The sequence below is a fragment of the Cryptomeria japonica genome, chromosome 1 (assembly GCF_030272615.1).
Source record: "Cryptomeria japonica chromosome 1, Sugi_1.0, whole genome shotgun sequence".
Classification (NCBI taxonomy): Eukaryota; Viridiplantae; Streptophyta; class Pinopsida; order Cupressales; family Cupressaceae; genus Cryptomeria; species Cryptomeria japonica.
The window spans coordinates 14,223,317-14,295,405 of NC_081405.1; the positions used below are offsets into that span (position 1 = coordinate 14,223,317).

Here is a 72,089-nt window from a genome sequence, read left to right on the forward strand (position 1 = left end):
ACAATTCCACCACTACCTACAACTTCGACACCCAACTAACAACACCTCCAACTAAAGAGAAAACATAACCTATTGTAGAATTTCTCTTATCTTTGTCTCCACCAAAATCTACATCCACATACCCATTAACTTGAATACTACTCCCACTGTAACAGATAGCAGCATCTAAAGTGCCTCTCAAATATCTAAGAATCCACTTCACAGTTGTCCAATGATCAGTAATAGGATTCGCAATGTACCTACTGACAACTCCCACTGCTTGTGCAATGTCTGGTCTGGTGCACACCATGGCAAACATAAGACTTCCTACTATTGATGAGTACAATACATGAGACATCTATGTCTTCTCTGCTTCTGTGCTAGGGCACTGTTCATAAGACAATTTAATATGAACAGGAAATGGAGTACTAACTGGTTGTGCTTTATGCATATTGAAGCGTTGCAGAAACTTCTCCACATAAGTTCTCTGACAATCATAATTTCTTGTTGTGTCTTTCTCTATGTATCCTCATTTGAAGAATTTGATTTGCACTACCTAAGTCCTTCATCTCAAACTCCCTAGCAAGATGAGTTTTCAAATGGGTGATTTTATACATGTTGGGGCCTGCTACCAACATATCATTAACATACAGTAGTAGAATAATAAAACTACCATCATCATACCTTTGAAAATAGGCACAATGATCAGCCTCACATCTAGTAAAACCCAAACTCAACATGAAGGAATCAAGCCACTTTTACCAACACCTTGGCGCCTGTTTCAAACCATACAATGATTTTCTCAGCCTAAAACAAGATTCTCATTGGCTCTTTCCTCAAAACCTTTTGTTTGTTGCATATAAATCTACTCAAAGAGATCACCATGCAAGAAGGTTGTTTTTACATCTAACTATTCTAACTCCAAATCAAGACTAGCAACAAGAGCTAAAACAACTCTAACAATACTTAACCCTACAACAGGTGAAAACATTTCATCAAATTCAATACCAAATTTTTGTGCATACCCCTTGGCCACTAACCGAGTTTTATATCTCTCCAAATTATCATTTAAATCTCTCTTCAACTTGAAGACCCACTTGTTCCCAATATTTTTTCTCCCCTTAGGCAATGGCACAAGCTCCCATGTTTTGGTATTATGCAGAGCTTCCATCTCCTCTTCCATAGCAACTCTCCATTTTATTGCACATTCAACATCACAAGCCTTTTGATATGAACTAGGTTCACCAACATCAGTAAGTAATGAATAAGCAGAATTACAAGTAAGAGAATCCCTTACAGATGGTTTGATTACTCTACTGGATCTTCTTAAAACATGTGATGATTCACCCTGTGGCTCAACTAGTTGTTTTTCTTCTAGTTGATCTCCATCTAGTTGCTCTTCATCTGGTTGTTCTTCATCAAGCACATCCAGATGATCATCACATTTTTCAACCTCTGTTGCAATAACTTCTGTACCTTGTTGTTATTTAGCTCTTTGCATTGAATTTTATTTAAATACACATCTTGACTAACAATAATCTTGTGGGTAGCAGTATCCCACAATCTGTACCCCTTTGTACCTTCTACATAGCCAAGAAAAATACATTTTGTGGACTTCTTGTTCAGCTTATTATATTCTCTTTAGGAATATGTACATAAGCATTGCAACCAAAAATACAAAGGAATGAGTAATCAACCAGTTTACCTTTCCTTATTTCTTCTGGAATTCTATTACCAAGAGCAGTAGTGGGAGATCTATTGATCAGGAAACAAGTTGTATTTACAGCCTCACCCCAAAATTTATGCTCCAAACCAGCAGTACTCAACATGCATCTAGCTCACTGCATGATTGTACAGTTCATGCGTTCAACAACACCATTTTGTTGTGGTGTTATAGAAACTGTCAACTGCCTTGCAATTCCATGCTCACCGCAAAATTGATTAAATTATGATGAACAAAAATCACCTCTGTTATTAGTTCTAAGACATTTTATTGTCTTACCTTTCTGATTCTCTACCAGAGCTCTAAACCTCTTAAAACAAGAAAACACTTCAGATTTCTTCTTGAGAAGATAAATCCACACCTCATGGGAATTATCATCTATAAATGAAACAAAATATGATGAACCTCCAATAGATATTATAGGAGCTTCCCAAGTATCTGAATGAATTAAATTTAATACATTGTTGCTTCTGGTAGTACTTCTAGAAAAAATCAGTCTATTATGTTTTCCAAACAAACAATGTTCACAAAAACTTAAATCTTTAGATTTTGCACCTGGGAGAATATTTCTATCTAGCAGTACCTTGAGACCTCGTTCACTCATATGGCCTAGCCTTTGATGCCAGGTTGATAATGAGTCCATCTCTACATCAGATACCACAACAACCTCTCCAATGTTAGTTTGTCCATCTAACCTATAGAGATTGCCAACCTTCTCTCCCTTTAGCACAACCAAAACTCCCTTTGTTACCTTGAGACAACTATTTTCACCACTGAATCTATAACCTTGTTCATCAAACACTCCAAGTGAAAGTAATTTTTTCTTTAAACCGGGTACATGCCTAACATGTTGAATAGTTCTAACTACTCCATCAAACATGTTGATTCTTAACTCTCCTTCACCAACAGCTTCACATGGGTTTTCATTTCCCATGTAGACCATACCACCATCACAAGACCGATAAGAAGTAAACCAAGCATTGTGTGGTGTCATATGAAAGGAAGCACCAAAATCAAGAATCCAAACATGAAGTAAAAAACTTCTCAAATTAGTAGTTAATACCTCTCCATCTTCCAATGGTGTCTGAACTTTAGCAATGTTTGCCTTAGATGCAGGTGTACTAGGATTCTCCTTGGTTGCTTTTGGCATCCTGCAATCCTTCTTGACATGCCCATTCTTGCCATAGTTCCAGCATTTCACCCTTTTTCGCCCCTTTGATTTGGACCTGGTTTGTCCACGCTCAGTATTTGCTCTTTCTTGAGTTCTGCCTCTTGCAACAAGGGCTTCATTAGAAGAAGATCCTTGAGATATCTTCTGCCTTGAATCTCAGAGATTAGAGTAGCCACCACATCCTCAAAGACTATCTTCCCACTCAATGCAGAATTACAGAGAACCATAACCAACTGATCACAACTATCTGGCAAGGATCAAAGTAATATTGTTGCCTTATCTTCTTCATCGATTTTCACACCCACTGAAGCTAATTTGCTTGTGAGTGTGTTGAAATCATTCAGATGATCTATGACAGATGAATTGTCACACATCCTCAAATTATACAACTGTCTCCTTAGAAGAATTTTGTTTGCTAATAAATTCATCTCATACAACTTTGCAAGCTTATTCCACAAGTCATGAGCAGAATTCTCCTCTGCAACATTGAAGAGAATTGAATCTGCTAGAGATAACTGGATTGTTGCTCTATCCTTGCTATCCATGGTATTCCAATCTCTTGTGCTCATATTTGTAGGGTTTTATGATACTCCTTTAAGAGCTTTGTCACATCCATCCTTCACCAAAAAAGCTTGAATCTTAAGCTTCCATAGAGAAAAATTCAAACCATCAAACTTATGTACCTCAAATCTGGTAACACTATTTCCATCCATTGCTCACTTCTAAAAACAAACAACTTCTACATAAATAACCTATGCTCTAATACCAATTGTGAGAAAAAAAACAATTGCAAAAAATTTGCAAAGAAGAACAATAGCACATAACACACAGATTTACATGGAAAAACCTGGTAAAAATATACCAGTAAAAAACCATAGGCAAATTTTGTCTTTCGTATTGATTTTCAGGAATTACAGAGTGACAACAATCTCAAATTTGTCTATCAAAACATGACTTCGAGAAGCCTAAAACAACCGAGTTGCAGAGTCCTACTTGAATACAACTTACAAAATATAGTAAGCATGACTCGCACAACTGCATGTAAAACTAGTGGACAATCCATGATGACGCAACCACTGCTAGCTAAGATAGCCATGATGACTCAACCACTGCTAGCTAAGAGTCCAAATTGGACTTCACATTCCAACAATTACAAGATCTATGGATGACAACGATTATGGTTCCTTGATCAAGTAAACCGATAGTTAGGAAGAAGTTTGACATGGGGAGTTGTGTCTCATGATTATGAAGAGATGCAATCTATTCATATTGCAAATTATGAGAATCAGATATCCACAATCAATTATCAATTTGATTTTATATATTTGATTTCTTAATCCAGTTTGGATAGCTCGTGAAGGGCAAAGGAGGAAGGCCCATAATCTAGAGCATAGCTGAATTGTCACCAATTAGAAATAGCTCCCCCCCATTGCAAGCATTTAAATATCTAACAAGAACGATAATAGATCACTAATTAGTGATATCAAAATATTATCTGCTTATAACATTGACAAATCAGACATAGTAGCATACTAAGGAGCAGTAAGACATTATTTGCATGCAATCAAAGGCCAATTCAGAGACAACGTATAGATATTATTGAGTTGCAGACTTGTGACAACAACTTCTCGCTCAAGAACTCCTATATTAGCATGTGTATATTGATATCCATCAGACAATGCATTGTATCAGGAATTAATACTTATTTCATAATTCATTTGTTATCAGACCTATCACATTGCAGACAATAAAAGTAATAAATCAGAAATTGCATTTGATAATTTTCATTTGATTTTGTTACAATTTATGTACAAAGTAAGAAGATTGAATTAAGTAATTGTCTCCTAAGGGTTAGAATTTAAAAAGGGATATTACAGATAGAGAGGAAGATAGAGATAGATATGGAGATGGAGATAGATAAGAAGAGGGACATGGAGAGGAGAGTGAATTATAAAGAGAGAGGGATAGATAGAGATGGAAGAGATGAATAAATAGAGGAGAGAGAGGGAGAGAATGAGAGAGGGACATATAGAAAAATAAATATAGCAATAGGAAATGTTGTATAGAGAGAGGTAGAGAGAGGGAGAGATATAGGTGTAGAGAGAGATGGAGAGATAACAAGATAGAGATAGAGATAGAGAGGCACAAAGAGATAGATATAAAGTTATAGTAAGACGGAGAGGGAGAGAGGGAGAGAGGGAGAGAGATGGATGGATGGATGGAGAGAGATATGTCTATATTTAGAGGGCGATAGAGTAAGATAGGGGTAGAGGGAGAGGGAGAGATATAGATAGAGAGGTAGAGGGAGAGACAAAGATAGGGATAGATTGGGAGATAGGGAGGGAGACAAAGAGAGGAAGAGATAAAGAAATACAAAAGGAGAGGGAGAGATAACATGAGATGTATAGATGGTGAAATAGAGTGATAGAGATGTAGAGATATAAGGATATAGAGAGACAGGGAGAAGAGAGAGATTGGGAGATATATATAGACATAAAAACAAAGATAAGTGGAGTTAGAAAAATAAAGATAGAGATAGAGAGAGGGAGATATAAAGATATATGTACACACATATGTATATGTATATGTGTATATATGTATATATATGTATATGTGAAAGTGTGTGTGTATTTACATATGTATATATACATGTAAATATAATGTATGTATATATACATGTAAATATAATGTATGTATATATACATACAAACATATACACACGTATATATACACATATATTTGAAACCTTTTTTATATTAATCTATATTTTTATTACATATTTATTTAATAATTAATATAACATAATTATATCTATTTACTAATACTATATACGTTTTCCTTTACTTATGTTTATATTTTATTTTTTTCTGCTTCTTTTCTATTTTTTATACTCACCTTCTTCTTTTTTTCTTTCGTTTTTTTTTGGGGGGGGGGTCTATACTTACTTAACTATCTTTATATTATGCATTTCTATACATCCATTATTATTATTTTTTTAATAATAAAAACCTAGAAACAGGGTCCAAGAGCCCATAAAAATACACAGTCCGACCCAAAACTGAGAGTACAGGCAGAAAATATAGACCTGAATCAGAGAAGAAACGCTCCAAAGAGCACAGAGGCGAACACAACCAATGGGAACAGGTATAACAAGAAAGACATGACAAAGAATAGACATACCACAAGATCAATTGGTCACGAACCAAAAACAATTGAACTTGAATCTCCAGCACCACCACTACTCAATCAAGTGGGCGCACTTATAATATTTTCCTGCAATTTGCAATCCAAGCCAAAGAGCTCTGGCTTCAATGATGTTGGAGTCTATGCCTTAATCTCAGGCAAAAATGCACAAAGGTTGGCCCGGGTGGTCCCTGACAACCATTATTGTATCTTTATCATTTGCTCATTCTTTTTATTTTGCTTTTTCTTTTGTTTAGTTGTTGGTTTATATGTTTTTTTAATTTAAATTTTTTTGGATTGTTTAAATCTATTTTTGTTTTTTGTTTATTTATAGATTTATGGTTGTTTGTTATACCAAGTGTCATTGGTGTGCTTGTTCTTTTTTTATTTATTGTGTCTAATTATTTTTCTTTCTTTTATTATTAGTTCTGATTCCATCTTCTCCTTTCTTCTTTAAACACTATATTTTCTTTTCAATTTTACAAATTTCTCTTCCTATGATGGATCATTGAGTGTGTTCTAAAACGTTGATAAAAAATTCATATACAATTGTAAACTAGACGGTTGCACGCATATGAAATGGATTGTGGAAGACTCATACAAACTATAATGTGAATAAATGTCAAGAATGAAAAATCACAATGAAACAAATACACTAGAGTATGAGACACTAATATATTTTATAGAAATAATTTTCAAGAATAAATCAAGCTCCAAAGATCCAAGCTAATATGTTATTCAACAATTGAAAAGGTTGCACAATACACTTCCTGTTAGGAATATGAAGTCTAACGGTTGTAGGACTGTTCATCTTCCCAGACTCTTCACTTGATAGCTGAATATGATTGTATAAATAGATGAGTATAGGCCATGTAAACAATATTGGTTGTTGTTCTGGCTCAGCTGGATATTGACCGACATGGTGTTATTAATTGGAGGGAAAACACCCTTTTTCGATGGCATGAACATTGACCTATAATTGACTTTGCTACCGGTTACAAATTCATGGGTGTGTTTGTGTCTCAGAAAGTTGTAAGCAAAGATGTTCAGCTGTTAAATTTTGAGGAGTTTAATTTTCTTTGGAGAAGGCGTATCCGTGGTGTTCGTGAACAAGAGTTTGCGAAGTTAAAATATTCTCAATGTCTGGTTAGAATGTGAGTTTTGAAATGGAAATGCAAGGATGTTGTTGTGCATGGATGTACCAGTTAGCCTCAGGGGGAGACTGTTAGGAGTATGAAGTCTAACGGTCACAGGATTGTTTATCTTCCCAGACTCTTCACTTGATAGCTGAATATGATTGTATAAATAGATGAGTACAGGCCATGTAAACAATATTGGTTAATAGATGTTATTCCCTGCTTTCTGGTGAATGTAGCCATTTATTGGTGAACCACGTTAAACTTGTGTTAGTTGTGTTATGTGTTTATCTTCTTTTTGTTTTCGCTTTAGTTTACTTGTTTATATATATTTTCTCTGCTCGTTAATCTTTACACTTCCAAGCTCTAAGCCTTCCTAGAGATATGATTTCCACATTGGAAGAATGAAGCATAATATGATATAAGTAAGCTCCTATCTAAATATTTATATTTATGCAAAAAATAACACACACACACACACACACACACACACACACGCATATATGTATATATAATACATGCACATATACATATGTGTGTATATATGTATATATATACATATACATACATAAATGCACACACACACACACGCATATATGTATATATAATACATGCACATATACATATGTGTGTATATATGTATATATATACATATACATACATAAATGCATACACATATATATATTTGTACACACACACATACATACATGTATATATATTATGTATATGTATGTATGTGTGTACAAATTCTTAATCACTGTGCCATCAATATCTAATCTCAAAATTAAAATAATGAATAAATGATGTAAGCCTAAATATAAAATATACTTACAATATTAAATGCATTTTATAAAAGATTAAAAACTATTTTTGTTTACCCAATTCATCTAATTGACCATTGACTCTCTAAACTAAGAACTTCCAAAAGATATAATGTCCACATTCAAAAGAAAAATTAAGCATATCCACTTTGTCACCAAAACTTAATTTCTTTTAAAAAATAATGAATAAATGACATAAGCTATATATATATATATATATATATATATATATATATATATATATATATATATATATATATATATATATATATATATATATATATATATATAATCATTTTGTCAACAACACTTAATTTCTTAAGAAAAATAATGAATAAATGATATAAGCTAAATATAAAGAATTATATATGTAACCATTTTGTCAACAACACTTAATTTCTTAAGAAAAATAATGAATAAATGATATAAACTAAATATAAAAAATATATATATTCTTAACCACTTTGCCACCAACACTTAATCTCCAAAGAAAAATAATAAATAAATAATGTAAGCTAAATGTAAAATATACATTTTATAAGAAGTAAAAAGGTGTTTATGTTTATCCAATCAATCTACCTTACCATTGGCTCTCTAAATTATGACCACTCATAACAAATACTTTTACAATTGCATATAAACAAAACATGGCAAATGAAATGAGGCCTAGGGATTCGATCCCTTCCTACATTTATTTCAGATAAGCTCAACTCCTCCGATTCAGAAACACAAACCCCAATTGAGTGCTGTGGTAAATGGCGTATCGGAAGCAGCTTCTTCTTGTAATGGTGAGGGTCACAATATTTATGATTTCTCTGGTAAAATCAGGGGAGGCAGAGGTAGAGGCAGAGGCAGGGGAATGCAATCCTCCATTATTCGCCTTCGGAGCTTCCATGTTAGACGTTGGAGAGAATGAGGCGGCCATGCCAGGGCGGGAGGCCTCTGAATTCCCTCCTTACGGCCTCCATTATTTCGCCCGTCCCGCCGCTCGCTTCAGTAACGGCCGTCTGCTGATCGACTTCATTTGTAAGGATGTTCTCCGATTTTAGGTTTTTCATCACGGAATTCGTAGTTTCAAATCTTCTATTTTTAGGTTTTTCATCACGGAATTCGTAGTTTCAAAGCTTCTGTTGTTAATTTGCGATGAAATTGTGCAGCTCAGGGTTTGGGGTATGGTCTGGTGGATCCATATCTCAGATCGGTGGGGTCTAATTTTAAGCATGGTGCAAACTTTGCATCTTCGGGAGCTACTCTCGCCAATTCAACGGCCCCTGCCGACGGGAGTAACAGTGGCGGCTTGTTTTCGCTCTCTGTTCAGATCGATCAGTTTGGTTTCTTTAAAGCTGCCGTGTTAGCCTTCAATCATACCGGTCAGTTTTCATATTACCTTACATTTCCAAAGAATTAATTGTGGACATTAATGCACCTTTACGAATTCTTCTGCAAACCAGGCTATTAGTGACAGAATTTACTGTTTGCAATTTAGGATGTATTCAATTAAGATTTATATTCACGAGTGACTCGTTAGTTGACAGAACTGAAGAATCTTTACTGGTTATTTGAGGACCTTTACGAATTCTTTTACATATCAATGCCAAAATTTACTGTTTGCAATTGAGGTTGTATTCAATTAAGATTTATATCAGGCGTGACTCGTTAGTTGACAGAACTGAAGTAGCTTTCTTTGCTGGTTATTTGAGCACCTTTCCGAATTCTTTTGCATATCAATACCAGAATTTACTGTTTGCAATTTAGTATGTATTCAATTAAGATTTATATTCACGCTTAGTTGACAGAACTGAAGTAGCTGGTTATTTGAAGAAAGATCAAAGCAAACCAGGCTACGTTTACTGTTCACACTTTGGGATTTATTTAGTGAAGATTTATATATTCAGGCGTGATTGGATCAATTGATAAAATTGAAATAGCTTTCTCAAATCTTTATTAGTTTTTTTTTATAGCATATTTATGAATTCTTATAAGAATGATAAAACTTAAACCAGATTACATCTAGTGTTTACAATTAAGATTCATATTCAGGGCTGAGGGCTGAATGATATTAATTGATAGAGTTGATATTATTTTGAATTTTTCTTGGATTAATGCTATAAGATTTCCACAATCCATGCTGTATTTTTTTGAATTTTTCTAGATTCAAATTCAAAAGAATACAGCATGGATTGTGGAAATCTCATAGCATTAAGAGTTGAAATAGATCAAATTATTTCTGGATTAAATTGTATGCAATTTTTTTTGAATCAATATTTTCAATCACATTCTATAATCCATTAAAATTAAAATAAATTATAATAAAAACCATTGATTCAAAAAAAATTACACATAATTCAATTAAAACAATTTGATTTATGTTATAGATTGTGGAGAGATGAAATAGCTTTCACTGTCAACCGACGGGCTTCTTTTTGTCCATCTATGAAGTAGCGTGCTAAATTTTTAAAAAACATCAACATCATTGCACGTGTAGGACGGTGAAAGTTGTTTATCGCTATTAAAAATTTCTATTGCAAACGGACGGTTGGGTTAGCTGGCTACCACCACCAGCTTGACCCAGCTCAATTATTAGTTATTATAATATGATTTTTTTATTTTTTTTCGAAAGTTATATAGGGATCCATATGTATCTAATTAATTTTGGTGTTTTTAAACATATTAATTTATTCACAAATTTATGTATATTATTATAAATTTGCTAAAAACAATAAAATTTAAATAATAATAAAGAAGCATATCAATTATCATGGTGAATCATTAAAAAAAATAATAATAATAATAAAAATGTAAGGGTTGGAGATTCTTAATCTAGTAGGTTATATGACATATCATTATCCTCACCGATCATATTATAATTTCATCTTAATTTTATTCAAAAACACAAAAAATCTTTAGCTTAGGTTTCACTCAAACAGGAAGAAATTTCATATTCACTTATTTCCTTAAAGATGTCATTTTAAGACAAATTTGGCTAATCATTTGCCAACTTAACTCTAAACATTTAAATAAAAACATACACGAATAAAAATCATGTCTTAATACTTGGAGCATAATTAAACAACATATACTAAAGCTTATACAACAAATTAAACAATAAGGAGACAAGGATACCTAGGGTCACACAAGACTCGAGAAAAGGAAAAGCTTTATAGAAACAATGATTATCATTGCTAGAAAAAGAAAAAGAGGGAGCTTTCAAATTTGACCATTTTTACTCCTATTACCTAGCCCCATATCCTTCATACATGCACAAGTCTCCAAAGTTAGTAAGCCTAAACTATTTTCATGATCAATTTAAAGAGTTTGTCTAAGATGGATTTGACTTCATATGTGATCTTAGGATCAAAATAACCAACATTACCCTTTAGGAGGGAACCTTTAACATTATACTAGCCACATATGAAAAAAAGGTGATTAGGCACTCTAAACTACTACCCTAGTCAACTAAGTAATTCATATCATTAACCATTGCCCAAAACTAATTCTTCCTTGTGTAGAAGCCTATAAGTCCAAGAATGTAACTATTAAGAGGAAAGGAAATGGTAACAAATATAAGTGCCAAATTTAGTGGCAAGAAAATAAGAAAAATGCTAGAGATTCAATTCGGCCACAACCACAACAATCTAAAAGACATGAACTGAACTAGGACATTGATATTCTAGATAACATCGGATTCCTAAGTGAGATATTTTCCCATCCTCTCCTATAGTTGATTAAGTTCCTTGTTCCCCTAAACACATCCCAAGAATGAAACATAGACTTATGCAACATTCTAGTCTTCATCAAGGAGCCTACTAAGAGCACTTATTTCTAGTCTATAAGATGAAAAATACTTCTAAGAGTGAATCAAAGAAGGTAGATTTTATTGAAAATGGTAGAGTATGAAACTATATGCAGATCAAACCATTTTGCTACAAAGAAATATTAAACACATAAAAGATTAATGACTGAATTCTTCAAGATATAAATACATTGTAATAAATTTGGTTTTTTAAAGCCTTTCATTTTCTTGTGCTAACTACCCAAACTCCCTTATGGGAATAACTAAAAGGTATCAGTTATCTATTCTAACTATTAGCTAAACTATATCAATAAAGATTTGAATACTAGTTTATTTATTTTTTAATCTATAAAACTAAACTCAGATGTAACATTCCAATAAATTTCTCTAGGTACCTAAAAAGACTATCTCGATGAACAATTTTCAAAATTATCTAGTAGCAATGTCGTCAAGTTTATCTCCCCTCCACTTGATCCTTCATTAGTTTAAACTTCTACATGAGGCTAAATCTAAAGGTGGCACATAAAATTGAGAAATATAACCCAGCAATAGTCTAGGTACCCAGTCTACACAAAGCCTCTTCTTATTATGTCTTTATTTAGTAGCACATGGTCCCAGCCATCATCCACATAATAGGTAATCCCTTCCTAATGATCTCAAAGGAAAGAATGATGCAATGTGATGATAATTCTCTATGCAGGTCTTGATGCGCTCCAAAAAATTGGACTAAATAGAGGCTTGCCTCTTGAGTTCATGAGATAAGTCGATACAATTGATGTCATTATTTAGTAATGATAAAGATAAGCCTATTATTTAGTTTCAACCACTTGCAACACCATCATTGTAGTTAAGAGGCACACCATAGAGTATCTAGTGGCCAAGTTTCATGACTTGCAATAATAGTTAGCAAAAGTTAGATAGAATAATATGAACCCACAACACATTTCATCAAATGGCTTCAAAATTTTGGTAGTAGATCTTAGTGTGCAAATTCACATGTGACCCCAAACCTTAGATTGAGGTTCAATGAAGAGCCATAACAAAAATGCAATTAAAAATTTGATATATACTCAAGAAGTCTAAAGAAGAGATTATGACCTATAAGCAATAGACTATGAGCTACAATCTATCACTATTAGCATGAAAGATGCACAATTATATAAAAAGATTAAATTGTTATAAGAGAACTCCAAATTAGTGCCTCACAAGTAAACTATCTTCAAGAGAAATCTAAAGAATAATTATGTGGAGCTTTATCAAATAAAGTATAACCTAGAAGCCACATAACTCATGTTGGGAAATTCAACCTTAAGACGACTAATGAAGTAGAATTTATAAACAGTCAAAATGTGTGATCCAAATTATAGATATGTTTATATTGTAAAAAATTATTTACTTTTAAATAAGAATGAACATAAACTTATACACAAACCACATACACATCAAGAAGGATTTATTTGGGAAACCCTTACAAGAAAAATCCACTAAAGAAAGATATTTATAATTGTATTAGTAATATAAAGTCTCCTTTATGTCATTCTTAACCTAAAGAGTTTAGACTATAATATACAAACTCTACAATCATGCTTCACAACATATAACTCTATTAGGCATCAACACAACTTCATTTTATTACATTTGTGCCACAAACAAGAAATAATCCCAAGGCTTCACTAGAATCCTAATTGTCTTTATATATTAAACACTCATACAATGCCAATTGTCACACAACCATATCATGATCACACCATGATTTTAGCATAGCACATATCATCTTAGAATCCCAAATAAATAACTAGCTCAAATGATTAGATGTTGTCACATTTGGTCAAAGAATGATTGCAACACACCTAAATATGATCTTGTCTCCTTACATAACAATTAAAACTAAACCATGGATTGTGGTAGCAAAGATATTTTTTATAATTTCTTTCTATACTTTTGGTACATCTAAACATACTTTAGAACATATACATATATTTAGCTATCACTGCATGCACTCTAATACTGCTACACATGCACTTTCATTTTTGTACATACTCTAACAATGCAATTAGTTCGTGATGTGGTTGTGAATTATTTACCAAGTGTTTTATGATTCCAATCTTAGTAACACTAGGGTATAGCATACCTCCATTCCATACCACAATATCTCACTCGGTTATGTTCTTATTCCATAGTCTTTGGAAACCTTATACTAGTATGTGATTGATCAAACCTTTCAATAGGATCTTGGACAATTTATTTTCTCTCTCCTAAGAACTCTCTATAAATGAATAACACACCAAAATCCCAGCATTTCAAGGCTAGGTCATTACAAAATCAAGTAGCCACCTTGATTAAGATAATTTTCTAACATGAAGAAGAGAGGTAGATTAAGAAGACATGGAAAAGAACTTAGATGTTCAGATGGTCATTAAGAAAAATGAGTAGCAAATTTTCACCTTGCTAACTAAAAGAGAAGAGAAGAAATGAGAGGCCACTACCTTGAACTCAAAGGGAAGTGAGTTGATAGTGATATGTCACTAAAAGGGTTGCAAGGAAATTTTTAATGAAGAGAATTAGATAAGTGAAGACGTAGTGATAAGATAAAGTTGAGTATGAATTCAACATGGACAATTTGACTTTGAAATATAAGGCAACTGCATAGGATGATGAATTTACTAGGTACAAGAACAAGATTGATGTACATAAACTCAACTTGTTCAAGAGAAACATGTAGGAGAAATATTTTAATTAAAGACTAGATGCCAACAAAGAAGATATTAAGAAGCTAGCTATCTAGTTAAATGAATTGAAGAAATTAATAGTCACTTGAATAGATCAAAAAATTGTGCAAATCTTTCTAGGATACCACCATGAAGGTGACCATTGACATGGTGTTGACATTGTGATTCTTATGTGCAACTCATCTTTTGAGCTCTAAATGTCAAGAGGTGGAACGTGTGTTGGACACTCTACCTTAGATTAATGCAAATGAAAAATGTTTTTTGGAAAATTTGTGTGACATGTAGTACAAGCTAGTTCTAGTGGGCATCACAAACAAGAATATTACCTTCTATAAAACAATGAGATGTTAATCAAGGAAGAAGCTACCCATAGATGCAAGACTAAGCTAACACCATAATACCCCAATCTTTCACACAAGACATTAGTAGTTAACAAATGAATAGATCATTCTTTTGAATTACTATTTCAACATACAGATGTCACAACTCACACTTGCATTCATGATGTTGTAAAAAAATAGACACCATGATCAAGGCATGCAATTAACCTACTAAGTGCATGATGACATAAGGTCAATGGACATTAACAAAAAATAATAGTGGAATACTTGTGAAGAGGTTTAACAAAAAGGAGAGTTTCTACCTCATCCTAGTCTCATAAGGAATTTCCTATTTTCAAGATTATGACTTGACATCACAAAAGAAGAATAAGAATAAGTTATCAAACTTAATCATACCCAGTTGATAGATAGTTGGGGTAGAACCTAGGGACCAAGCCTCCAATGTATCCTTTTTATAAAAGGGTCCAAAAAAGATAATATTCAAATTGTCCCTTTGAAGTCCAAATCGCCTCTATTGCTAATTTCCAAATTGTCTACACTATTTCCAAATTGCGTACTTTCAAAACACACAATTTGAAGCAACATAAGAACTCTTTTGGATCAATGGGGTTTTCGTTGACTCCAAACTTTCCATCAAGATACTAAAGATATACTTTAAGGGTTCCTATCCAATAATAATATCCATCACTAGGGTTAAAAAATTCAACACACTTACCAAGGAAAATGGTCAGAACCCCACACATTGCTAAGTAACACAATACAAATGGTAGGACACCAAATGAGCTCTAACTTACACACCCAAAGAATTGAGTGAAAATGACTCACCCCAATGGGATATGATATCCTTATAAAACATATCATTTATCTTTAAATGCTAAAATTCATTATTTAAAAAATCAAGTATAAAATGCTCTTCTTTACATGGCTAACAAACTTATTCTAACATGCTATTAAGTAACAATATAGTGCCTATATTTTTGTTGGCACTCTTTAGAACAAAATAATACATTATTAAGCACAAGGATAGCTCATATCACCAAGGATGTCAAATTAGGATCAAAGACTTGGAATGAAATTGGATGCATGGTATCAATTGTTGATGAAAAAAAGGACCTAGAAGCTTGTTGATCTACCACTAGGTAAGAAAGAAATTGGATGTAAATGAATCTGTAAGATCAAATATAGGGCAGATAGCAATATAGATAAGTATAAGGCTAGACTTGTCACTAAAGGATATCTATAGAAAGAAGGGATTGAACATGAGGAAACATTTTCTCCCATAGAAAAGATCAAAACCATCAAAAGATTTTTTCTTTAGTTACACAATTTGGATGGAAGTTGTATCGAATATATGTAAAGAGCACATTTCTCAATGAATACCTTAAGGAGGAGGTCTATATTACCCAACCAAAAGGATACATCGCACATGGTAAAGAGGAATAGGTAGATGCAAACTTGTTAATTCTCTTTAGGGTCTCAAACAATCACCTAGCACTTGGTATAATAAAATTGATGAACATTTGCTACAACATGAATTGAATAGGAATTAATATGATCTAAATCTCTACCTCAAGGAACAAGGGGGGAGATTGTGATTATCATTGTACATGTTGATTTTTGGAGTAAATTATATTTACTCATAAGCTTAAGTTTACTTAGGCATCATTTCATATTCCTAGGTAGTTAGGTAAACTTTATTAATATTTTATTGTTTACCTACATTTAGTATATTGTAGTAGGGTAGTTGGTTATACCTGTTCTCTACCTAATCTCACACCTCATTGGTGCTTGCATCCTCGCTCTTGCCTATACAAGCAAAGCTCTTGGGTAAAAGTACAAAGCTTTGTCACACTTTTATAAAGGAAATGGTCAATACTGATTAAACTTTTTAAATTAAATCAATAGAAAGTGAAATATATGTTTTGAGTTCTGAAAATGATGTAAACTAATAAAATTTATACTTTTTTTGTCTATTTTATGTTTGTAATTTTAAGAAAAAATTTAAAAAATATTTGAATGTAGTTTTTTATAAAGTAAATACTATAATTTAGTTGTTGATAAAATACTGAAATTAAAGTTACCCAAGCCGCCACACTTTATTTAGTAAATTTTACCTTTTTCTCTTCAATTTTTTAATGTATATTGATAACTTGAAACTTTAGTGCATAGATATATTTTTTATTATTTTATATAAATATATATTTTTCAATAAATTTGAAAATTGTGCGTGCTGAAATATAACTCTTTCCAATTCCCACCACTTTTTTTCTTAACTATTTATCCAAATTAGAAAAGAATTATATCATTATTTTTTCAAAAAATTTAAATAAATTTTAGTATTTTTCCTTGACAAGATAATCAACCTTATATTTTTGTCTTGATGACCTACTTTCAATAAAAACTAATTAAAATATTAAAAGATATATATTTTAGAAAAATCACTTATAGATCTATAATAAGGTAGTTTTACATTTCAAGAAAAAATATTATTTATAAGAGTAGGAGTTGTTGAAACATTGAGTTTTTATTTTTTTGGTAATTAGACCCAAAGTGGTATAAAATATACATTTAGTAGACATTTTCCAATTAGAAAAGTTGTGACCCATGTATATAGCTTAGCTATAATGAATCTATATAGACCATATATTTGACTAAAATTATTTTTTAGTTAGAATTACTTAAATTCACTTGTGTTGATAAGTTGGCCTGAAGCGTGACACAATTATGTGCTTTAACCTTCTTGTACATTTCATTTCATCTCAATGTCATCAATATTTGTAATGCAATATTATTCTCTATTTTTTAAGATGAATTTGATGCTTGTGGTTCTAGAGTGGAGCCTTCCCTCCATCATGATGACCAATTTATCATAGGTAGTTCAAAAACAATGGTTGAGGCAACCAAGAAAGATCTCAAGAAGCCATTTTATATGATAGGTCTTAGAATAATACATTATTGCCTTAACTTAGAGGTATAGTAAACTAATCACCATATCTTTGTATCTCAAAGAAAATATGCCAAGAAATTGATTAAAAATTACAAACACATATATACACCCATGAAATTAGGATTGTAGACATTTGTTTTTAAAATGCAACTCTATATCGATAGATGATTGGAAGTTTGATTTACTTGACTTACACTAGACCAAACATTAGTTTTTCTATTAGTTATCTTTCACAATTCCTATAAGAACCAAATATTTTTTATTGGAAAGCAGAAAAATGGGTACTAAGGTAATATCCATGGTACAATGAACCATGGTTTAGAATATAAAAAGAATGATCAATTCTTCTTGACAAGATACACATTATGTAAGTTATATTGATGTAGGAAATATATACCTAGATTTATTTTCTTTTTTAGGTCCAATTTCTTGTGGAAGTAAGAAGCAAGTGACAATTGTTTGCTCTTCAAAATAAGTAGATTATCATGCAGAAAGTGCAACAATTTGTGAAGAAATTTGGATATGTCGCATACTAGAAGCTACTCTGCTCAAGAACAATCTATTGATATCTTCACCAAGCCTCTTAGACATGTGAAGTTTGATACGTTTCAGGATTCTCTTATTAATACTTTATAACAATGGTCCAATAAGGGAGAAATGTTGGATATTCCATCATTTTTATTCATTGCTTTTTGATTTATTTGTTAGTCCATTTTAGAGTGTTATTATTTATTAGTATATTTAATACATTTTTTTACTTTGTTAGTAATTTTTTAGACATGTTAATGCATGATTTGCATTCCATTTAATGTATAAAAGGAAACCTCATAAGACAAATCAATGTGGCCTTTGCAAGGTGTATTCTTTGGGATTATCATGTAATTGATATTTGATTGGGGCTAATATCTCAACTATTTTCAAGTGCAATAAAGCCTACTAATTAATTTTTTAATGCAAAAATATTTGGTCAAGTATTTAAAGGATTTTGTTAGGATATTTGGCCCATGCAAAAAATATTGTCACATTGACCTAACCATATTTAGTTGTAGACATCAATCAAGTGGGAATTCTCTTGAATCCCAAATCCCTAACCACTTCATTAAGTGCAATCTAAGAGAAGATGTACAACTACTCTTATAAAGCATGCTACAAACCAAATTTGAGTTCTAATTATTAGATCCAAATAGTGTTCTCCAACAAACAACAAGGCATTTATTTGTATTATTTTTCTTAGTCCCTCGTCTCTTTGATGTGTGTTTTTCAAGTGGATTCACCTTCATTGCCTTAGCTTTTGAATCTTGGATGCTCTCGGGGGGAATTTTGTTAGTGTTTAGGGGCTCTTCTATAAATGAAGAGACTTTTTCTCAAATGTGACCCAAATTTTACCCTATATACATGAGCTCAATGAGCCATGAATGTAATTTGATTTCTCAATTTCCTTATGGTTAAGAACTAAAGGAACCTTAAATTGTATGCATCCAAAGGCATCAAGGTTTTCATAAATGTAATTGTACAAACACATTTTGAGATATTTGGTATAAGAAATTGAGATTCTTGATTCTTGCATTCCCAATTCTTGAAGTTATTTATGGATACAATATCTATTTCATTTGTATGATCATTGATTTAATTTATATTTTGGTGATTATTATTTAGTGTGTTTAGTAACTCTGTGAGAGATCAATAAGGAGGCATCCATTTTAGAGAACCAACCTTTAGTTTCTAGTTATTAACTTTTAGCACTTCTCCCCTTTTCCTTTGATAGAATTAGGATAAGCTAGATTAGTCAAGGAGTTGATCTTTTCATATTGAAGATTGTCTAAAATATTATTCCTACATTTGTTAAGAATTTTCATGCTTTATGTCTTATGTAGAGCATTTTTTTTATAAGACAAATTTAGACAACAATAGCTACTTTAAATTCTCGCATTTGATTTATGTTGTGTTATGCGTTTTCTAATAGATATGAGTTGTTGTGTGGCATGCTTGTGATTGATCACATGAGAAATAGGAAGTTTGTTAAATTTGTGTAAATGTGTTTCTTACTTTATTTCTTTATCATTTCCATTCTTATTTTTTTATTTGATTGAAGTACAGTCAAAATAAGAGAAGATTAACTAGTTAGAGTAGAACTACAAAGTTTTCAAGTTCCTTACAAACTAATACAAACATGAATAGAATTGATGAAAGCCTTGCTATATGTAATTGAGCCTAGTTTAGATAATATTAGACCAAATAAATCCTAACCAACATAAGGGTATATTTCTTTAAGGATTGGACAACCCTAAACTATGGGAGAAACAATATCATGTTGTATTAGATCTAATAGAAATGAAAGCATATTACATAATCGGAAGTTCCTCTTGGAATATATAATATTAAATAGTAAGCCTTCATACTCCTTAATAATCAACCAAGTAGTTTATTCAAGTTCCCCTTCTAATTGTAAAATCCACGTTCTTAGAATTATCCACACGATCCTTATCTTTAGTAATTCAAGCCTTTTGAGGACATTTAGAGTTCACAACATTTGTGGGGAAATTGTATGATCATATGAAATTTGATCAAAGCTCCCGTTCAATCAAACCCCCTACTTTAGTATTCAAGTAGTTGCACATTTTATGTTGTGACTTAAGAGTGGGAAACATAATGGTATTCCCACTTGATATGGCATAATAAAGTGATTGATTTATTTTTAGGGTCAATAAGTGCATCAAAAGTGATCAATTAAGTGCTACTACCATGCACCAAAGATACCCACACAAAGTAGCCTAAAAATTTGGGAAAAGTTCGAGGGTGTGGATTTTTTACCTTTACAATATCACAATATTTATAATCAACAATATAAGATAAACATAAAACATCATGATATTCCTTGGTGATTTTAGAAACATATAACCATATTTGTGTACGATAGAACTAGTAACAAATAACAAACAAGAAAATGAATGAAAGAATAAGTGAAACTATAGAGTGTATTCTTGGTTTTTACTACTATGGTTTGAAACATGAAAAATTTCATTTCATAAGAAAGTAACTATACAATTTAATTAATTTACTAACCATTTATATGGAACCATTCAAAATGTATTGATCGATAAATAAATATGAATTTAATTTCATAAAATTAATGTGCATCTTTAACATGAATTTAATGTGGAGATAGACAACATAATTATAGAGGCATTATTACTTAATTAGAAATATGAATTAAATTTATAGGTAGAAAGAGAAAAATCCATTTTGAAATATTCTATGTTTCCATAAAGATAAATGTGGCGATTCATGTTAAAAAGGATATTTGTTCACATATTTTATAAATTTTAGCCAAAAGTAAAGATGGAAAGGTTGGTAACATATAGATATAAAATCCATGGTTGAACTATTTTCTTAATTTTTGTTCTTTCTAATGTACAATATTATGACGCATTGCTAATGTGTTAACCAATGCTTAATTATCATGATTTTTTATTTATTTTTTTCAATTTGCACGTATTTTTTATTTGTTGAATTGGCATATGAAGTTGTAAAATTGGTTTGGCATTTGAATTGAAATTTGGGATGCAATAGTCTAGTCTTTTAAATTTACTTCATTTTTCATTTTTCTTGGTTGTTTGGAATGTTATTCCTTGAAACTTATAATAACAATTTAAATTTTTCACAGAGGGCTTTAGGGAAAGCATCTTGAACATTGAAGACTTCTCAGAAGGAGTTTATATAATTGAAATTGGTCATAATGACTACATACAATTTGTTTCCAAAAATCCTGATCATAATGTGCACAGATTTTTGACTAAAACTATCCACCTTATGAAGGAGGCACTTCTGGTAAGGCAACTTTATGGTTTCTTCATGCATTATGATATTTCCTTGCCTATGTTGAAAAAAGACTTTCAAGTTATGTATTTTTTACTAATAAATTGTTACAATAAAAAAATTATCAGATTCATAGATAAATAAATCTAAGTTGGTAAAATTCTTGTAAAAAAGCCTATGAAGGGGTATTCATAATTTTCTCAAAAACATAATATATGCATATAAACACAAACATATATGTGTGCATATGTATGTGTGTGTGCGCATATGTGTGTGTGTGTATGTGCACACACACACACACACACACACATGCATGCATATATTATAATGGTGAAAATTGAGAATTAGGGTTTAAGATAATAAAACCACTAACTAGTTCAATTAACACCATAATATTGAAAGAGGTTTGAATCCAATAGATCTAGGCTCAATCCTTTTGGGAAAGAGATTGATATTTTGATTGGATTCAATTGGTTCATTATGAGTTCGCCTCTTTCTTAAGTTTAATTTGATTTATTGTGTAACTAGGAAAAAATAATGAATTATTGAAGCAATCTAACGGAAACGGTAAGCTATAGATATCCCACTGAGTCACAAACTTAGATCTAGGCAAAAGAAGACATGTCAGACATGTTCCTATAAGTTTGGCTTGATTTTTCAAGACCAAGTAGTATAGATCCACCCAGGTTCTTCAATATTTTTATCATCGAAAGGTGAACCTGTTCGTCGTTGACAACTCTGTTGGATTTCCCAAATATAGTTCCACACATGTTTCTTGCACACAGAAAGAAAGGGAAATATGTTGGGAATAGGGGTTTTCCTTAGGCCAAAACTTGATTTTGGAATTAACCACATGAAATTGAATTGAAAAATGTAATGAAATACTGCATTAAGGTACTTTCCCTTTGAGGGAAAGACTGCATTTAAAATGTAATTATTGAAACCAAAAAATTTACCTTGATGAAGTTTTGTTTATCTTCACACAAAGCTTTTAGGGTTTCATGTAGGATGTCTTCATAAAACATTGATCATGAAGGCCATCTTCAACATTTTCTTGAACTTGACTTCACTTCTACTCCAATGCTTGATGAATGACTGATTGCTTGCTCACTTGAATTTTCTAGAGTGTAGATCTTAATTTCAACTTTTTAGGTTTAAAATGAGAGGGGTAGACCCCCTTTTATACTTGACCATCGAAAATCAAATTGAATTTCTGCAATAGGATAACATGGGATCAAAATTACCACTCATATATGAACATTATGAGGGTGTGATTTGGGGCCCAATTAAGAAGCCCGGGGTGTGGTATGCCTTGGTCCTAATTTGGGAACAAGACATGTACGCCTTGGCCCTTGAAATCAGGACTCTAGAAATGGGGTGAAACTGGGAAATTGATGAAAATGCAGAATAGGTAAGTGGTGTAAGCAGAATCAACATTACAATTAGGCCTTGGAAGACAAAATGCCAAAATGAGGCCTATGTGAGGACAAAATTGTAGGTGAGCACAATTTAGGATGCTAAATTTAACCCCCACTTTAGTAGGAGTATGAGACTAAGCATACTCACTGTAAAGTAAAAAGTTGCATTGACAAAATTCTATCAAGATATCAAAGAGACAAGACACACTAAGCCCCCGAGGACTTTAATAGCTCACTACTCTAATATCGAGATAAAAGGGACAACATAAGAGAAGGAGAAAGAACACTTGACTATACTAGCCTAGTAAGATTTACTTACTATTGTGAAATTTTGCCAAGATCAAGAGCTCAATTTAAAGTACAAAATAGAGAGACAAATATAGGACAAGAATAAACTACATTCTCATCAATGGATAAAAATGATTGTTACATACAATGTAGATGAGCCTGCATATATAGGCAAGGCAATATGGATATGTGAGCACACAAGTGTGACATGTGGCTCAATAAGAAACAAGGGTAGGTAGGAAATAGGTGTGGTAGGTAGGAGAAACAATAAAATATTCCACATGAGGTGGATCACCCGCCGAAGGTGGAATTATCACTCCGCAATAAGTGGATATGATAAAGTAGTAACAAGATCACACCATAAAAGGTGGAAATTCTCCTACACACACTATCCCAATGTGGCACAAACACCCAAGTGTCTCATACCCAAACTACTATGAAATGCATTTCCTAAGTAAACTTAAGTAAGGTGTAATAATATTCAAGATGAATAATTATTTACACCAACAACTGAGTCGTGAAAAATAAAAATACAAAATTACAAAGCAAAAGGCTCAGTTTGCAAAGTAACCTAAGTATGAAAACATGTTATAGTGTGTGCATAAAAAGTAACACTGAGCAAAGTGTATGCACCCACATTAAAGTGATTGCATATGCCTTATCGAGAGCAATTTCTTTAAGGTAGGATGCATCCAAAAGACAAGCACATTACCACAATGAGATGCCCCCAAGAGAGGACAAATCAAAGTGTAGTGGTCACAAAACATAAGAGATCCACTATTTTTGGGTCAGTATGCTCTTATGATAAATAATGTATATCAAAGATATTTGTTTTGAATTGACTTCATCCCCCAAATGTAGTGGAACTACAAACACAATGGAAGAAGGGAACATATGTCTTTTTGAGTCAACATGGGAGAGACCAAAAAAAGATCTCAACTCTTTGAATTGTCCCCTAGTAGACAACACAAGGGACATCATATAGAAGAATAGAGATAAAAATAGAAGAATATCACAATAGATTTGGTCTCTTTATTATCTTGCACCAATGGAGTAACAAGGGTAATCCAAAGAGAACCTAACATGACATAAAAACACATCACAGGGGAAGCACATTAAAAGCAATCAAGCACATAAGAGAGGATCTATGACATGAATGAAGCTAATTAAGAAAATCATTTGTCTTCCAATCTTGTTGAACATTATTTAGGGAAGGTAGACAAGATTCAAGAGGAGCCACTTCAAGTACATCGAATGGAGCTACTATAGGTTACAAATAAGGGTCATGCTCTAATGATGAATCACTTTGTTTGTCACTAGGTGTTGGGGTTAGTGCTTTTGAAAGATTTGAAGATAAATCATGATTAACATCAATAAGATCATTTTGGCAGAATGTTTTTTCTTGTTTCTTAATTCTATTATCTTTTAAGGATCTTTTGTAAAGGGTTTCGAGATCCCTTCAAAACCTGTTTTTCCTGTAATCAAAAAAATCAATAAGATCATATAGATCATTAGAATCAACATTGTTATCAAGAACAACATTTTCATCCATATCATCATCTAGATTAATAAAAATAGGATCTCGAATGCAAAAAGAGCATGAACCATCATTTTTCTTAAGCATTTTTAGTCTTGGTGATTTAGGTTGAACTTCCTCCTTAGAGTTAGGCAAAGGCTAGACAAATGGAATGAAGTCAATATTTGGTGTCTTCGTGGAGGAAATGGTTTGGGTAGTTTCTTCACGAGTCTTAGAATGATGTCTTTGTCGGTGTTCTCTCGCAAAACAGTTCCTTTTAGTTTTAGTTGAGACTTGTGAAGGTCGAGGATCAATGGACATAGGTTTGTTTTCTTCCTTTAAAGGAGGAGGAATGAGAGAAACCCTAGTACATTGAGACATAGACAATGCCAATTTCTTTCCTTTGTAAGATGTAAAAGGTGGGACAAAGGCATAAATGGGAGAAAAAAAGGGAGTGGGAAGAATGACATGTCCATTATGGGGAGGATGAATATCCATATGTATAGGATCTCTAGGCTTACTCAAGGACATGATCATCTCATTTTTTCATTTCTGATAAGATATGAAAAGGATGTAACTTCGAGGCTTAAGAGGTTCAATTTGTTGAGGCCAGAAGTAATCAAGGGTGAAATTACCATGCTTTGATATGGGTTGGTAAAGGTTATGAACTTTTTTTTTATGATAGTGTCATTATGAGGGAATTTCAAACATTTATGAATTGTAGAAGGAATAGCTTTCATGGAAGAGATCAAAGGATATCCCAACTTCACATAAAACTAATCCAATGTAGGAATGATAGCAAAAGTCACATGTAAGAACTTAGTACCAACCTCAACAAGGAGGTTAATAGAACCAATGGTAGGACAAGAGAAACCATTTACCATCACATCAGATTTATCATATGTAACTTGATGCAATTATAAAGTATAAAGATATTTTTTAGTAATCACATTCACTATACATACTAGATCAATTAGCACTCCTCATGAGATTTTGTCTTTGATCTTCGCGGTGATATACAATGGGCCATCAGTTATGTAACAATAGTTTCAATAGGATCAAAAGTAATACATAGATTTTTAGGAGGTATAGGTTTATCCACAAGATTCACAACATTGTTAGATTCCATACCAAGGTCATTGGGAGAAAAGGCAAGAGATTCAAACTCAACAACATTAGTGGAGTGAAAAGGAAAAGGATTGGTGAAGATTTGAATGTTTTCATTAGGAGGGGATATGAATTTGTTTCCCTTTTTATTTACACTAGCTATAGATATAACATTGCTAGAAATGCAATCTTGAATCTTACTCCTTAAAGTATAACTTTTCTCAGTATCATGGCCAGGTTGACAGTGATACTAACAAAAGGATTTGGGATCATGGTAAGATGGAAAAGGTTTAGAAGTATAAATTGACTTGATGGGAGGAAGTTTCAACACAAACATTTATCAACCTCGATATTATACTATGCAAAGACTCAGAAAGAGGAGTAAATTCTTTTTTCAATTATTTGTATAAAGGGGCCACACCTAATGTCATAGATGTCACTTGAGTGTTGATGTTGTCATTTATCATGATATAACCCTTGTTTGGTGTAAACTTCACAAACAATTATTGAGCACTCTCATTCTTATCAATCAGAGCCATTGAAGAAAATGATTCAAATTGACCTACTTGAAGCTAATAATTATGAAGCATTGCACACAATTGAGTAAAGGGAGTAAACTCAAAAAATAGAAGCTTATCTCTAATGTATTTTTGTAAATTAGCAATACAAATTATTTTAGCATCATAATCATCCACTTGATAAGCAATTTGAGAATGCAAATGTTTATATCTACCAATGAAATTAGTCATTTTTTCTTTTAAGTCCTTGCTTACAATGAATCAAATCAATCAAAGTAATTTTTGGATCAATATTATTTTGATATTCTTGAATGAAATAATTAGCCAATTGTTGAAATGAAGTAATAGAATAAGGAGACAAAGAAAAATACCTCTGCAAACATCTAACCTAAAAGTTTTAGTAAACAATTTAGCCATAAGTCTTTGGTCATGAGCAAAATCACTACACAAAGTTTGAAATGTCTTCACATGAGTCAAGGGGACACATTTTCCATTGTACAACTCCAATTGAGGGACTTCCATATGTTAAGGGGGAAGTGCACAAACAATATCATTGGATAATGGGATCACTACATCAAATGTGGGCACATTAAACTTTGATTGAGTAATGGAAGCTAATTGTTGTTGAAGGGTGTAACAGTTTGGGATAGATTATTAATAGTTTCTTTGGTGGATGGATTGAAATTGGACATGTTGGATTGTCACAAAGGAATAATATTGATATATTTAGGTAGAGGTTGTGAATAAGGAGGTGGAACACTATGGTATGTTGGTATGGGAGATGATTAGGATACAAATGGAAGAACTCACAAAAGGAGGTATGTAAAAATATTAATTAACAAGATTGCCCCCATGACTAACATGTGTAGGATTGACATTGTGTGTGGAAGTAGCCATGATAGAAGATGTAAATATAGGCACACCACAGGGGCTTACACAATGAACCTAGGTTATAGCACGTGCATTCATGGCATACTAAAGAATCCCCCTATTTTCAAAAATGTTGCCCTAAACTTATTTTTTGTCACCCCCTCCCAATACACAACCTGAATTAAAAGCCCCCCTATTTTTCCAAATATTGTATTTTTTCATAGCTCAAATTAAAAACCTCTCTGTTTACACTGATAGGAAATATATTGTACCCTCATTTTTGGGATATTAAACCCCCCAATATGAATGCATGTGATATAATATTGCCTAGACAATGAAACCCCCATGAAGCACACTAGGCAAGGATGTAGGCACAAGAATAGAATGATCTCCTTGACTAGTGGGTTGAGAGTAACCAAGGACTTTGGCACAACTTTTCATTAGCATGATATTAGTGTCAACAATTTATGAGAAAGGCCATGCAACAAATCAACGCCAATTTTATCACTTTGCACCATTCTCTTTAATCCTTCAAGCAAAGGGATTGCCTCACTTTCTGGGTATTGTTGACTCATCCATTGTTGAAGATTTTCAAACTCATTGTCAATCTTCTCCAATTGGTCAATAGTAACCCTACTTAGTGATTCATCCACAACATCAGAATTATAAGGAGAATGGGGATAAATGATGTCATTAGTTGGATTAGAGGAGGCACCAACATTGTCATGGAATAAGTGATTCAATTGAGGCTTCATACCCTTCGTGATTAAACCTTGGGAATCCTCAATTATACAACTTTTTCTCACGTAAATATTGTATGTAGGATTAATGGTAAAAAAAGTCATGCATAGAGGAGGGAAATTTGAGTGCAAAAATTGAAAACTATGATTAAGCAATGCAATTTGTTGTAACAGTGATTGATTAACCAATTTAATAAGAAATTTGAATTATGATTTTGAACAATAAATGTCTTTAGATCATAACATAACATGTCACAATAATAAGATCTAAATATACTCTTGAAAAATTATGCAACCCACAAGTTAATTTAGAATAATAAATTAGGGTTTATGTGAATTTAACCTTTATATTTATGAAATTCAATGTAAAATAACTATTATTAGTGTAAATTTGAATTTTAAAACATTTGCATACAAAATCAAATCTAAGACAATAAATCAAAATTAGGAATGCAAGATGTTGGGTTCACCATTTAATGTAATGGTGAAAATTGGGAATTAGGGTTTTAAGATAATAAAACCACTAACTAGCCTAATTAACACCATAAAATTTAAAGAGGTTTGAACCCAATAGATCTAGAATCACTCCTTGTGGGAAAGAGACTGAAATTTGGATTGGATTCAATTGGTTGATTATGATTTAGCCTCTTTTCTTAAGTTGAATTTGATTGATTGTGAGATCAGGGCAATTTAATGAATTGTTGAAGCAATCTGACGAAAATAATAAGCTACAGATATCCCACCGAGCCATAAACTTGGATCTAGGCAAAAGAAGATGTGTTGAACCTGCTCCCAAAAGTCCAGTCTGATTTTTTGGGACCAAGTAGTATAAATCTAGATCCTAGTCCTCCAATTTTTTTGTCGTCGAAATCTAAACCTATTTGTCACTATCGACTCTACCGGATTTCCTGAGTATAGCTCCACACATGTTTTCTCCACACAGAAAGAAGAAGAAATATGTTGCCTTAGGTCAAACCTCAATTTTGGAATTAACCATGAAATTGAACTAATAAATGTAATGAAAGATTGTAGTACAAGTACTTTCCTTTTGAGGGAAAGACTGGATCTAAAATGTAATGCTTGAAACCATAATTTTTACCTTGATGAAGTTTTGTTTGTCTTCACACAAATATTTTAGGGTATGATGTAGGATGTCTTCATAAAACATTGATCATGAATGCCATCTTCAATGCTTGAACTTGACTTCACTTTTTCTCCAATGCTTGGTGAATGACTGATTGCTTGCTCACTTGAATTTTCTAGAGTATATATATTTATTTCAATTCGTTAGGTTTAAAATGAGAGGGGTAGACCTCCTTTTATACTTAACTATTGAAAATCAAATTGAATTTCTGCAACGGGCTAACACGGGATCCAAATTACCACTCATCCACGATGATCTTTAGGAGGGTACAATTGGGGGGCCAATTAAGAGGCCCAAACCCTAAGATGGAAATGGTTTTGGAGTCAACAATTAATATATTTGTAAATCTTCAAATCTTCTTAAGGAAGGAGATTCAAAATTCTTTATCAACCTAATATCTTTTCTTTATAATTTTCTTATAAAAATTTATCCAAATATGCTAATGTGAATTGTCCTAGGTATGCAATAATGTCTTCTCTAGAATTTCCTTTATCTCTACTTTCATCAATGACATAACTGCTTTGACATCAATGGCAAAAATTTCTTACAACCTTGTTTATTCATAAATGTTAACTTGATTATGAATATCATCTTGACATCAATGATAATCTTTCCAAAATTTCATAATTAAATCATTTGAAGGGTAACTTACCTTTGTATATGTTGAATCTTTCTTAGGCCTTCTCATTCCTTTGTATTTGATTCATTGTGAGGGCTATTGGTTGATTGAAGTTCTTTATTCTTCATCTTATTTGAAGCTTTGAAGGCTACTTCACACTTTATTGACTTTTCCTATTTAGTCCTCATTTCATATCCAATAAGGATCCTATCCAATTCATCCATTGTTAGTGTACATTTAGATCGTTCATTTCTTCAAGGAATAATATTTTTTTATTAAATGTTAAGGGAAGAGGCCTTAGCACCTTTTGTACAATCTTGAATCTTTAACCTTTTCATCAAGCCCTTTGATGGTGTTGAAAATTTCATCCACATGAAGGAGATAGGTTGCAACATTTTCTTTTTCTTTCATCTTCAAGTTCTCAAATTTCCTTCTATGGGTTTGGATCTTAGCCTTCTTCAAATTTCTTCAAATTTTCTTCACCATGATAGATTTTTTTAAGGTTTTCCTATATTTCTTTCATCGAGTCATACTGCATTACTTTGACAAATTCATATTCAAATAGAACACACAAAATAGCATTCATAGCTTTTGCATTGTTTTCACTAGACTTCTTTCTATCCAAATCCATTGGTGGAGATGATGGAGTTACATAGCCATTCACTATTGATTGCCAAATATAAAATCCAACATCCATTAAATATGTTCACATCCTTATGCTCCAATCTAGAATGCATAATTTATTTCATCAAATAATGAAGCTCTATTTGAGGAGAAAGATTCTTGACAAGCCATGTGTGCTCTTGAGATCTACCTTCTAGCGATTAGACTATTCTTGAAGGAACAAATTTTGATAGTGATTGATGAGTACACAATTACATTGAGAGGGGAGATGAGTCAATATAATACAATATTTTACTTATTAAAATTCAACAACCACAATAAAGAATCCACACTAGATCTAACAACTAGAAAACACAATATTTAAGTGGAAACCTTTTTAGGAGAAAACCACAAAGAAGGACTGCTTGGATCTATTGTCCAAATCCAACCACAAAAATAAAAAACTCTTAAAAAAATTCGTAGGCACCAACCTAGTAGAGACATCAATACCCGCTACTAAGCACCAACTTGGCAAGAGACACCAATCTCTTCTGTTGAGAGGCACCAACCTTTAAATGAGCATAATTTTCGCTATTTAGAAAATAAATTCTTCAATGGACATTGAAAATATTTTTTTGCATTTTCATTGTTACAATAACTTTGTGCACTTCAATACAAAATCTACTGTAATAAATTTGCTCCACTCTTGTTTTGAATGATATTTCAATCATTGGTTACTTTCTAGCCTCAATTCGACTTCTATTTATACCCCAATCATGCCTCTTCACCCAATAGGGTTGGTATTCTCAAGAGGGGTTAGCCACATAAAAAATAAAAATTATTTTATTTTTATTTCCCCAAGGCGGGTAACCAAACTAAGAGGGTCAGCCCAAATCAAGGAGCCCTGAGAAAATAATAATTGTAATTTTATTTCAATTTATCAAGTGGACGCCAAGATTAGATGAGTTTGGTTAACAAGTATGGGCACCAAAAATAGGATTAAAACACCATTGGAGGTCAATCACCATTTGCACATAAAATATCTCTTAAATTGGCCACCAAATTAATCTTTTTTTAATACAATATATCTTTTGACATCGATGATAACAATATTTCCAACATACTTTTTGCACAAACCCTTTCGTGATTAAAAACAAAAAAATCTTTTGACCAACAAATCTATAATAATTATATCGAATGCCAAATGTGCCACAACCAATGCAAGATCTACCATAGTGTAATATAAATTTTAAAATATGTGAAAATTATATTTTAATTGAGTTGATAAATGAAAGCAAGGAAAACTAGAAAAAATGGAAGGTACAAGCGTAGAAACAAGAAATTGATCACAGTATTAAACGAAGAACTTAGAAATTATCTTGTTAAGATCATTATCCTAGATTCGTGTGTTGTGTTGTCCTTTCTTTTCATTGTTTCCAAGGTGCATATAGTCTTCCAAAGTGGAAAAAAGTAACTTTTTAATTATGTTTGTAAATGTCCTATACACTAGAGGGTAAAAAAACCAACAGTAGTACCCAAATTCACTAAAAAAATGTTACAAAGCTATAATGAAAGACTAGAAGACAATGAAACCTCTATGAAATTATAGTATTTCAAACACTTGTTCTAGGTTAGAATAAATAGTTTGGATTTGTTATGAGGTTGTCATGAATGTTTAGTTTTTTGTTTGGTCTTTCAACGTCTATGGATAGTTGATGACTCAAGGAAAACTGAAATAGTGTGCATCGTTAATCTTAAATAATCTAAGACTTAAGAACAACAATTTAAAGTAATCTATATGTGCAATCCTTGGTCAATGGGGAGGAACACAACAATGTGTGGATGAGAATAAATTTAGTGGATGAAACTCTCAAGATGCTAATAATGATGGTGTTGTAGACACAAGAATGGTTTAAAAGAAAATCAATTCTAAATTAATGAAAATAATAACTAATTTAACAATTAATTTCAAGAAAACAAAATAATTCTAGTTTAAGAGTCTATAAATTAGTTTCTTAAAATTAACATTAGAAAACATTCTAAATTTAATTTTTAATAATTAAATAAAATAACTATTTAATTGAAATTCTAATTCTAAAGTAATTAATAGATATTAATTATTTTAATTATATGCATAAAAATGGTAACGATTATTCTCCATACAAAACAACACATGATCAGAAGGACAAATTCACATAACACAATTATTTTTCAGTGGATTTTTGGCATTTTTACAGCATTGAGAAGACAGATTAAGAGGATCAAACCAGTAGAAATCATTTAAAAACCTACTATGATTTGTAGATTTTGTGTTTTTGATCGTGTTGTTCTGTATGGAGAATAAATGACTCCCATAAAAAAACTATAATTAACATTTTTAATTCATGAGTAAAATATTTTAATTAATCAATTATTAATTGTTTAATAGATTGTTTTACTCAAAAAATACACAACTGATGTAATGCCCGCCAAAATACCCAGAGAAATAATCTAAAATCTACTAACAAAAAGGAGATTTTTTTTTTTAAACATCCATTACTCTAAGTTATCATTAACAATACATCAATGCAACTCAACTAATTACAAATTCACATAAAACGATATGCATGTGACCATAATTCTATACTACGCAAGCATAAATAAAGCATTTCAAACATCACCATATTTTCCAAATATAATATTGCAAACATAACCATAACCTAAGGTATCTACACTTATCCATCTAAATGAGCACATTCTATTATCCAATCAACCATTTACTTTTCATGCAACTAAAATAGCATTAATACGTATGTATAACTCATTCACATATTACTTTTGACTATACCATTCCTTCTAAATAACACCCATTTATTCAAATAAAATCAAGACAACTACTCTATTCTTTTTTATCATTCATTCCATAGGTTCACATTGCACAAATTTATTCATCAATACAAATGCAACACAAATGCACATAAGCTATTTATTTCTTATCCACATAGAATTCATAACTTCTATTACATAAAGAATATCAATTATATTAAGGAATAATCAAAGTACTTTTCCCTAATCTCTACATCAAGCCCTATTACAATATCATTTACAAATGCATAAAGATACTTGTACAAGGTACATCATCTCTTTTACATATACAAATCATTATGATACAATGTCTTCATTGGATGCTAGCATGCATGGATATGGTTTCTTGGATTCTTCTTCATGTTTATAGTCAATATAAGATGCTATTCATATGAAGTAATATTTTGAATGAGTTATACATACATGTTAATGTTATTCTAGTTGTATGAAAAGTAAATGGTTGATTGGATAATAGAATGTGCTCATTTAGATGGATAAGTGTTAGGTGAAGATGATGTCAAGTAGTGACGTTAAGATACCTTAGGGAATGGTTATGTTTGCAATATTATATTTGGAAAATATGGTGATGTTTTAAATGCTTTATTTCTGCTTGCGTAGTATAGAATTATAGTCATGTGCATATCGTTTTATGTGAATTTGTAATTAGTTGAGTTGCATTGATGTATTGTTAATGATAACTTAGAGTAATGGATGTTTTAAAAAAAAATCTCCTAATTGTTAGTAGATTTTAGATTATTTCTCTAGGGTATTTTGGCGGGCATTACAGTTGAACCCTGATAACAATATCGTTTGTTTAATAGTTTGTTTTACATCCTTACTATTCAATTATATTGAACAATTTCAATAATATATGTTTTTAACCTACATATTATATAAAATCATTTAGCAAATAGATAATTAGAAACAAAATAATTTATAAACACTGAACTAAATTATTTAACCATAATTTTTATAAAAATTAATTATCTTTAAGTTCAATCTGTTTTTAAGATTATAAAAATGAGCTGTTTGCTATTGGATGCAGAGGCTCTATAATGAAGGTGCTCGGAAAATAGTGGTATTGAATATGCTCCCGCTGGGTTGTACGCCTGGTGTACTTGGATCCATCAAGCCTGTAAAAGAACTTCAAGATGAATATGGGTGTTTGCTATCCTTTAATAATTTGGTTAATCTCTACAATCAACAATTGGACATTTTATTGAAGGAATTGCGTCTGGAATTATCCAATGCACAGTGGATACTATTTGACATCCACACCGTTATCTGGAATGTTGTTCGCTATCCTGCATTATATGGTAAATACCTAACTGAAATCCTCTCTTTACTGTGTTTTTTTTAATTGTTTTCTGGTTTCTTTTCACATTTAATGTAGTGTAAACTATCAAGAAAAAACACACTAGGATAGTTCTTGAGAAGATAAAGAAAAAGATGCAATGTTTGGTGGAGTTAACTTCCAAACCATTTTATCAAATAAATTTAAATGATTTAGTTGTATAAGAGAACTTAGCCGCAAAAGAATACATGAAAAAATTTATTGGTTAATGAGAAGTTGAACATCCCAAAAATAATGAGATTGATGATCTTTTTCTTAGTTTATAGTCACTCACCATATTCAAAAAAACATTAGTCATGGAAGCTTTCCATGAGTGATAGTTTGAGTTGTTTATTGGTCGAGAACTTCAATTCAACCCCACATGACTGCAATCAATTTGGGGTTGAATATTTGTAGTGTATGGTTGAAGACTTGAAGACAATAGTAGAGTTTAGAATCATTAAAGGGAAGTGAATTTTCAAACAATTCTTAAAATGGAAAGAAAATAGGGTAAAGCATTTTAATATCAAATAGGGGAAAGGACCCAGTAGTCGTGCACCCTAACTTCACGCTTCTCAAAATCCTACTTGGAAATTTCGAATCACTCCGATTTTTTTACAGCAGCTTACTTGGCAAGTCCCCTGCTTATAACTAAGGTTTCAAGGCCACATCATCAAATATGATGCCACATCAGCATGCTTTTTGCCAAGGTGTCCAAAACAGCCCCAAAAAAAAGTGAGACCAATAGGCGTGCATTAGAGACCCCAATAGTTGTGCAGCCGATGTGGCATCACCTGATTGGTTACTTTTTACAATATTAGTACATTTATTAACAACTATTGGTACATTTCCTAACAACTGTTGGTACATTTCCTAACAAAAATTGATATTTTTTGTTTCAAACAATAGGTTTTATTTGTTCAATTTTTGGAACAAAAGGTATCAACAATCCTCACAACAATTGGAACATGCTCAACTACTGGGTCCTTTCCCCTATAGTGTTATTTTAAATTTTTAAATTTTTTAAAACTTTTTTTTAATTAAGTTATATAATTTTTATTTAAAATAGTGATTAGAATTGTCATGTATGAAATAGGGAGAGTTGAAAAGAAACATTAGAGAAACCATAAAGTCATATTTATAAGTGCTTAACTAATAGAGAAAAATAAATTGAAATGCAAAAAAATCAAAGTCAAACTCATATTTTGCATCCCATTCATAAAATCTCTGTTGTCTCTTCTTAATCTTTTCAAAAAGGGCTCTCAGATTTTTTACGTGCACCCAAAGAAAATTTGAAAGCTCAGAATAATGATAACAAGAAGATACCGAAGATGTGGTTGTGTTCAAATGAGGGGACTTGATATGAATTTATAGATGCTCAAAGATTGATGGATGGCTAGAATCAATTTTGATTCTAGGAGATCAAGGGATAGGATTGATCAAGAGGAGGAGTCAAGTGGAGATGAAGGTGAGATAAGGAGTGAAATTAGCAAGTGGGAGTTAAGTGGAAGGAGATGAAAGAGTTGAGTGGGGAATGAAATAGAAATGTAAGAGTGATAAGTGGAGAGAAAGATTATAAGTGGTGTTGAAAATAATAAATAAAAATTTATTTATTTCACCGACATTTGAACAATTAAATAAATTAATTAATTTAATTATGAGGATTTGAATTAAGGGATTAAATAATTAAGCAATTTATTTAATTGTGGGAGAATCGTTAGCTTAACAATTAGAATTGTTTATCAAAGACTATAAAAAACTACAATTAAATAATTAAATTTATATAATATAGAAAAATAGAGTTAGATATGAAGAATGAAATTATTTAAATAGTTGAGACATTTTTAAAAAAGTAAAATATCGGTGTGTACGCATTGGACAATTTTGGTGTCTACAACAATCATAGTTAAATGTTAGATGTTATTAATTTTTTTAATAAATATATCTTAATACATAACTTTGCATTATTTTAAAGAATATAGTACAATATTCAAAAAAGGGGAGGGTAGTAGAAAGACACATCCATGAGTCTAACATAAGGACTTATCTTTGAAGTAGAACAAAAAATAGCAGGTCGATCCTATAAACATAATTAAGCAGGCATGCCTATGCTAGGCAAAGGAGGGTCTTGATCATCAAGTTTTCTCCAACTATCCCAGGGGTAGAATCATCTATTAACTCCCATCCAATGGGACCAACAACTTTTGGATTCTCCTTAGGAGGTGGATGAGTGTGAACCATAAAGATGATGAGAAACATACAAGAGGATTTATTGGTGTCTAGCTGACTAGTGTCCCATTAAGGAGATGGTAGATTTGAAGGCCAAGGCCATCCTCCATAAATAATAAAGTCCTTGGAATTCTAAGGCACAAGACCATGAGAAGAGACTCACAATCTCCATGAATATTCAAGGCAATAGTGCAAGGGGCATTAGGTCTAATGGTCCAATAGCTCCTAGACATGCACAACGTAAAGTGTAACTTTACTAGCTTGCACTTGAATTTGCAAAGAACATTTAAACGAATTATTTCTTTAGAATATATTAATGAAAAATGTTTATCAATAATGTTGTGATTAAAGATAACAACATGTCTATCCTTCCAAATGCTAAAGAGAATTTACATCCTGAAAGTATGCCAATTTTAGTTATAATTATTAGGAAGGTAGGGACAATCCCTAAGAACAACCATGTGCAAAGAGAAATGGGTAAGCCTAAAAATCTTGAAGAAATCATGAATCCAATTCTATCTTCTTGAGCTTAGGGAAAAAACTAGAATAGATGCTTGAGACACTCTATTCAACCACAAAGAGGACAATTAAGAGTAATGCCCGTGTGGGTGAGATGAATCCTCATTACAATGCCTTGATAAAATAAACACTAGGAAAATTGAGTCATTTTAGGCTCAATCATTGAATCCCACACAACATAGAATATTTTTTACGACACTTCACAAGAGGAATGTAGTTACCAATAGGAATTAAGCTGGTACACCATGTGAAAGTGAGAAGAAAACCAAGAATAACATTTGGAGGATCTGTAACTCTAAAAGGGAGTGTTTATAGATAATTTATAGTCTCTCCACCAAGGTTTGAAGAAAAACACACACCCAACTTGTGAAGTGATTACAAAAGTATGGCATCAAGAATCATTTTGTAAGTCTTCTAGTCCTGATTGGAAAGCTCGTAATTAAGCTTGAAATCAGGTCAAGGAAGAAAATTCTTACTAGATTATGGATAAAATCTTTCAAAGTTCTTAGTCCTCTTTTTAAAAAAATTAGGTCATGAGTCCAAGGTAAGAGGGCCAATGACCTCCCTTGAGAATTGAAAAGAGGGGATTACCAAATATAGAGTATTGATTAATGGATAAACCATTGCAAAAATTATTTATAGACTAGAGAAGTCATGGTATGATGGCTTCCCAAGATTTTCAAATACTTGAATTGACAAAGTTGCCTTGAATGAGAATGAATTCCTTCATAGTTATAAAATTGTCTATATCTAGGCCTCTCCAAGCTAGACAGCGTTGAAAAATGATTGTGCCAATATAATGGTGAACATGAATTTTTGATGGTTCATTACTAGTGAGCACCCTAATTATCCACTTAGACCACAATACAATTCCTTGTTGACATATGAATAAATTATGTTTCTCATCATTGAAAAATACAAAACTCTTCTTCTTCTTAGACCAACATTTTGTGGCAAGGTGACCCATTTTACTATATTTGTAACAATTTGCATCATTTCTTATCTGGTTACCCCTTTTGCATCATCTTTCTCCTCTGTAGTTGAATTGACAATCATCTTTTGGATAGTTCTATTTCTAATTACTAAGATGTGCCTACTCCTTTAGGAACTCTCACTCACAAATTGCTCTCAATTTGAAATTTTATGGTTGTAGTGTTAATATGACATATTGTGAAGCCTTTTAATGATTTTTGAGGGAATATGGTGTAGAAATGTAGTAGGCCCTATCAATGGAAATTAGATGAACTTGTGAAAATATGAAATTTTTTATATGTAAGGAGTTATTTGCACCCTATTGGTATAGCGCCAAGGAGAAGTATTAATTCTCAAAAAGGCTTAAAGGAAAATAAATAATACATCAATGAGGGATAACACATGAAAGGAGGAAAAGTGACATTGCACACTAGGGTTTGACTACAAAAGATGGTAAATGGGATCTAAAATACACATGTTATATAACAACAACTAAACTGAATCCAAAGGAACCAAAGAAAATTGTAGAGTATATAAGTTTTGATCTTTTAAAAATTAATGACACATCTACTCTTAATACATAATATTTTGTATCTTAGATTTTTTCTAACTAATAGATAACCCATTAAATTTAGTATAATCATTAAAAAATTTATTAAAAATATAATAATTATCTATAATTATACATTTACAACCTTTTTTCATACTTATACATTTATAAATTATACATCTAGTGTTTTTCTCCATAGAAAAAATATCTATTTCTCTCTAATTATTAGATTCAATAAACCTAAAACTCTTCTCCTATAGCATATATTTTAATGTACATATAATTAGTAGATTAAAATCTATTTGTATTGTTTATACTAGTACATCCATCTTTAAAGAAATATAGGTAAAGTACACCAAATATTTATTTATTATTATATTATATATTTGTATAAAAATATTGACTAAAGCAAAAAAATCTATTAATATACATCATCATATCCAATTTTTTTTATGAGAGATTTAATGAAATGAATTCATTGAGATAATTAAAAGTTAATTGATTACATGATACAAATAGACAAAATTGATTGATTAATTAAACTCGGAGTGACTGAGAGTTGAGAGGTGGAAATGAAGATAAATTAATATAAAATTAAAAAATAATAGTTAATTGATTGTATAGTGGAGATAGCCAAAATTGATTGATTAGTTAATCTCAAAGTGATTAGGAATTGAGAGGTGGAAAATAATATGAAATTAAAAAATAATGATAATTTTTTTTTCCTATTTTCATTCAAGTGTCTCAAACATGTCAAATTAAATGCTTCAATTTTTCCTCAATAGACATTTTTGCAACCATATAAGTGAGCAAAATGTACCTTTAGTATAATTAATTTTTTTTTAAGTGAACATATTTTTCTTATTGTAGGAGTGAAGAACCCATTACAAGCTTGTTGTGGGCCTCAAGATGGATATTATAATTTTGAGTCAACACAACAATGTGGTTCACCAAATGCAACCGTATGTAAAGATTCGACTCTTCATATATTTTGGGATGCTATACATCTATTGGAATCTTTTAACTCTCTATTGGGAAAAGAATTTTTAGAAGGAAAAAGCTTAATTCCAAGTTTTATAGTAAGAGAAAGTTGTAATCTTTTTAATAAGATAAAGTTGTAATGTGTTAAAATAAAGATAATTGTTATGTTTGTAACTATAATATTACAACATATTGTTATTATTCGTATTATTTTTTATCAATCTAAATTCATAGAAACATATTTCAAAGTGTATTGTATATTCAAGATTATTAATTTGATTTTATTGAATAAAATATACATAATTATATTTAAAATTTTATGTTTTGGTTGGATAAAATTTTCATTATTTTATATAGAAAATATGATATCTTAGAAGGTAATTCATGTTCATTGTTTTATGTTTTTTTTTTTTTCATCTTAAAAAGATAACAAGATTAACTAAAAAAATCAACATAATTATGTAATTGTTTAAAAATTTGATTTAATTTTAATAAAAAATTAAATGGTTAATAAGTTGGTGATGCATAAATTAATACTTAGCCACACCATATATAATATAATCCAAGTCTATTATGATTAAATATGTGATGATCTTAAATCAATCATGATTTATCATTTTCGACTAAAAAAATATGATTAAATATGTGATGATCTTAAATCAATCATGATTTAAGATATTTATTTTAGTAAAATAATTTAACACAAGGATTTTACTAGGTGCCTTGAAACATTCCACAAAGCTCCCTCATGTTCAATTAATTCATAACATGATAAAGGTTAGATAAATTAAATAAAATGCTAATGTGTACCCATACCCTTATTGACTTAAGAAAGACACATGAATTAAGATGTCTCTACAATGGAAGGGGTATTTTCCCTTTCCATGAATATTGAAAATATAATGTTGGATTTTAAATCTCTTTTAAAAAATATATATAATAGTAAAATTGATAATTGTTAGGGCACATCCCATGCAGTTGCTTATAGCTAATTTTGGCTAGCAGTCACTGCTTAAATTTTTTAGTAGGCAATTTGTGGGGCTAGTGGTCCCATGAATATTAAATTTTGTTGCTTATTTTTAAGTAATTATCTTAAATGTCGTTATTAAATTAAATTCTTAATAAGAATTTTTGCAAATAAATTTGAATAAAAATTTGGAGGCAAATAAAATGGTGAGAAAAATAATTGTGAAGCCACGTGTCATTTTTTCCAATAAGTAGTAGTTGCTTATTTTCAACCCCACTTTTTTCAAAGCTTATTTTCAATTCTTAAGTAGTAGTTGTTCCACTTGTTGGATCTCAAATCAACAGATTGGATAGGTTCTAAGGAAATTTCAACTCCTATGACCAAACCCTCCAATTGACTTGGCCAACTTATAGAGTGAACCTATTTGGTTACTAACTCCCTCACTTTAGGCTCTGCAAGACCTAGGTGGGTATACCTATTCACTAGTCATTTTTTATGACTAATGCTTTTTATAGTAGATTGAGTATCTTGATCTAAATTTTTCCCAATCTCATAATGGCATAGGTTCCTAAGATAGGTGGCTTTTAGATAAGTTCAAGATTGTTGTTGTGAAAGCTATTCGATCTTTGTGCTTGAAATTTTTATATATACGCTATTGTGAATTGATTCTATATATCCTACTCAACTATTCCTATTGCTTTAAAGTAAAACTAATCGATATGGTAAAAAGTTGTTGTTTATGAATGATCAGTGCCTTTCCTCTTGTTTGGGCCACAAAGTCTATTACGTCAGCATGACTTATTGTATGCTTCTATGAGACAATTTTTAAATCACCCCCCAGGTAGATCTATCAATTACCTTTCCTCAAAAAGATCCTCTTTAATAGTCTTATGCTATAATTTGCTCGAATGAATTTAACCCTTACTTTAAGAGACTATTCAAGGAAGACTTACAAGGAACAGTTACAATCCACAAGTAGGCCTTTTATTCAAATTAATAGCAGCGGGAAAATAAACTTCACTAGGAAGATACAAGAAACCTTATCTTATATGAGACAATATCACAGAACAACTTCCAATTGAAATAAACAAATCACAGCACATATGTAAAGGAAAAAACAACTGATTATATTGATAGAGTTTCGAAAGTTACAAAAACTGCCAGAGTATATTGTTAAAACAACTAATTATATATTACATTTTAGGGTTGTAACCCTTCACTTTGAGTGATGCAATCTTTCATTTGATTAATTCACCATATAAAACTCTTTTGAAATGATTTTATTTTTCTCAAAATAATTCTTCCCTTTCATTAACAAAAAGCCTCCTCATTATAGTCTCCTTTATGTAATAGTTTTCATCATTGGGATAAAATATTATTACCTCAATAATCTCCCACCTTTAAATAATATATTTTATTTTTTACTCTTTGGAAATATTTCCTCTTCACTTCATGTTCTCACCAAGCCCCACTCTTCTTTAGTTTCATATTATAATATTTTCTCTTTATCGGGATGACATATACTATAGGAGTAATATTTAAATTTCTTTCTGATAGTACAAAGTTATGTTGATAAGCTTTCTATTCCACTTTACCATAAAAATATTTATGCTTGTCTTGCAAAGTTTTTTACCCTTTCACAATCAAGTGAAAAAAATTTATTTCATCTTTGCCCTAAAAATAATCCTCCTTTCTCAATAAAAATATTTCACCTTTCAAAGTTCTTCTTTTGTCTATAAATTTTCTATGTATTTGCAATTTCTTTTATCTGTACACATTTTCATCCAATTTTATATCTTTGAGGTGAAGTAATTACCAACTCATTTAATTCCCTTAGTGGAAATGATCACTCTTTGGTGAAAATATTTTACAATTGAATATTACACTGTCACTAAAATTATATTTCCTCAAGTTGTGATTATTTTAATAAGTCTTCACTTTCAATTTCCAATTGGCCTTTGAAATTTTTATACATCTCCCCTTTTTACCTCTCATTTCTCACTCTTCCATCATTAATATTTTTGTCCATCTTCAATTTAGAGGTTTTGTCAAATTATTATTTGGTATTTTTTTTGCTAAAAACTAGTTCTGATAAAATGTTCATAACTTTTTCGTTTCTTAGCAAAATTAAGAATTTCAAAATATTTTGGAAAGATGGAGCCGAGGAGCAACTAGCGGAGAAAACTATTTTGACAAATTCATCTTTATGAATGAGCAGATTTGATCACAATATGACGGGTTTCTATGTTATGTTTTAAAAAATTAAAACCTTTAAAACTATTCCAACACATATATCTTGTGCATATTTTGTAATTATTATATTCCTGAGACGATATTTTATTGAGGTGGTTGGGTTACGTTTATATTGTGTACTCATCTCTGAGAACATTTTTTTCCAATCCACTTTGGGTTCAAGTTTCGTGCCCGCTGGTTGCATTCGGCTTTACATCCCACAATTATATTGGCTTGAAAGTTGGGAAGACATTCTTCAACAAATTCATCTCCTCTTCGTTGTAACTTAGCATTTCACTAAAATTTATTTTTGTCATATAGAAAAGCTCCACTGTGCCATAACAGACCGTTGCTGGAACCTTGGGGACCCACCAATATTTTTTATTGTGTTAATCAAAATCTACACCATTACTTTTTTGTAACATACCATTTCGGAGAAGCTATTTTTTGTTATGCAGATTAGCCTTGTTTTTTCGATAACACAATTGAGCAAACTCTTCTCTTTGTGTGGTCCACCACTTTGGCTCATATTAACCAACTTAATGGTTTTCATTTTACCATCACATATATAGTGTATATATATAAGATCATTTCTTATAATGCTCCATAGTGATTAATTTAAATCATTTTTTATTGATTTAAATTTTAATTTCTCTTGAGTGTTATTCCTCTTCAAACATATAATGTGGTCATTTGAAATATTATTATTCAAATTTGAATAACAAGCTATTATGGGTTTGCATAGATGAAAGTTGGTCCCCATTTAAAACTATATGTTGGGCTCTACCCTTATGGGAGCCGCATTTATCCCCACATATAGTAAACATTTGGTTTCCAAAATATCAAATATATTAATTTGAATTATCAACTTTCATAAAGAAGATGTCTTTCATTAATAAACTTGTAACTGTACTAACCTTATCTGATGATCAAATAAACCATTCTTCTCGAACCAATGCTCCATACCTTGCTCTGACTTATTTTGCCAAATAATTTATTTGAACAGGTGACAGGAACTGTTGGACCCTTAAAAATTAAAATTTTTAAGGTTCCAAATTCATACTAGGAAGCAAATCTCTCTCTACAATTATTTAGATCAAGTATCTATTCCACTCCGAGTTCCCTGCAACTTACTTTGATGCATGAACAAGGTGGTTGATTTCCACGTATGTATATGGTTGCAAATACAGAATCAAGCCAGGTACTCCTTTTTGAACCATAACTTCTTCTCATCTGACCTCTGTTATGTCAAATTAATTATTCCTCTGTATTTTATGTATATATGAGGACCTATGTTTCAAATTTCGAATCATACAATATCGTTTGATATGTTTTATGAGGCTAATCTAAATACAATTTCTTCAAATTTGCAATATATAATTTCAAAATTTTGTCAAAATGATTATACTAGAATACTAATAAATTTCCTTTTGCAGGAGTATCACACTGAATGAATTATGAAAGCCATTTTATTTATATTTTATAATTATTTTTCTTGAGTATAATATTAATTAGGAAGTGTTTAATTTTGAATATTATATATTTCCTCTAATTAATATTATAGTATTTAAATTATTTGTGTTACATGAAATTATATATGATGCTTTTAAAACTAACACAATTTTTGAGCTTGTATAATGTGCAGGATTATTACAAAAAAGAAATAAAAGATTTTACGTTTGAGCAAATCAAATGATCAAATACTTTATAGTTGGTAGAAGGAAGTAAAAAGTTTTTATCTCAAAAGGTGAAATATTAAATCATTTTTTTTAAATAAATGATTGGGATACATTGGGACCGACGAGTAAAAGCCATCGAGTATCAGCATAGGCATTTGAGAGCCCTCCCAATCCCCGATAGGGCAGCTATTGTTGTACAACGGGTTGACAATGAACAATATATTCATTAATAAACAACATATACATGTTTCCTTAATAACCTATTAAGTGCTCAAGCTGAAGTATTATATATACATAATGTTGTGAGCTTTTACAGCACCTCAGCAAGAAAATGAATGGGGTGATGACAAGCAGCAGTAAACTGTTAAGTATATGCAATCTTCATACATAATCAAGTAAGCTCAGATAAGAAGTATCACCAACAACAGCAAAAGTTCATTCACATTTTTGCAATTCAGACCATTTTTTGGGCTTGAATATGAGTTTTAAATGGTGATTTTTGTCTCTCAACAGTGGCCCAAACCATCCACCCTACTTGAAGGCCATTTTTTGCCGGTAAGCTCAAAAATGGCCCAGATTTGAAAGTGATGGCCTGCAACATTTCAGTAAAATATATATATTGTTTTATCCCTAACAAAATGATTTTTGATTTGTTAGTATATCTTACTATATTTCTTTTTTTTTGTGCAACCCGACCTTCCTAACTACCCATACCTACCCTTCTCTTTTACCAATTGCTCTATTGTATCACTTGAAAATGTTTATTAGGGTAAATTACTATGGATAATACTTTGCAAATATTTCCACAAGATTTTAATTTATTAAAGTAATCTTGAAATGTGGAAATACATTTTGAAATATGTGATTTAAATAAATTATTTTTACCCAAAAACATTGGTAAAATATATATTAGGGTAAAATGTTATTTTTAATATAAATGGATCTTATTTTGAAAAATATTTCAAAGGTATAAAATGTTTCAAATCACAAGTGGAGACAATAAAAAGCATTTGTTTATTTAAGTGGATTTTTAATCTTTTCATATGCATATTATTCCAAATCTATTCTTATTGCGAGAGGGGAATATTTGCCAAGGTAATGTATTTTTATCAAGCGGAGGTAGGTATGTTTTAATCATTTGCTTTTGATTTATTATTTTAAAGGTAAAATTAATTTCAAGAGGTTATTATGGCAAATTCTTTGTTACTTTGAAAATTATTCAGGTAAAAGTAAAAACACTCTCAAATCTTTAATATCCTTATTTGAATGTTTACTCAAGAAGTTTCCATTTACTTTATTCTGCATGGGGAAAATATTATCAATGATTTTATTAAATATATCCCTATGAAATAGGAACATAACTAGGCAAAAATATTAACAGGAAGTATCCCTTACTCAAGAAATTTAATTTAAAGTTTTGATATTATAATTTGATGATTTTCAGGAGCACCTTGGTAAAAGAAATTTTGTTTACAATATTTGATACGATAATAATAGTTTTCAATATTATCTTTTGAAATTACATTTTGAAAGGTTATAAAGGGATATATTTTATCACAAAGGAAGTTATATTTTATAAGTTCTTTTACCATGGTTAATTCTTTAATTTGATGACCTAATAAATTTTAGCATTTTGATATTATCATTTGATCATTTATATTTTTCACCCCAAGTGAATAAAATGGAACATGTATATATTAGGGTTGATTTTATGCAAGATCAAAGAATGATTATTATTATTTTGGAGAAAATGTATTTTTACCATAAGTAAAATGATGAAAATCATTTATTTATTTAAAGTGATCCTTCCATATACATATTACTTTCCCTAAGTTAATTAATTGATTGTGTTCATTAGGGTAAATTATTTATATCATATAGTTAATGGTTTGATTGGTTTTTTGCAAGTATATGTTCTATATGATAAAATATGTAAAAAAGAATTGAAGTTGCCCTAAAAGGATGAAAAGGTATTGCAAAGTTGGAATATTTATCCATGGTTACCATTTTCCAAGGGAAGTATTATTATTTAGTATAAAGTATTTTACTTACTGTTATTATTTGGAAATATATACTTGGGTAAATATTTTATTTTATTATATGAATTAATGTTTTTAAAGTCCCAAGTATAAAAATCACTTTGCAAAATATCTTCTTGATGATATACTTTGATTAAGGAGGATTGATCTTGCATTAGGAAAGGGATTATTAGTCTTTCATAAGCAAAACCTAATCGAGAGTAATTAATTTTTTAAACCAATGAATTTGAATGGTTTAGTTTGTGTGCGGGATATTTTATCAAAGTTTGTAAATGAGGAGCTTAAGCAAGAGCGGAAGTGGAATTTTATCAAAGTGAAAGATTATAAAGAATATTAATAAAGCTTTATTTAGTGTGTATTTTAGGGATTCAAATGTAATTATCTCTGTAAACCAAAGGGTGTGTCCTTTGGTAAAACAACTATCTGTAACTCCCTCCTGTATGTGAAAGGGTGTGTCCTTTCACATATGTCTTTTGGATTAGGTATTTATAGGGAGTCTTTTTTTTAAAAGAAAAATTCACAATCTGTCAGGCTGCCAGTAGGGGCTATGGGATGTCTGTATTGGAGAAGTCTGTAGGCATGGAAGTATCATTTTGAGCAATCACTGTGTAATGGAGTATCTGTAAGTGTAGCTATTGTATGCATTCACTCTCCAAAAATTAATATACAAGATTCGATGTTTCAATTCCAAAATTCGTGTATACGTTTGTGTTGATGAATTTCATTTTGTCCTCTTGATAAATCTGATAAAGGGTTTAATACAGTGTGCCACCACAAGTCGTTATAATTGAATATAAGATTTGCTTCTTCATGTCCTTATAGCACTTAATGGAACCTCTGTATTGATAGTCTTGTGTTACAAGTTGCCTGAAAACTATCTCAAGAGTTTAATTGAATTATTTGTCCACAAAGTATCATGCATATTCCTGGATAGAGGCCCTAGTCTGTTATTTATTTCTAAGATTTTGATTTGTATGCATAAGATCCTTACAGAGAAACATTCTTCCATATCCTATTTGAACTAATCCTTGCAGATTTTATTCAAGTCCAGAAAGCATTTCATTTTCAATATACAATATCTTTAACATACACTTTTATTCATATTCATTTTTCAGTTTTCAAAGTATTCAGCTAAAGCACATGATATAGCATAGTTGCAGAACACTAATTTGCCAGTTGTGTAAACTTGCTTAGAGGCTTAAATCCACATTTAAATAACTCTTTTGTGCTTGAGAGGGAAGGGTACACCCACCTAGGTCTTGTGGAGCCTGAAGTGCGGAAGGATTTGGTCTTTGACCATCCCTGTTCGTTGGCCAAGGCTGATTGAATTTCCTAAGGAGTTGACAAGTCTTTGGGTTTTCCAATCTACGGTTTTGGGCACCAACAGGAACTATTCAGAGTAAATTTTTGGTCATGAACTGATTAAATATTATCAAATTGTGCACTCTGACATTTTGTAAAAGTGTCCAATCATGATTTTTGCATCCAGAATCAATGTTGAAAACTATCCATATCATACCATGAGGTCATGAAAGTTGGCAATCATGTAGACATTTAACCAGAGATTGCAATGCAACTGGCAACTCTGATAAATTCCTTCTGAGGTGAAAGATATTAATTTTCAAAGTAGGCTCCACAATTGATTTTCACTTTGTACAAGTTTTATATTTGCATAAATTGCATTTGGTTTAAGCTTAGAAAAAATATCAAATGGATTGTTAGGGCTCCCAAAACTTGCATAGGGATTCATAATGGTATGGAGAATTACAGGGAACAACTGGTTCGATATTGGCATCGCTAGGTTGCAAAATATGAACTCAAACAAAGGGCCACTTGTAATAATTTTTAATGAAGAAATAAAATAAATTGCAAATGATATGGGTGTAGGAAAAATAACAAATTATGTAGTGAGGATATGAAAATTTGTATAGGAATACTTTGTTGATAGGGGAATTGATTGGGACAAACAGATTAGTATGAAGACTCGTGAAAGATATTAATCCTTGAAAATGGCTATTCGGAAGGGTTGTGTGACTCCAACTGGTGTGAACCATAAATTTTGTTGTTTGAGAGAGGTATTAAATTTGATAGTGGGGAGCTCAATGTGGATAATCATCCTTTTTAATAAGTGGTAAACCTAACTGCAAGGTCAAATTTCTTACGAAGATCAAGATCTATGAGTGCATTTTTAGGGGTGTCCATTGAATTATATCATTGAGGGAACACTAGATTTTGCCAAAATTTAGGGTTCCAACAGTGGCTCTGTCTAGGGATGTATCCCCCTTGTGGGCATAGCAAGAATCCAGTTTTCTCTGGTAGAGTAGACCATTTCCAATCACCTCCTTTCTATAGATTATGTTAAAACCGCATCTGGTGGCCCCTAGGTCCCAAAAATCGAACTGTGATTTTTCTTGGATCAAACACCTGGTCCTCATCATGCAAAAATATTCCTATTTCATCATAATGCTTATGAATTGTCATTTTTCCATGTTTTCCATATATGTTGTAATATCTTTTATTTTTGTCTTGATGTTCTATAAAAGAATCACGACAATCTCCTTTTGTTTTCACAGGAATCAAACTTTTATAAACCATTATACTATTTGATTTATAAAGTTTTAACTTCTGAGATTTTCTAATATTTTCAAGTATCATATTATCTCTCCTTTCTCTATGGACACGTTCCAAATCATATGGGATATATTATTTTTTACCCCTCCCTGTATTCACCACATAGGCTATGAAATCTTCATAAATTATTAAGTTTTCATATTCACCAAGGTTTTCTTTCTAAAACATCCTCTTATTCACGAATACATCAATATTCATCCCTATTTTATAGGGGTGTTCCATTTTACTTGAGAGACTTTGTTTTTTTACCTCTAATGCCATCTTTAGGTAAAATCCTCTTAGTAATGTAAACATTAGAATTTGGAAAAAAAATCTCCTTTATTATTCACTTATGTGATTCATGTAAGCCAAAAGTTAAAAATTTATATCTTGGCTTATTTTTAAGATGTACTTTATGCTGAGGAGAAGGATTATTCAGAAACCCTAAATTTTTCTCATGACACTTTTCTCTCATTTTTGAAAAAATTATATCACCAATTTTATTTGTTTGAGTTTTCTTTGGAGAATGCAACTTTTCCGATTCATAACAATGCTCCCAATTATCCTCATTATTATTTATGTCATTGCTCAATAAGATTTCCTGATCATCTGGAGGTTTTTTTTCTTCTTCATATAGTGGATTCGAAAAGACATAGAGATCCATGTCAAACATACTCTGGCAGTATATCATTTCGTCATTTCTATCTGCATCATTATAAACAGGATTTGTAAAAAAATTTAAATCATCTTTATACTCCTGTGACTCTTCAGTTTGCCAGTCATCATATGTGCCCTCACTATAATTAATGTATTTATCAAAGAAATAAGAGGACTCATCACATGAAGTTTTTTCCATTGTATCCTCAACATTAAAATCTTCTTCTATCACCTTGTCACACAATGGGTTTGAAAAATTCTGGAATTTTTTTTCAGGTGTGTGTGCACATTTTGTCTATTGTTCATAACACACCTCCCTTACCTTTATTGCATTTCTCTGATACTCTCTATCCAGAAGATCTGAAATTTGTTCACTACTGAGTGAATATTCTTCTTCTTCACCAATTAAATCATTGAAGTTCTCATGTATGGATGAATCGGCCATTTTTTCATTGTCAAACAAATATGCTTCTTCACATGGAGACCATTCCTCATCATCACTATCAACAATAATTTCTTCAGGTTCTGACTCGTACTCACAAACATCATCAATTGCTTCTTCATCAGATGGGCCTTCCAAATGGATAATTGATTCTCCTATATATTCGTCTTCATTTGCATCTCTTATGTTGATGTTACTCTTCTCATGCACATCACGTAGTGCCCTATTCATCTCCATAACAACCGAACATGCTAATTTCAAATTATCAGGTCCACATTCCCTCATGAGTAATTTCATAAGTATAGATATATTTGACCTTATATCATCAGGTGCTTGCAAATAATTTGTCATCATTCTACCAATTAATCCTTTTTCTCCTTATGTTGAGGAATGCATATACATGCGCCAAGGGATCAATATAGTGATCTATTTGAATCTGATTATGGAATGTAAAATATTATGGAGAATGGACTAATGGATTGATGACAGATACATTTTATTCAATGATGCCATATAATTCCTCTACCAACCACCATTCAAGTTCCTCCCATGATGAGATGCTTTGCGGGGACAACAACCTAAATAAATGCTCTGCAACATCTTCCAGTGTCATCATGAACAATTTCATGATCAATTCCTCCACACAAATCTGAAAATTTTCAAAAAACCAGTAAAATGCTTTCAAATGTTCAATTGGTGATTCACCTTCCACTCCATGAAACCTCTCCATATGATTTTTAAGCTCATATGGGAATGGATATGGATTCATAGGGATGTTACTGAAATCCAACGGCTTGTATGCTTCATAAAGTTGCCATTGTGTATATGTATGTTGTATCCCTGAACACAGAGATTCATAAGTATACGGATACTGATACATACTGGATGCTACTGATCATTTTCATTTCATTTTATTTTTTTATAGAGTCACCACCTCTTTCACAGAGGATGAAAATTCTTTTATTCTTCTAAGTTCTTTTCCACAACAGAGTCTTAATAATTCTTCATAATCGATCCCCAGCAGAGTCGCCAATCTGTTGGATCTCAAATCAACAGATTGGATAGGTTCTAAGGAAAATCCAACTCCTATGATCAAACACTCCAATTGACTTAGCCATCTTATAGAGTGAACCTATTTGGTTCCTAACTCCCTCACTTTAGGCTCTGCAAGACCTAGGCGAGTATAGCTATTCACTAGTCATTTTTTATGACTAATGCTTTTTATAGTAGATTAAGTATCTTGATCTAAATTTTTCCCTATCTCAGAATGGCATAGGTTCCTAGGATAGGTGGCTTTTAGATAAGTTCAAGATTGTTGTTGTGAAAGATATTCAATCTTTGTGCTTGAAATTTATATGTATACACTATTGCTAATTGATTCTATATATCCTACTCAACTATTCCTATTGCTTTAAAGTAAAGGTAATTGATATGGTAAAAAGTTGTTGTTTATGAATGATCAGTGCTTTTCCTCTTGTTTGGGCCACAGAGTCTAGTACTTCAGCAAGACTTGTTGTATACTTCTATGAGACAATTTTTAAATCACCCCCTAGGTAGATCTGTCAGTTACCTTTCCTCAAAAAGATTTGTTTTAATAGTCTTATGCTATAATTTTCTCAAATGAATTTAACCCTTACTTTAAGAGACCATTCAAGGAAGACTTACAAGGAACAGTTACAATCCACAAGTAGGCCTTTTATTTAAATTAATAGCAAGGGGAAAATAAACTTCACTAGGAAGATACAAGCAACCTTATCTTCTATGAGACCATATCACAGAACAACTGCCAATTGAAATAAACAACTCACAACACATATGTAAAGGAAAAATCAACTGATTATATTGATAGAGTTTTGAAAGTTACAAAAACTGCCAGAGTATATTGTATATCTATTCTTGAAAATCTTTTTTTCTACCTTTCTAATATATATTTATATATTTTAAGGTTGTAACCCTTCACTTTGAGTGATGCAATCTTTCATTTAAAAATAATCCTTCCTTGCACAAACTGCGGGTATTAAAAATGAGAAAATACCATAATGCATTTAGTATGGAAAAAATATTTTAAAGTGTCCACTATGAATTATCATACTCTTCTTGGTCATTGATAAAATATTTCCCAACTTAATAAAATATTTTCCTTGACTGAACACTTTACCCACTTCTCATCAATCAAGTAATTTCACCCCATAGTGAAATAATCTTTTCAGACCCGATTTTATGTGGATGCTAACAAAGTATCATAATACACTTTATAACATTCACCATGTAAAACTCTTTTGAAATGATTTTATTTTTCTCAAAATAATTCTTCCCTTTCATTAACAAAAAGCCTCCTCATTATAGTCACCTTTATGTAATAGTTTTCATCATTGGGATAAAATATTATTACCTCAATAATCTTCCACCTTTGAATGATATATTTTATTTTTTACTCTTTGGAAATATTTCCTCTTCACTTCATGTTCTTACCAAGCCCCACTCTTCTTTAGTTTCATATTATAATATTTTCTCTTTATCGGGATGACATTTTCTACAGGAGTAATATTTAAATTTCTTTTGATAGTACAAAGTTATGCTGATAAGTTTTCTATTCCACTTTACCATAAAAATATTTATGCTTGTCCTGCAAGATTTTTACCCTTTCACAATCAAGTGAAAAAAATTTATTTCATCTTTGCCCTAAAAATAATCCTCCTTTCTCGATAAAAATATTTCACCTTTCAAAGTTCTTCTTTTGTCTATAAATTTTCTATGTACTTACAATTTCTTTTATCTGTACACATTTTCATCCAATTTTATATCTTCCAGGTAAAGTAATTACCAACTTATTTAATTCCCTTGGTGGAAATGATCACTCTTTGGTGAAAATATTTTACAATTGCATATTACACCGTCACTAAAATTATATTTCCTCATGTTGTGATTATTTTAATAAGTATTCATTTTCAATTTCCAATTGGCCTTTGAAATTTGTATACATCTCCCCTTTTTACCTGTCATTACTCACTCTTCCATCTTTAATATTTTTGTCCATCTTCAATTCAAAGGTTTTGTCAAATTATTATTTGGTAATTTTTCTGTTGAAAACTAGTTCTGATAAAATGTCCATAACTTTTTCGTTTCTTATCGAAATTAAGAATTTCAAAATATTTTGGAAAGATGGAGCCGAGGATCAAATAGCCAAGAAAACCATTTTGACAAATTCATCTTTATGAATGAGAATATTTTATCACAATTTTACGGGTTTCTATGTTATGTTTTAAAAAATTAAAACCATTCCAACACATATATCTTGTGCATATTTTGTAATTATTATATTCCTGAGATGATATTTTATTGAGGTGCTTGGGTTACATTTATATTGCGTACTCATCTCTGAGAACATTTTTTTAAAATCCACTTTGGGTTCAAGTTTCGTGCTCGCTGGTTGCATTTGGATTTACATCCAACGATTGTATTGGCTTGAAAGTTCGGAAGACATTCTTCAACAAATTCATCTCCTCTTCGTTGTAACTTAGCATTTCACTAAAAATTATTTTTGTCATATAGAAAAGCTCCACTGTGCCATAACAGACCGTTGTTGGAACCTTGGGGACCCACCAATATTTTTTGTTGTGTTAACTGCACCATTATTTCGTTGTAACATACCATTTCGGAGAAGCTATTTTGTTTTATGCAGATTAGCCTTGTTTTGCCGATAACACATTTGAGCAAACTCTTCTCTTTGCAGGGTCCACCACTTTGACTCATATTAACCAACTTAATGGTTTTTATTTTACCATCACATATATAGGTTATATATATAAGATCATTTCTTATAGTGCTCCATAATGATTAATTTAAATCATTTTTGATTGATTTAAATTTTAATTTCTCTTGAGTGTTATTCCTCTTCAAACTTATAATGTGGTCATTTGAAATATTATTATTGGAATTCGAATAACAAGCTATTATGGGTTTGCACAAATGAAAGTTGATCCCCTTTTAAAACTATATGTTGGGCTCTACCCTTATGGGAGCCGCATTTATCCCCACATATAGTAAACATTTGGTTTAATAATATCAAATATATATTAATTTGAATTATCAACTTTCATAAAGAAGATGCCTTTCATTAATGAACTTGTAACAATACTAACATTATCTGATGATCAAATAAACCATTATTCTCGAACCAACGTTGCATACCTTGCTCTGACTTATTTTGCCAAATAATTCATTTGAACAGGTGACAGTAACAATTCAGAGTAAATTTTTGGTCATGAACTGATTAAACACTATCAAATTGTAGACTCTGACATTTTGTAAAAAGTGTCCAATCATGATTTTTGCATCCAGAATCAATGTTGAAAACTATCCTAATCATAGCATGAGGTCACGAAAGTTGGCAATAATGTAGACATTTAACCAGAGATTTGCAATGCAACTGACAACTCTAATAAATTCCTTCTGAGGTGAAAGATATTAATTTCCAAAGTAGGCTCCACAATTGATTTGTACTTTGTACAAGTTTCATATTTGCATAAATTGCATTTGGTTTAAGCTTAGAAAAATTATCAAATGGATTGTTAGGGCTCCCAAAACTTACACATGGGTTCATAATGGTATGGAGAATTGCAGGGAACAACTGGTTCGATATTGGGATCGTCGGGTTGCAAAATATGAACTCAAACGAAGGGCCACTTGTAATAGTTTTTAATGAAGAAATGAAATAAATTGCAAATGATATGGGTGTTGGAAAAATAGCAAATTAGGTAGTGAGGATCTACAAATTTGTATAGGAATACTTTGTTGATAGGGGAATTGATTGGGACAAACAGATTAGTATGAAGACTCATGAAAGATATTAATCCTTGAAAATGGCTACTCGAAAGGGTTGTGTGACTCCAACTGGTGTGAACCATAAATTTTGTTGTTTGAGAGAGGTATTAAATTTGATAGTGGGGAGCTCAATGTGGATAATCATGCTTATTGATAAGTGGTAAACCTAACTGCAAGGTCAAATTTCTTACCAAGATCAAGATCTATGAGTGCATTTTTAGGGGTGTCCATTGAATTATCTCATTGAGGGGACCCTCCAACACCACTAAAATAGGGAAAGATTCTAATTTACCCTTTTCTCATAATTAAAAAATTACATGGGAACATTTCAACTACTTAAATTTAAGCAGAAATTGTACATAAGCAACATAGGGACATGGGATTAGTGTATATTATCTCTTGTATTTACATGCACATGGATAGAATCTATCTTTAATCGTATGTTATTTTTGGTCACACTATTTTTAGTGATCCTTAATAAAGTAGAGATACATATTTTCGCTACACTAACTTTACATCACTATTAGCTCATATATGTACTTCATATTGTAAGTTAATTCATTCATTCATTAAGTCTTGATTCACATGTTTGAATTTTCTTATCTTAGGTGGATGATTTGGTGTAGGATATGTGTGTGTTTGAAAAGTGGACCTGTATCTATATATGAAATACACAACACTTAAATAAAGTTATTAAATGCATGGTTAGTAAATCAATAATCAATAATGAACAATAAACCATTAGAAAGCGACCTATTGCCTTCTAGTAGATGCGAGTTTAGTCTTGCTCTCAGATTTCATATGCAATACCAGTGATTAGACAACACCTAAATGAAGGATTTAATCTATATGAGCGTGAAATTAAGATAAATGGATGCAAGATTAAGCTAGCAAGAATGCAAGATTTAAGCTAGATATCCAAGATTTAATCTAACATGATTTAAGCAATATTAAGCTAGATGATTTAATAAGGATGCAATAGCTAATATGAGAATATCTGAATGTAAAATCTCAATGAACCTAGAGCAAAAACAACATGATAACAATATATTCTCCAAGATCCTTGAATGAGAGATGAAGACCTGAATTTATAGAAAATTTAGAAAGAAACCAACGACTGAGATCAAATGATGATGAGCGGTCAAGATTTTCCAAGAAGAAACACAATCTAGGTGAATTGATGTGATTGGATGCTTTTCTCAGTTTTAAAGGAAATTGAACTAAAATTAAGATAAAATTAGAAGAAAAAAAATGATTTATTCTCTATTTTATTCAATTTTGATATTTAATTGTTTTAATTGCTTTCTCTAAGATTATTCTTCAATTTTTAATTTGATTTTCAAGATTATCTCCATTTGATTTCTTTTCTCAATTTTTAATTCTTTTTTTGTCAATTAACTTCTTTTTTGATGATTTAATGGCAAATTTATTAAATAATAAAATATGCAAGGATATTTAATTAAATAAATTGGATAATTGTTTAAAATGATTTACTTGGAATATTTTAATTAATTAAATAAATTTTTAATTAATATCGGTTGATTAATTTTCCATGTGACATTGATGATTGAAGAATTAGTTAATTAGGTGCTCAAGGTTGATTTAATTGCCTTTGGTTAGGACCTTGGTCATGTTGTTGAGATTAGGGGCTCATGGTTTAGATTACCATATTTAGGGTATTACATTTTCCCCTCTTTGAATTAACGTGCGAGAAACGTGTAGGTTCAAAGAATAGTTGATGTCTAGGAGATACCAGTTCTGAACTTGATTGATCACGAACTAGATGAAGAGCGAGGTATTCAGTTTGTTTTGAAGCGATGAAACTGAACAAAGTTGATTAAAGTGAAACTGATCGTGAACTTGATTGAACTAGGATCGATGAAGAGAAAAGATGTCGTACTTGAACTTGACTGATCAAGAAGCGGATCTTACTGATCTAGAAATTGATTGTACTAGACACAATGAGCGAAGATAAAATTGATCTTGAACTTGATGGATCAAGACACGATGAGCGAAGATAAATTGTCCAGCTTGATTCGATGCGATGAAACTGAAGACCTGCTTAGATTGGGTGTGTGATAAAAGATACTCTTTAAACCCTTGATTGAGTTTAAACGAATAATCAGCTTGATAAAAAGAGATGAAATTGATTAACATTAAGAGACTATTCTAGATAAAGACAATATCAGCTTGATATGAAGCGATGAAACTGATATGCCCCTAGCGATTGATTTGATTCAAATGATCAAGAAATCTCAACTTGATATAAAGTGATGAAGCTGAGATGCCCCTAGTGATAAGGTCTTGTTTATGACAGTTGAAAATATTTTTACTCGACTTTAGATGAAGATTTGAAAAATTTCTCGACTTTGAGGATGTGATCATTGAAAAGATGATGATATCATGAGTATGCCCCCTTGAGAGTGAAATCGAAAGATAGTGAGGGTGCTAGTGATTTACGCAATTATTTGAGTGATGATAAGTTATTTGAGCACAAAGATTAACGTTGAAGAATTAAAATCATAGTTAATGTGAGAATTAAATTGAGATTTAGCGTTGATAAACGAGAAATTAAGCGCAAAATGATTCAAAATTTGACTTGAGGATGAAAGTGCTAAGTGGTCTCTGTTGTGCAAAATTGACTAGGAGGATGATCTTGGATTTCTATTTTGATCCCAAAAATGGAATCAGGATGGTCAAATTAGCATAGGGTACGGTTTTCACGTCCATCGGAGCAAGTTGAAAAATTAGGGTTTGGCTATATAAGGGATCCATGTGTCATTTTCAAGTGATTTTCTCCTCTCCAAGTTTGAAATTTAGAAAGCCCTCTGCAAAGAAAAATGGCCATTTCGATCCAGGAGCATCGATTTGAGTGCCAAAGAGGACATAATCGATCATGGAACTACGACCCAATGGTAAGTGATCGATCTTAAGCCTTTGCATTTCATAAATTTTGAATTTTTGATTGATTTTTTTGGATTTTCATTTCGTTGAAAAGTCATTTTTTGTTGTTTTGTCATGTGGTAAGACACTGTCTTTCGTACGACAAACTGTCCCTCTTATATTTTGTCATTTGAGCATATATGTTTTGTCATTCGGTTTTGTCCCATTGTTCATACAAAATTGTTCTCCATAGCCCATTGTATCGTGCAAGAGAATACCATTTATCATATGGAAATGTTTTGTCATGCTACATGTAATCCTGACTCATAGGAAATTATGCCCTTCTATGAAAAAAATCGTATGAAAAAAAGTAAGCATTTTTAAGAGTCAAAACAAGAATTTTAATTTGGCATTTTGTGTATTTGGATTAACTTGCATGTTTAACATATTTTGTAGTGCAATTTGGATGACTTGCTAATACTTTGTTGTTTGATTTTTCTAGATTTGGTTGCTAGATATCTTGTTTTGGTGTGTATATCCTCTAATGATCAGGCTAGTCCACGAGTTATCAGATGCAGATAGAGCACATATTGATTTGTGCAGTTTTGGGTACCTTTTACAGATGTCAGATATCCATGTGAATCACGGATGTTGACTGCGCTAGTTGAGCATTTCCATTCAGAGCATAGCACCTTCCATCTACCAGTTGGAGAGATGACCATTACACCAGAGGATGTGTACAGGATTTTGAGGATTTTGTTTGTTGGGGACAAGGTTAACTATGATTCTAATCAGCGACTGAGTATCTTAGCGTTGAGATGCATATTTCACGATGAGACTATCCTTGAGCGGGCTATCACTTGGGATGATATGATGAGTAGATACGGCGATTAGTTTTCATCTGCATGTGTGTTAGCAGGTATGATAAGTTGTTTTGTTATGTTGGATAGGGGACAACAGGGCTTTCTATGTAGTTGGGCTAGGATGCTCGAGAGACTACTGACTCATCCTAAGAGATTAGGGTGGGGATCTTGTTTATTAACCCACATGTATCATGAGATGCACGGGATCGCCTATAGAGGGGCGAAGAGTATGGCGGCAAGGGTTTTGGCTCTGCAGATTTGGGCTTGGGAGCATATCCTAGTTTGTAGGTCGATAGTAGATGATTCACGAGAGGAGAGTAAGCCCATTATCTATAGATATTTAGGATATATTACTTAGCCCCATCTGAGCAAGACAGACTACTGGAGGAGACATCTCGATGATTTGATCGTGGTAGTGTGGAGACCGTATAGGATTCTACAGCTATGGGATGACTCGAGAGCTCAGACGAGGGACATGTTTATGACTCATCCTCACATTGGCCTATTAGTATCGATCATTGAGTGGTTCGTGGTTTCTAGGGTAATGAGGCAATATGGTAGGCCACTGGGTATATCATAGGAGTTTACTGTCTATGCCTGATATGGAGATGAGGAGAGACGAGGATGGGCTCCAAGGTTATCCTACACTCTGAGCATGCAGGAGCTAGTCGGTTTACAGCGACAGCGATGGGATTATTTGGAGGATATTATAGATGCGAGGGTATTGTCCCAGTATAGGGATTGGTTCTAGAGACATCCTTTTCCTAGATTCACAGATCTTGCAGAGCATGCGCCTCTCATAGAGGATATCGAGGATGAGGCACCAGCATAGGCACAGGTATTGGGTTAGGTACAGGGGTGAGGATAGGTGTAGGGATTGAGATCAAATGCACCTAGGCAAGCAGGAGGTGATCCTGGGGCTAGTAGCAGCAAGATACTAGCTGGATGGAGACAATGACAAAGAGGGGAGGGTGGATCTCTAGGAGTTGTTGGTGTTGAGGTTGGCGATGTTGGGGCAGTAGAGGGTGGAGGTGAGGAGGAGTGAGTAGCTCCTATGCAGGTGAGACAATGAAGGGATGAGCAGGGAGGCGGAGAGGGAGGTGGAGAGCCTATGAGAGAGCAAGGGGCAGCAGACGCAATACGGTCTATGAGAGCTAGATTGGCAGGTTTGTAGTCACAGTTGACAATGGCGCAGACGCAGCTTGCAAAGCGGGTACCAACAACTTGTGGAGATCAGAGCAGAGCGAGATACTCTCCAGCGAGAGGTTTTGCATCAGACAAGCCGAGAAGCGTATTATGTTGCAGCTTATAGTATAGCAGTCCTAGTAGCACAACAAGTTATTCCGTATTCTCAGTATATGGCTCAATCTGAGGGAGCTAGGGCACCTAGACAAGATGTCGGGCAGCTGGCACCACCTCCTCTACCTGGTGATGAGGGAGAGGCAAAGAGCTAGTTGTGCTATATCTCCTAGATTTTGCTATATGTACCCCATTTTTGTAGCCTTATTTGATGCTTGCTCCGATGAGACATTGTATATGACAGTTGATATCATTTATACTCTGAGATTTGTATGATGATATATATGAGATCTTGATTTGATTTCATCATACTTATGTTGATTGATTATGAGATGGTTTTCTATATGCTTTATTCTATATGTATGCATATCTTTTCAATATGGATGTTTATTTTTCATATGCAAATAAATGATGAAAATAAGTAACTAGTAATGCAAATGTTTATTTTTCTTCATGCAATAATATTAATGCAAATGAGTAATAATGGAATGTATGGATCTATATAAGATGCTCATGTATGCAACCAACATCTCAATACACAAGTACTCGATCAAAGAAATGATGATGAAGAGACCACTTAGCTAAGAAATGATGATGCTTCAAATTCTCATTCAGAATATAAAGAGATCATTGTTATCATGCCGAAATCACTTGAAATGCATAAAATTTAGCATGAATGCAACCTAAACCTAGTCACTAGATTTGGAATGCTTAATTTTCATCACTGAACGTTTTTCAAACACATCAAGCAAAATAGAGTTCCTTCCTTTATATATGGAATATTAATTATCTTGTCTGCAATGACCCCTTTTTCATTCAAATCCTTGGACAGATTACGCATGCATCCAGATTGCACATTAAAGAAATTCCCTCAAATAGACAAGGAAATTATTCCAACCTCCTTGTAGCATACAAATAAGCTGAGTCGAGGTATGTGTGGCAATTTCACCTTGATGTGAAGGCACTTATCATAGACACCCAGCTAATTAGATGTTTCTAAATCATCAGATTCATTTCTACAAGTAGAAAACAAAGAAAAGTATTATGCCCCCAATCCTTGCTCCTCTTAGTCAAGATAGACTTCCTCAAGTTACTCAAAGGGAATAATAATCGAAAGCCAATGTAAAAGACAACACACAAAGAAAATTTCATGCATATCTTAAACTGTTTAGTGATTGTTTTCAGTAGTCTTGTTTTGCTTGTGTACTCATCAATAAATTCTTCAATAGTTAGGAGACAGGTGACTAACTCAGAGTGGATGACCAGGTACCACTGACTGAAAGATGGCTTGGTTGATTGATGCAGGAGCATCCCCGGTCCATAGTAATCTTGCATCAACCAAAAACATTTTCTTTTATGTTTGCAGTTTCAGTTTTCCTTTGTATGTGTCCTAGTTTTGGCACACCGGCTTCCTATGGAGTTGGATTCTTCTCGAAGACTTGATCACCCTACTTGCTTTCTAACCGCATCTCATTTGGATCACTTTTCGGCAAGATATCGCTATCGATTTTCCTTGTCAGTTTCTTGTTACCGGATTGTTTTGTTACCGGTTGCTTGAGGCCTATTCTGGTGATCTATCGAAACCCAGTTTGATGCTTGCGGAGCCTTAGATGTTGATCTTGATGTTTCTTAACGTGTGGCCAACCTTCTGCATTTCATCCTTTGGATTTTTCGGAGGCCGACCTCATTCATTTCTGCGTGTTAGGGTTTTGATCCTTTTGGGCCAACCTAATCCTTTGGATCGATATATATATATTTGTAATCATGCTTTGCAATGCAATCAATCAACTCAGAGATAAAGGAGAATCAAATAGATAGTGCTTAGAAGATAGATCTTTTGACTCAAGGTCCCTGTGCGACCTATTCTACCAGGCTAGTGTGTCAGCATGTTGTAACTTGGTTGTTAATGATTAGATGTAATTAACTTTTTATGCAATAAAACAATTTGTTCTGCATTGCCTCCATCATGTCTGTGTGTTGTCATTTTGTTAACTCTTGCTGACCAGTTTGGACTGATCTCTTTGAGGTCCCTCCTCTCCAGTGACTTGTTCATTGATACTCCTTATGGCATGTAATTTGATCAAATGATTACCCTAGGACTAGGATATTTGATCGGTTTCAAGCCAGGAGGGTTCAAAAGTACCAAGATGTCACGAAAGCAACTAAAAGATATATACAAGTGAAAGCAAAGATGATAGAAAGCAGGAAGAAACACTAAATGCCAATGTTGTGTTGATAGATGGAGTGCTTGAGTACAAGAGGCATCTGTTTACTAGGTTTTCACCTGCTTGGCCAAGATTTTTTTTTTTTTTTCTCCTTTTTTTTTTTTCGGGACTTTTTTTGTTGTACAGGTTGCTGGAACATACAATACTAAGTAAAGAATTTCTTCAAGTGGATGGTGTTGATGAGTTCACAGATTTGTTCTCCTTTCGATGTTGAGAGTTGATAGTCACTAGAGCTAAAGATTGTAGTAACAATGTAGGGAGCCAGCCAGTTGGGTTCAAAATTCCCTTTGTTGTCTCGAAACTGTTGGTTTTTAAGATTTTCTCTCAGACCAAGGACACCAACTTGAAATTCTCATTGTCGAACTTTCTTGTTATAACCTCTAGACATTCTCTTTTGATATGCTCTTAGATGATCAAATGCCACTTGCTGACGTTCATCTAGCAACTCGAGTTCTTGCAATCTAGATATTATGTAGTCTTCATCAGTAACAAGACCTTGCAAAGAAACTCTCAAAGATGGTATTTCTACCTCAATAGGTAAGACTGCTTCGGACCCATACACCAAAGAGAAAAGGTGTAGCCCCAGTAGGTGTTCTGATACTTGTCCTATAAGCCCATAGTGCAGGATTGAGCTCCAGATGCCAATCCTTTTCAGATTTATTTATTGTTTTGTGTAAGATAGTCAATAGATTCTTGTTAGATTCTTCAGCTTGTCCATTAACTTGAGGGTAGTATATGGATGACTAGTGTTGTTTTATTTTGAATTTTTTACAGAGTTCATCTAGATCTTTGTTCTTGAACTTCCCTCCATTGTCAGTCACAATGGATGAAGGTATCCCATACCTGCAAATAATATAGTTAAGGATGAACAGAGCTACTTGTTTATCGGTTGCTTTAATCAACAGAAACGCTTCTACCCACTTAGTGAAGTACGCAGTGGCAACTATAATAAACTTGTGACCATTAGATGAGGTAGGATATATTTGCCCAATAAGGTCAAATGCCCATTGTTGAAAAGGCCAATATGTAATGAAGGGTATGAGATCCCTTACTAGAGCGTGTATAAGGTTCCCATGTAGCTGACACTTCTCACAAGTTTTAGCAAATTTTATAGCATCTTTCTCCATGTCAGGCCAGTAGTAGCCAGCCCTTAGTAGTTTTCGTTCTAAAGTTGAACCGTTTGAATGGGATCCACAAATACCTTCATGGACTTTGAATAATGCACGTTGGGACTCTTCAATTTCTAGAAATCTAAGCAAAGTACTATCCAAACCTCGTCTAAATAGGTTGTTAGTGATGATGACGTACCGTGAAGCATTTCGGATTAGGTTCTTTTTCTCATTACGGGTAAGATTGTCAGGGATAACTTGATGACACAGGTAAGAGTAAATGTGGCTGTAGCGATATGAGTCATGTCTAATAATAGAACAAAACATCTGGGACTCAAGAGAATCATTTGCAGGATAATGTAACTCTTCCGCTAGGAATTCAAAGTAAAAGTTAGATTCGTGTAGCTGTGGTATAGATGTCAAGGTGGCCATAGCATCTCCTACTCTGTTTGTTGATTTGGGATTTGTTGAAATGATACAAAAGTAAAGTATTTCTTGAGATCATCCACCATTCTCTTATAAGGCATCAGTTTCTCATCTCTAATCTAATATATATCATTGATTTGGTTGATGATTAGTTGAGAATCTCCATAGATGTATAAGTCAACAACCTTCCATTTGAGGGCCATCTTGATCCCATTTACCAAAGCTTCATATTCTGCAATGTTGTTTGTGCAAGGGAAGAGAATCTTGTAAGCTTTTGGGATTGAATATTTTTGAGGAGTAATAAAAAGTATTCTAGCACCAAAACCATGTTGAGTGAAAGACCCATCAAAAAACATCTTCCATGATCGTTGAGTAAGATGCATGATTGATTCATTCAGAAATTCTATGTGCAAAGGTTGACTTTCTTCAAGTGGACCATCAGCAAGTTGGTCTGCAATGACCTATCCTTTGATGACTTTGTGTTCTACATATTCAATATCAAATTTCATAAGAACCATGAACCATTTATCCAATCTTCCTGTAAGTGTTGCTTTGCTGAGAAGATATTTGAGCGGATCAATCTTAGCCACCAGCTTAATGGAGTGTGCTAGCATATAGTGTCTTAATTTTTGTGATGCAAAAACTAATGCCAAACAAGCTTTTTCTATGATAGTATAGTTAATTTCATAAGACACCAATGTTCTATTGATATAATATATGGCTCTTTCCTTTTTATTTTCATCATGTTGTGCCAGAAGTGCCCCCAGTGATGTATCATTAGTTGATATGTATAGAATCAATGGTTTATCTTGAATTGGTAGCATTAATCTGGGTGGATTAGAAAGATAATATTTTATTTGTTTTAGATGTGTTTCACAATCTTCATCCTAGTTGTATTGGACTCCTTTTCGTAATGCCTTGGTGAATGGTTGAGATTTGTTTGCTAGTCGAGATATAAAGCGCCTTATTGATTGGAGACGTCCTTGTAAACTTCTTATTTGACTGATATTATTAAGTTGAGGCATTTCCATTATGGATTGGACCTTTTCGGGGTCAACCTCAATTCCTTTCTTTGAAATAATGTAACCAAGCAATTTTCTTGATGTTACTCCGAATGCACACTTTTTAAGATTTATCCAGTATGAGGCCTAGCTCTTGAATATGTGTAGATCTCTTCATGGTTTTTACTAGGTTGTCATCAAAATAATCTTCCATGTTTTTGTGCATCATATCATGGAAGATAGTGGTTACTACTCTTTGGTAAGTTGCTCCTACATTCTTTAGTCCAAATGGCATGACATTCTAGCAGAAGGTTCCCCATGCACATGTGAAAGTTGTCTTTTCTTGATCCTCATGAGCTATCTTGATCTGATTATAACCAGAGAATCCATCCATTAATGAGTATATCTCATATCTAGCAGTCATATCCACTATTATATCAATGTTGGGCAATGGAAAATCGTCTTTCGGACATGCTTTGTTGAGATACCTGAAGTCTGTGCAACCCTAATAGATTTGTCTTCTTTTGCTAGGGCAGTCTATAAGATAGACCACGAGGGAAATACATCCTCATTGTCATCTACACCTCCAAGAGATTAGAGTGCAGAGAGAGAAAAGAGCAGCAGTAGTCAGCAGCGATGGCTTTGGTTTAGAGATTCGATCGCATTCGCTGATTTCAGAGGCCAGCAGATGCAGGAGAGCCGGTAAGTACCACAAAACCTCCTTGTACTTTGATGCATTTATTGTTGTCATTAATGCATGCTAGGTAATGTAATAAATGCGCGTTTATATCAGGAAAGCGCATTTGTGTCCAAAAATGTGAATTTGTGTCTTCTAGGTCAAATCAGCAATTCTGTGATGAACATACGCTGTCGATTGGATAAGCTGCTGAGAGGATACACTCAAGTAGGTCCTCTAGGGAAAACTAGGATAGAAAATAGGGCTAGGATTGACAATTCTATGATAGAACATACGTTGCCAATTAGGACTACTCAAGAGGATTCACTCAAGCATAGGCCCTAGGATAAGATAGATCAAGGCACTTTGTGATGAACAGTGAGTACCAAGATATAGTACTTTGTGATGAACAGGGAGTACTAAAATATGAACAGCACTTTGTGATGAATAGTGAGTGCAAATGTGAGTAGCACTTTGTGATGAACAGGGAGTGCAAAAACACGTAGTACTTTGTGATGAATAGGGAGTACCACTAGGATAAATAGCAACACTTTGTGATGAACAAGGAATGCCACTATGACTAACATGATTGATTTGTGTGACTGGAGGAGTATTTGCCTATGTTGGAGTCACGGGAGAGATTCCCATCGACTCAGAGGTTGCAACCTGAGTTGACATTCGAGGACAGAGCTACCATTGAGGGTATGGGTTTGTGACATATTATGTATGTGCCTGAGTTTCGGGTGAACATGGGGTTACTGACTGCACTGGCAGAGAGGTGGCACTCTGAGACTTGCACTTTTCATTTGCCGATGGGGGAAGATGACAATCACCTTAGAGGATGTATACAGGATTTTGCGGATACCGATCAATGGGGAGCTGATTCCGTATGATCGAGATGGAGACAGGGATGCCCTTAGATGAGTGTTCTAGGATCCGGGACTGGAGATGAGGGTGGGACATGTGGTATGGGATACCATGACATGGACAGGATTAGCACTACCAACAGTGTTGGCAAGAGTTATCAGTGGGTTCCTCTATCCGGATAGGGCGACACGAGGGGTGGCTGCAGAGGACACAGGGGCCAAGAGAGATGATCTTGGGGTGGGTCCTTCTAGGGCTCAGACTCCATCAAGGCTAGCTGGCTCTGAGGGAGGGAATTCATCATAGCCGTAGAGGGCTCCCTATGTATCAGTATTGTACCATTTTTGTATGATGATGTAGACACCTGCAGGTGATTGTAGCCATATGATTTTGACATCACTGTATCATGACACTTTATATATATATATGAGATGATTCATCTTTGTGGCAGCTATATGCATGTGTACCTATGTGATGCTTTATGATGTATGTGATGCTTATGATATGGATGCAAACATGTACATAATGAAATGCAATATTTTTTATTTTTTTTATGTTTTTAATATTTTATGCATGATGCAAATGTGAATGTATGAAATGCCAATGAATATGATAATGCAAATGATTATTTACATGATGAGAATGTAAAATGTGCTAACATGTGTTGTGTACAGGATGTGATGCAATTGTGATATCTTTATGTATGTATGTATGTATGAAATGCTAATATGTGGGAATGCAGGTGCAACTATTTTTTTGGCGTGTCATTATACTCAGTCATGTGATAGCAGGCTACATGGACTCGAGAAGGATGATGGAGGTCAATCAAGAAATGGGGATGGAAGATAGAAGATATGAAAGTGAAAGAGCTTCTTGTGTGTTATCATCATTGAGCATTATTATGGCAAGTAGGTTATGACAATCGAGGCATATGTTCGACCCAGAAAGTCATTATACCTATTTGCATGGAGATAAGACAGTCACAAACAAGGAATGCCCCAGTTCACACTAGACTCATAGTGTCCTCATATCCTTGGACAAGTCATAGCATTACTAAAAGACAATCCAAAGACAACAAATACAAATAGGTGACGATACCCCATCCTCACCTTTCTAGTCAAAGACATCCTGGAGATAAAATCTCTAGTCAGAGACATCCTGGAAAAGCTAAAAGACATGTCACCAGAAAGATAAAATCAAAAGAAAACCAAGACTCAACACCAACATCCACTGTAGTCCTCAAGTTTAGTGTCTCTTGTCACTTGTATAAGTCTTATTTGATTGTGGTCACAATGTTTACTTTCACAAAAAGGATAGATAGCACTGAAATATAATGTTGTTTGAGTCTGTTAAAAGATTTGATTTTGTTGAAGCCCATTGTTGTTGTTGTGTCTCATCTGAAACTGACTGAATCCATGAAACTGATACTTTATTGTGGAGAAGATGTAACCTTATTGCGGATTGGCGATGCAAATGTTGCTTTATTGCGGATTGTGCGCGGATAGACTGAAGGAAGCTGGAAGAAACTGTACTCCTTGAAACATGTGATGTTCTCAGTTCCACACCCATCACTAGATGTAGGATTTGCCTTAGCCACAGATAGGATCTGATTTATTATGGATGGAAAGAGGTGGAAAGGAATGATTATTATGAATGGCTAACCAATCTTAGGTAGATCAATAACAAGCCATGATGGGAATGGGTAAGTTTATTATGAACGAATAGGTTGTGAGTATGTGCAAAGTGAAAGATGAAATGGAATCCTGAAGGAGGGAGGAGCAATGTCTCTACGCATGGCACTAGTGACCCATTTTTCACCATGGTACTTGCCTAAGGCGCCATCGAAGTGGTTTTCACTATTGGATGAAATGTTTTTCTTTACTTTTTTCAATTTTTCAATTTTTTTTGTGTCACAAGGCGCCTGTTTGCCAGGTTTTCACCAAGTAACGATTTTTTTTGTTTTATAATTTTTTTTGTATTTTTGAATTTTTGATTTTTTTTGTATTTTTTGAAATTTTTTATTTTTTTGTATTTTTGAAATTTTTGATTTTTTTGTATTTTTTTGAATTAGGATATTCCAAAGAGCTATGTGTAGAACCTGCAAAGGTGCATGTTGTTGATAGGATCCTCCAAAGGTTCACCTTCTGTAGTTGAGAGCTAATATGCCACAGATCCATATGCTACTATAATGATGTAAGGACCAAGCCAATTTGGTTCGAACTTTCCCTTCTTTTCTCTATCTTGCTGATTTTTAGGATTTTCTCTGAGAACCAAATCACCTACCTCAAATGTGCGAGGCTTGACTTTGTGATTGTAACTGCATTGTTCCTTGAGTGAATGATGTGTATCTCGAGTGATTGTCTTCCTTGATGAAGGAACTGAGATAGAATTACTAGTGTGTGGACTACATAGTCCCGTATGTGTGTCACCTAAAGAAGTTTGGGCATCCCTGATAACAAAGTCCCTTGAGGAAGTTCCATTAAAGATCCATGATGTATCGCCAAAAGGAGATGGATGTGTGGAACAAGTGGATGAGTGACGAAGGCTTATGATTGCAAAAAGAAGTGAAAGTAGGATAGCATGATGGAGACTTAGGATCAACAAGTATGCTTTTTGACTTGAAATTGCAGAATTTTTGCCCCTAGTTATTTTGATATTTGGGGAGATCAACTCTTGTTCCTTTTCTTTCATAGGATTTTTATCTTTGACTTTGATTTTTGCAGAGTCCAATAACTTTTGATTTTGATCTGGACTAAAGGACTTTTCTTTATTTTTGACTTTTACATTTTTCTTTTCAAAGCTTAATTTTTTATCCCCAATTAGTAAGCGCTTTTGTGATTCTTGTTGATCCAAGTCTGGAAGTGGAGTGGAAATGGAATGATTGGATGATATGGTAAAGCTATGTGAGTTATCAAGAGAGTTGGTGATACACTCAATAGGTTCTTTGTTGGAACCACTCTTAGGACTATTGATATCAAGAGATGCTTGCACCACTAAAGGAGATTTGCATTCAGACTTAGTAGCCACAACACTAGGTGGTTCACACCCAATTCCTTGGCATTGCAAATTGTTTGTAGGTTGTTCCTGTCGACTGAATGTCTTAGGAGATAGTGGGAGTTGATCAACATGAAAGATATACTCACCACATCCCATGTCTTTAATCTTGAATTTTTCTTTAAGCTCTGCTTGTTTTGATGTAGAAGCTTTCAATGATTCTGGATCCAAATATGCTGATGAAGGAATAGCCACTCGATTGACTGGTATTGTTATTTCTGATCTATGTCATAGATTGTTGCAATATATGAATGGATTTGGATCACCTTTTATGGTCACTTCAACTCCATTGTGTGGAAACTTAATGCATTGGTGGCATGTAGATGGGACTGCTCTCATCTCATGAATCCATGGGCGTCCTAGCAATATGTTGTATGTGAGATCAAGGTCTAGGACTTGACAAACCACATCCTTTGTAACTAGCCCAACTCTGAGAGGCAAGGTGACTGTGCCTTTGGATGAACGTTCTTCATCATCATATGCTTTGATAGTAATTTTGTTTGTAGAATTCACAGCTTTGTCGGAATATCCCAATTGTTTAATAGTGCTGAATGTACAAATGTTTAGACCTGCTCCTCCATCTATCAGGACTCGTTTGATTCTATGTTTGTGTATGAAGGCTTCAATGTGTAAAGATGCATTATGTGGCTGACTTACGAAGGCGTCATTGGCTTCTGTGAATGTAAGGGAGTGTGGAATGGAAAGGTATCCCACCATGGCTTGAAACTGGTCCACGTTCAGATCAGTAGGAATGGCAGTGTCTCTCAAGATTTTGTCAAGAATAGGTTTATGTGCGGGGGATATGCGTGAAAGCTCAAGGATGGAGAAGAGCGCAGGTGTCTTTCCTAACTGTTCTACAAGGTCATACTCAGGTTTGGTTGATGAGGAAGCAGTGTTTTTAGCTTGAGCACCTTGCAAAATGAATTTACCTCGATGGGTTGTAACATGACATTCAGAGGTAGGTTCGGAAGAAGATCCAATTCCTTTTAGGACAATCTTGGGTCTCTGGGTAGAATTCTCAGGGTTTTTGTCCTTGATGATAATGGTAGAGACATAATTATCCATCGAGATATGATTGATAGTCGAATCATAGTTATAAGATGCTCTGGTACAGTTGGTCTATTCATCTGTGGCTGCAGCTTTTCCCTTGTCATGCTTTGGGAATGGTTCCTTAAACATTTCATGTTCTTGATTGGATGAGTGCCCTTCAATCTCAATGTCACCCCTATCAATGAGATCTTGTATGATGTTCTTCAGTCAATGTCAATTTCCTATCTTATGACCCTTGCTCTTATGAAATTCACAATATTCGTCATCATTCCACCAATTTGGTTTAACCTTTGGTTCATATGGAGGAAAATCTGGAATAGTGATTACCTTGTTTGCCACTAGCTTTTTGAAAACTGACTCAAGTGGTTCTCCCAATGGAGTGTACTTCCTTCGTGATTTAGAAGTTGTTTGAGTATTCACTTGATTTGATCCAAAAAAAACAAATTTGGGTCGCACTATATTGGCATCAACAACACCATCATTGATTGTGTTCTTGTTTTTATTCCAAAATCTTGGCTTATCTTTTCCTTTAAAGTCATCTTTGTTTTCCTTGAATATCTTAATGACTCCTTGTTCAATTAAGACCTTTTCTGTCGCTAAGCCTTTTTCAATGACATCCTTGAAGGTGGACAAACAAGATTTCCTTAGATCATAGCCAATGTCTTTGTTAACATTTTGGGTGAACATCTCTACCATTTGTTTTTGTGGAATTTCACAAGAGCATCTGCTAGCTAGATTCCTCCATCTTTGTAAAAATGATGAAAAAGACTCTCCATCTTTTTGCTTGGTGTTGAACAAAGTAGTGACTGATATGTTTTTCTCTATGTTGTAGGAGAAATGTTGAATAAATGCCTCTGCTAAGTCACCCCATGACTTAATACCAGGTGGAAGTTGGGAGAACCATTCCATAGCTTGATCACCTAGGCTTTGTGGGAATAGTCTCATCAAATATGTCTCTTATGAAGCTACCTCAATGCAAGCTGTGAAAAATTGTCTTATGTGTGCCTTGGGATCCCCTTTTCCTCTATACTTATCAAGCTTAGGTGTCACAAAGTATGTAGGAAAAGGAGGCATTGGAAAGCTCTTGTCAAATGGATAAGGACATATGTCTCTCATTGTGTATGTTGGCTTCGGTGTATTTATGTCCTCCATTTTCTTTTGTAAGTCCCTGATTTGTTGTTCCAAATTGCTCTTAGGTGGAGATCGACTTCTTGGACCATACCCCATGCTTGAGGCACCAATTGGAGGAGGAGCATGTTGCATATATGGATGATATTGATCATACACATGTTCATATGC

The 72,089-nt window shown here is 32.8% G+C and overlaps 1 protein-coding gene across 1 annotated transcript; it reads left to right on the forward strand.

Moving 5' to 3' along the window:
• Positions 1-8,643: 8,643 nt before the first annotated feature.
• On the forward strand, positions 8,644-40,130 carry LOC131071211 (GDSL esterase/lipase At4g01130). The gene is made up of 5 exons (XM_058006959.2): positions 8,644-9,039; positions 9,171-9,383; positions 21,488-21,651; positions 34,352-34,622; positions 39,780-40,130. Exons 1-5 carry the CDS (start codon positions 8,769-8,771, stop codon positions 40,028-40,030), a joined length of 1,170 nt encoding a protein of 389 aa, XP_057862942.1. The 5' UTR covers positions 8,644-8,768; the 3' UTR covers positions 40,031-40,130.
• The last annotated feature ends 31,959 nt before the right edge of the window (positions 40,131-72,089 follow it).

Excerpts from the sequence above, each read along its gene's own strand:
- LOC131071211 (XM_058006959.2), top strand. The coding sequence starts at position 8,769 with ATGGCGTATCGGAAGCAGCTTCTTCTTGTAATGGTGAGGGTCACAATA. Across the intron at positions 9,040-9,170 it reads TCTGCTGATCGACTTCATTT|CTCAGGGTTTGGGGTATGGT; the intron begins GTAAGGATGTTC and ends GAAATTGTGCAG. Across the intron at positions 9,384-21,487 it reads GTTAGCCTTCAATCATACCG|AGGGCTTTAGGGAAAGCATC; the intron begins GTCAGTTTTCAT and ends AATTTTTCACAG.